The sequence below is a fragment of the Narcine bancroftii genome, chromosome 7 (assembly GCF_036971445.1).
Source record: "Narcine bancroftii isolate sNarBan1 chromosome 7, sNarBan1.hap1, whole genome shotgun sequence".
Lineage (NCBI taxonomy): Eukaryota > Metazoa > Chordata > Chondrichthyes > Torpediniformes > Narcinidae > Narcine > Narcine bancroftii.
Genome location: NC_091475.1, coordinates 194305985 through 194372470, shown reverse-complemented (window position 1 = coordinate 194372470; position 66486 = coordinate 194305985). Strand labels below are relative to the sequence as shown.

Sequence of the window (66486 nt, the reverse complement as noted above, 5' to 3'; positions counted from 1 at the left end):
GGGGGAGTGGGTGAGAGAGGAGGGGGGGGAGAAGAGAGAGAGGGGGAGAGAAGAGAGAGGGGGGAGGGTGAAAGGAGGGAGGGAGAGAGCAAACCCGGACACTTCGTGGCTGGAAACTGGAAACAGGCACTTTTCCTTTCCCTTCTGTGTTTTGTTTCTTCCAGCTTATCTAAGCCTCTACGTTTTAAAATTTTTTTTTTCCTCACCTGTCAGGAACATCTCAGTGCCCCCGGGTAACCAACCCCTCTTCCTCCAGCGGTCTACACATTTTCGGAGCATTTTTTGTTTTTCCAATGCCGCATTACTGGTATTTCGCTCCTCTAATTCCTGATTAATTTCCTTAATAACTTGGTCAAAAGTCTTAGCAGGCAACTGTACAGCCATAGCTGCGGGACCGCTTTCTAATGCCTGTTTTAATTTAGGTTTTTGTCCGTTTAGGGGATCTATGTCAACGAAAATTGCTTTTAAAAATGTCTCCTTGCAAGCTGGATGACTAATATCTTTTAAAGGAACAGTCTAAGTCTTGTCCTCCAATTGACTTCAGACTGTCCTGTATACTCTGATTGCTCGTTTTCCACTCTCTGTTTTCCCAAAGGGGTCTGAAAGTTAAATTACAACTAGAAAACCAAATATTTGGGCTATACTTTTGTCCTGTTTCCCTGTACCAATCTATGAATTTACGTAACTTTATCTCCTTGGTGATGTTGGGAATACCCTCATTTAACTTATCAAAAGTATTTCGAATAAACTGGGTGTCTCTTAGGAGTTTGTCAACTTTTTCATTAATATCTCCTACCTGATCCGGACACAGCTGTCGCAGCCTTCTGTCGTCGTTCTTGTTCACCAGGCAGGCGTCCCTGAGTACTTTTTTTGTTGTCTCAAGGTCTCTAGTGTCTGCTGTGGTATTCCACCACGGCGAATTGGGGAAATAAATTCTTAACTTCTCAAGTGTACAGACATTATCATACCTACCGGACATTTATAAGTCAGTCTCTCAGATACAATTGAGGCCAATAAGCCTGAACCTTTGTTTTCTTTCAAAGCCCAACCTTCACGTGGGAGATTTCTCCTCTTAATAACCAGTTTAGGGCAGAAAACTCAGGTCCTCAATTGTTTATAGACCACCTTCTCACTCTATTGGACTTTGCAACGACACAATAAAGACTTTTAAACTCTAGTAGTTTCTTGCGAAGCACTTAATAAATGTCATTCAAACACCTTAAGGACTTTTATCTTGTCTGTAATCACTTACGTGTCACAATCCTGGCATGCGACCTTCAATTGTGGTCGTCTAATTTGTCCGATCTCCAGTTCTTACTGACAATCATAAAGATTTAAAAAAAAAAGAGAATTTTGTTAAAACAGGCTTCTCTGGACCTTTTTATCAGCCGGCTGAGATGATTGTCAGAAAAAACAGAAACCGTCGTCCAGTGTTCACTCACCCATCACGTCGGGGTCACCAAATTGTTAGGTCTGCTTTGTTCATGAATGAGTGAGACAAACACCAGGCTGAGTCGAAATCAGGGTTCTTTGTTCTTTATTACCGGATTGTAACACTTGCGACCAACCATGTTAGTCGGAGAATGCATTCTGCCGTTATCAGCAAAATGGTGATTTTTTATACCCTTGGATATGTGCTTAGAACATCATCATATCATTACTTGTCCAATGACTAAAACTGTTGCTATCCTTTCCCTGCTAGCTTCCTGCCTCTCAATCCATCAATGTCTCTCTTATCTTGTAAGTACAAGGATGCATTCACATCTTGTTACAGCCCTGTACATTCCCATCTCATGATGTTTTACCTAACAGGAGTACAAGGACACCTCCCCTTCTTGTTACTGCCCTGTACAGGGTAACTCCCTACACATTCCCATCTCATGATGTTTTACCTTACACCTTTCACCAACCCCTGCCCAGACATGACCACGACCACAGTCATAAAGGCACTACATAGCATATTCACTCTGTTCAGATACCCCTGCTACATCCATAGCCGCCAAGGATCCTCATTTCTGAGTGAGGAGCTGCGCAGTACCTGATGTCCAAGGGCATAGCCATGAGCAGGACCATGAGCTACAATCCCTGAGGTAATGGCCAGATAGAAAGGGAGAATGCCACCATCTGGAAGGCAATCCTGCTAGCCTTCAGGTCGAAAGGCCTACCCATCGCCCAGTGGCAAGAAGTCCTTTCTGAGGCACTCCACACCACCAGGTCCCTCCTCTGTACCGCTACTAAATGTGACACCGCATGAAAGGCTCTTTTCTTCCCCAGGAAGTCAGAGTCAGGAACCACACTTCCATCCTGGCTGACAAGCCCCCGGCCTTGTCCTGCTCTGCAGAAGAACAAAGAGATCTTCGAGTAATGGTTCATTGTTATTTGAAAGTGGATTCTCAAGTAGATAGGGTGGTGAAGAAGGCTTCTGGTATGCTGACCTTTGTAAATCAAAGCATAGAATATAGGAGCTGGGAGGCGATGTTGAGACTGCTCAAGGCAGGCATTGGTGAGGCCAAGTTTGGAATATTGCGGGCAGTTCTGATCCTCAAGTTATAGGAAGGATATCAATAAGGTAGAGAGGGTGCAGGGAAGATTTACTAAAATGTTGCCTGGATTGCAGTGTCTAGAATATAAAGAAAGATTGAGTAGACTGGATCTTTATTCATTGGAACGTAGAAGGTTGAGGGGGATAGATAGAGTAGATGTGAATAGGCGCTTCCCCTTGAGGGTAGATGAAATTGGAATGAGGGGCCATAAATTAAGGGTTAGGGGACAAAATGTTTGAAGTAACATAAGAGGAAACTCTTTTACTCAGAGAGTGGTGGCTGAGTGGAATAACCTTCTGGAAGAGGTGGTTGCAGCTGGGTCAATTTGGTCATTTAAGAGAAGGTTGGATGAGTGTATGGATGTGAGGGGATTGGAAGGTTATGGAGAGGGAGCAGGTAGGTGGGACGTGGAGTTCATTTAAATCAGTGTGGACTAGAGGGGCCGAGATAGCCTGTTTCCATACTGTAATTGTTATATGGTTAAGTTCTTTATCTTCTCTCTTAAAACCCTTAATCTCATTATCTCTTCTTATCATCTCTGCCAAAGATTCTATGCCCACGCAAATAAAAATGATGTTAATGGACAACCTTGTCTAGATGATCTTTCCAATAAGAAAGGTTTTAATGTTTGTCTATTTGTAACTACTTTAGCCTTTGAGTGATTATATAATGCTCTTATCCAATTTATAAAATTTGTTGGAATTCCAAAAACCTTCAAAACGTTACATAAATAATCCCATTCTAATCTACCAAATGCTTTTTCTGCATCTAAACCCAAAGCTACTGGTGGTATTTTTTTCTTTTTTGATCTACATTTAATAAATGTAAAAACTTAAGAATATTATCTGCTGATATTCTATTTTTAATGAAACCAGTTTGGTCTATATTTATCAATTTAGGTAAACATTTAGCTAATATGTTAGCTAATAATTTAGACAAATTTTTATAATCTGTATTTAATAAATATATTGGTCTATGTGAAGATGGAAGCAAAGGATCCTTCCACTTTTTTGGAATAACTTATTAGTGCTGTCTTAAATGAATCTGGTAAATCACTGGAATCATTCATTTGATCCAACTATCCCATAAATAAAGGGATCAGTAACTCTCTAATCCCTTATAAAACTCTGGAGAGAAACCATCCTTCTGGAGCCTTATTATTTGGTAAAGTCATCAATGTATCATATATTTCTGTATCAGTTAAAGAGTTTGATAATTTGGTCTTTTCAATATTTAATTCTGTCAATGTAACTTGTGATAAATATTCATCAATTTTATCTCCATCTTTCAAAGATTCTGATTGATATAATTCTTTATAAAACTTCATAAAAGCATCATTAATTTCCTGCATTTTATGTAAGTTGACCTGATTCCTCTTTTGTAGCTGTTATTGATGATTGCTCTGTCTTCAATTGCCATGCTAAAACTTTATGGGCTCTATCCACAACTCATAATATTTTTGTCGAGTTCGCCTTGACTCTCTCTCTACTTTATATATTTGTATTTCATTAAATTTCAATTTTTAAAATTCCAATATTCTATGATTCTCATCATTTGCTTGATTATGTAATTCTTTTTTCCAAATTTAACTTCACGCATATATTCTATTTTTTTTAATCTTAGTTTTGTTTTTTTTTCACATCTATGAATTTTCATGTTTAATAGATTTTGTAAAACTTTTAACAAAGTTTAAAAATATAGTTTACAACCAGAAAAGAAAATGTACATAAAGAAATACGCGTTTAAATTTGAATTTGAAAAAGTAGAATAAATGCTAAAACGAATTTTCACACATTGAAATAAATGCATTTTAGGAAAAGATAAAACATAGTTTTCTCATCTATGAACTTCCTTGTTAATATATAAACAGTACACGTAAAACATTTTTCAGAGGTTGTAAAGTACTTTTCAACAAGCAACTAAAATGTTGACTGGAAATTCACATCCAGATGTCAATTTTGAAAAGAACAATATAAATGGTAAAATGAAATTACAAACATCAAAATAAATGCTTTTTTTGAGAAATGTTTAAACATAGTTTCACATCTATGAATTTTCCTGTTTAAATATTAAGACCACGTAAAAAGTTTAAAGAAGTTGGAAAATGTACTTTACACGCAGAAAGCAAAATGTAGATAAATAAATTCGCATTTAAATTTCAATCTGAAAATTTCAATATGAAGCTACAAACATTGAATTAAATGTTTTTTAACAAAAGATTAAACATAGTTTTCTCAGCTATGAAGTACATTGTATACAGTTTAACAGCACATGTAAAAAGTTTGTCAGAGGTTTTAAAAGTACTTTTCTACAAGAAAATAAAATGTAGATCCATAAATTCCCTTCTACATTTCAATGTTAAAAACAATAACATAAATGTTAAAATGAAACTACAAACATTAAAATAAATGCTTTTTTGAGAAATGTTTAAACATAGTTTCACATCTATGAATTTTTTTTTAAAAATTTTTTTTTTCACACCATAAATCACATTAGCCATGATATACACTTTTTCTTTTTCACACATATACAGTGACTTTTTCTCCCCCCCCCCTCCCTCCTCCCAGGCCACCCCCCCACCCCCCCTCTCATCCATTTTAGGTATACAATCTAGGTTGCATTAAACCAGTCAGACAATGTTGTCATTCAACAAAAATACACCAGAAATTCTACTGAGTCCATTCTTTTCTTTCCTTCTCCTTCCATCAACTTAGGTAATGTTTGTCCCCGGTAGGTTTTCGCTATTGTATTTAATGTAAGGCTCCCATATTTGTTCAAATATTTCAATATTATTTCTTAAACTATATGTTATTTTTTCTAATGGAATACATTTATTCATTTCTATATACCATTGTTGTATTTTCAAATTATCTTCCAATTTCCAGGTTGACATAATACATTTTTTTGCTACGGCTAGGGCTATCTTAACAAATCTTTTTTGTGCATCCTCCAAATCAATTCCAAATTCTTTGTTTTTTATGTTACTTAGGAGAAAGATCTCTGGATTCTTTGGTATATTGTTTTCTGTTATTTTATTTAATATCTGATTGAGATCATCCCAAAATTTTTCTACTCTCTCACATGTCCAGATTGCATGAATTGTTGTTCCCATTTCTTTTTTACATCGAAAACATCTATCAGATACTGTTGGGTCCCATTTATTTAACTTTTGCGGTGTAATGTATAGTCTGTGTAACCAATTATATTGTATCATACGTAGCCTCGTATTTATTGTATTTCTCATCGTTCCAGAACATAATTTCTCCCATGTTTCCTTTTTTATCTTTATATTTAAATCTTGTTCCCATTTTTGTTTAGTTTTACCATTTGTTTCCTCATTCTCCTTTTCTTGCAGTTTAATATACATATTTGTTATAAATCTTTTGATTAACATTGTATCTGTAATCACATATTCAAGGTTACTTCCCTCTGGTAAACTCAAATTGCTTCCTAATTTATCCTTCAAGTAGGATCTCAGTTGGTAATATGCCAGCGCTGTATCTCCAGTTATATTGTACTTATCTCTCATTTGTTCAAAGGATAAGAATCTACTTCCTGTAAAACAATTTTCTATTCTTTTAATCCCTTTTTTTTCCCATTCTCTAAAGGAAAGGTTATCTATTGTAAAAGGGAGTAGCTTATTTTGTGTCAATATTAGTTTTGGTAATTGATAATTTGTTTTATTTCTTTCTACATGAATCTTCTTCCAAATATTGAGGAGATGATGTAGTACTGGAGAAGTTCTATGTTGTACCAATTTTTCGTCCCATTTATGTAATATGTGTTCAGGTATCTTTTCCCCTATTTTATCTAATTCTAATCTCGTCTTTTTTAATCTTAGTTGATTAACTTATTATTTGCCCTCTTAAATAAGCTTTCATAGAGTCTCAAATAACAAATGTATTGGTTACAGAGTCCTCATTAGTGTCTAAAAAATGTATCTGGTCTCTTATAAATTCACAAAAATCTTGCCTTAACAATGTAATATTAAACCTTAATCTATAATCTATATTTTGCTCTTCTTTCAATGCAATTGACATAACTAAAGGTGAATGGTCTGATAATATCCTAGCTTGACATTCAATCTGTTGAACTCTTATCTTGTATTTGTGAAGAGATCAACAACATATCTATACGTGAATATGTCTTATATCTAAAAGAATAAAATGAATAATCCCTAGTACGAGAATATATCTTCCTCCAACTATCAATAAGTTTCATTTCAATCATAAAATTTATCACAGTTTTAACTATCTTGTTCCACCTGATCTATCCAACTTCGAGTCAAAGGTAAAATTGAAATCTACTCCCATAATTATTTTCCCCTTTGCATTGGCTAATTGCATAAAAATGTCTTGTATAAATTTTCCACCATCTGCATTCAGTGCAGATATATTCATTAATGTCCAATATTGACAATTTATGATGACATATCTTCCCACTTTATCAATAGTTGTATCCAATATCTCTAAGTCCAACAATCTTGATATTCTGTCCACTAAAATTTTCCAGATTGTCTATTTTTTCATTACCTGATCATTTTTATAGCAGCAACTTCTGCTTGTATTTTCTTCATTTGATTTTTGTTATTCTGAATCTCAAATTCATTTCCTTTAATTTTTCCATCCACTATTTCAAATCTTGTTTCAACCTATTGCATTAAACTTTCAATCTTGTCACCATTCTTCCTTACTTCATCAGTTAACACCACCATAGATTGACCAAGTCTAAAAATTGTTTCATTTCCTCAGAAGTTAAAGAAACTTCTGCACCTTTCTCTGTTTTTTTTCTTGATAGTAGCTCGTTCTTTGTTTTTCCAGGTCTTCTTCTTGATCGGTGAAGCTGTGGGTGTCTTGTACCTTTTTAAAATTCCTAGAACAGATCCCTGTAGCCCTCCACTAGTCACTGACCTCCAGGCAGAATACTTTCCGGCCACTACTATTCTCTGCTTTCTCCCTACAAGCCAATTTTTTATCCACACAGCCAAGGTTTCACTGATACATCATAGTTCAGGCTCTTTGGCCCTTGTGCTGACCCACATATTTCTTCTTAAAAAACGTACTGAAACCTCACTACACTTTAGCCCTCTATATTCTTTCATCTATGTGCCTGACTAAGATTCTTTTAAATACCCCCAGTGTTTCATCCTCCACCACTACCCCTCTCAAGGCATTCCAGGAACCCAAAACTCTCTGTGTTTATAAACAAAACTTACCCGTAAACTTCCCTCCCTTAACTTTGTATGTGTCCTCTGGTGGTTACTGTTCCTGTCCTGGGAAACAGGTGCCTCTCATAATTTTGTAGTCCTCCATCAAGTCTACTCTCATCCTTGCACACTCCAAAGAGAAAGTCCCAGCTCTGCTAACCTTGTCTCATAGAACTTGTTTCCCATCCTGGTAAATCTCCTCTGCGCCCTCTCCATAGTTTCCACATCCTTCCAATAATGAGATGATCAGAACTGAACACAACACTCTGTGTATTTGTAGATTTGTAGAGTGTAACATGACCTCTCTACTCCTGAATTCAATCCTCCTATTAATGAATCCCAGCATTCATAGGCTTTCTTAACTATTCTATCAACCTGCGCAGCGTCCTTGAGGGATATATGGATTTGAACTCCAAGGTCCCTCTGTTCATCCACACTCTTAAGTAACTGACTAATAACCCTGTACCCAGCCTTCTGATTTATCCTTCCAAAAGGCATCACCTCACACTTTTCTAGATTGAAATCCATCTGCCACTTTTCTGCCCAACTCTGCATCCTGTCTATATCCTCTTATGACCTTTGACAACCTTCAGCTCCATTCACAACTCCTCCAACCTTAGTGTCATCCACAAACTTACTGACCCATTTATAAAAATCACAAAGAGCAAGGGTCCCAGAACAGATCCTTGCAGCACTCCACTAGTCACTGACCTCTAGGCAGAATACTTTACTTCCACTACTACTCTCTGCATTCTCCCTATATCAATTTTTAAAAAAATCCACAGCCAAGGTTTCACTGATCCTGAGCCATATGATTTTCTGGATGAGTCACTCATGGGGGGGGGGACCCTGTCAAAAGCCTTGCTAAAATGCATGTAGACCACAACTACTGCCCTACCCTCATCAATTTCTTTTGTTGACTTCTCAAAAACCTCAATTAGGATCATGAGGTACGACCTTCTCTTCACAAAGCCTTGAGTAGACTGTACTTCTCCAAATGCTCATAGATCCTATCTTTAAGAATCCTCTCCACACGTTTGCACACCACTGATGTCAGAATCACTGGTCTATAATTCCCAGGATTCTCCCTATTATCTTTTTTAAACAAGGGAATTACATTTGCCATTGTCCAATCCTCTGGCACCTCCTCTGTGTCCAAAGAGGATTCAAAGATCATAGCTATTGCCCCAGCTATCTCTTCTCTCACTTCCCACAGCAGCCTGGGGTATATGGCATTGAGCCCTGGAGACATCAATCTTGATGTTTTTAAGTAGATCCACCTCCTTAATCTGTACATTGTCCAGCACTCAGGCCTATTCAATTTCGACCTCACCATGATCAAGATCCTTTTCTCTTGTGAATACTGATGTATAGTATTCATTTAGGGCCTCCCCAACTTCCTCTGCCTCCAGGTATGCGTTGCCTCATTTATCCTTCAGCAGCCCCCACCTTCATTCTCGTCATCCTACTTTTTCTCTATGTGTATGAACGCTTTGGAGTTCTCCTTAATCTGACATGACATTTCTTGTGCCCTCTTTGAGTTCTCCTACATCCTTTCTTAAGCTCCTTACTGGCTGCCATATACTTCTCATGAGTCCTTCCTGTTTCCTGCTTCCTATATCTGATGTATGTTTCCTTCTTCCTCTTGACAGACCGGTCTCGTTAGCCATGATTCCCTTTTCCTACCATCGTTTCTTTGTCCCATTGGGACAAACCTATCTTGAATCCTGCGCGATTGGTCCCTAAATTTTCTCCACATTACTTCTGTGCTTGCACCCTTAAACGTCTGTTTCCAATTTATTCTCGCTAGTTCCTGCCTCATCCCTTCATAATTAGCCCTTCCCCACTTAAGGACTTTTCCAGTTTGAATGTTTTTATACTTTTCCATAGCTATGTTAAAGCTCAGGGAGCTGTGATCACTCTCACCAGAATGCTTCCCCACCAAGAGATCCGCCACCTGACCAGGTTCATTCCCCAGAATCAGATCTCCTCTAGTCAGCCGGTCCACTTACTGTGTCAGGAATCCTTCTTGTACACATTGCTCACCAGTAGATTTTTTCCAGGAAGAATAAGGTTTGCATTTACATAGCATCTTCAATGGCCTTGAGTTACTGTTGTTGAAGCACTTTTGCATTTTATGGACTGTTGCAATGTGGGACCTTGAGAGTACCTTTGTGTACCTCAAATTCTCTCAAACGCTAACCAGAGAATCAGTTTCTATTTATAAATATTTCACTCATTGTGTTTACACTTAAAATATTTGAACTGAGGTGGTTGGATACAACAATAGAGATTTTAAGAAATCTTCTACATTGCAAACTCAGTTTTGGCTCAAGATAGAATCATGGAAAAATACATCCCAGAAACAAGCCCTTTGTCCCATCTTATCCATGCCAATCATGTCATCTTCCCGTGCTAATTCCATTTGCTGGCATATCCCTTGGCTAGGGCAAGCATAGCACACCAACACCTCTATTTTCTATGGAAACTAAGGAAGTTCGGCACGATCCCACCCCCCCCCCCCCCAATAACTTCTACGGTAATGGAGCTGCTCTGCTTAAGATCAGATAAAACCTCAGAAGTAAGTGGATGTAGCTCAGAGCATAACACAAATTTGTCTCCCCCTTCATGGACCCCATCTGCATCCGACGTTGCTGAGGAAAGGTAGCCAACAATCTGAAGGATCCGTCGTGCCCTAAAAACACTCTCTTCTTCCTCCTCCCACTGGAGAGAAAGATTAAGAGTGTGGAAACACACCACCAGTCTTCAAGACCTGCAGCCGTCAGACTCCTGAATGATCAGTGCTGTCATGCTGACCTTGCTTGATGATAATTGGTCTTGCATTTTATTGTAATTCTATGGTCTGTAAATTGTGCTTCTTACATGGCTGTATGAATGATAGAGATAACCTAATTAATCTGCTTTCAGAAGAACGTATTGTATTGGGTATAATGGGACAAAAAAAATGGCTGTCCTGCCAGAGCTACTGTGGCAGAAATTTTGCCGCTGATACAGACCTGGGGGAGTGGTGACACAGCGCTGTACTACAGGGCCCTACCACCTGTTCATAAGGCTGACAGCTCCATACAGGCATTGGTCGGCCTGTTAAAGGAGCTGATGGTGTTTCTCTTAAAATCCTGTGACCATGGGGGTCTGTGGCCAAGATGGCATTACCCCTGATGGGCAGTGTACCATGAGGAGTTGCAGACTCTGGGGAGCAGCAGAGCAGCACCAGAAATGGGGAGAACACACTGTGGCACCCCACCCCCCATTCCTGTTGAGAAGGAGAATAGATGACCTACAGAATGACCGTGGCTGCGAACCAGTGAAAGGCTCAGCAGCTGAAGGCTCCACACGGACTGTGAGCTGTTGCCGACACAGTCAAAAGTTCCATGCTGGCTGAGGGGTGCTGGTGACACGGTCGAAGGACCCATACAGGCTGCGGGCAGCTTCAGACAGGGTCATGGGAACCAGGTATCAGAACCAGGATTCAGGAAGGTGCTAAGAAAGGCTCATGAAGGGCCTCGGCTCTGAAGGCTTCCTGGTCTCATCACAGGTCTGGATATGGAGATTGGGTTGCCAACAGGGGTGCAGTGCTGCCAGAGACCACAAGAGCACCATTCTGGCACCTCATGGGGCTGCATCACAGTGGGAAGCCCTAGAGTGCCTCCCCTCCCACCTCGCTGAACACTATTCTGGACATACAAGGTACCTGTTTCTTCCACCATCAGTCATCATTCTTTCTCATCCTACGGATCACTCTCAATTACACGACACCTAATACAACATGGCAGCCATCAAAACCAAGGCTCGCAAGACCTCCTTGTCATGATTTTTGGTGAGCTCTGACACCTAAAAAAAAGTCGCACTGCCCCCTGGTTGCCAATGGTTTGAACTGGAGTCTGGGCAGCTGCCAAGGTTGTGGGAGTGCTGGGGGAAAATCCACAGACATTCAATTTCTCTGAAAGGACTTTCTTTTGCTTTTCTTTCCTGGTGATACATTTTTAATGTATCAACACAAGGAAGCTTTGAACAAATAAACATAACTACATTTTTCATCATTGAATTTCTTCACCAATTAGTTGATTACAAATCCTTCACTCTTAATTAAACTAAAGACAATGTTTATCATACAGAGTTCACAACACTTCCCAAATTATTTTATGAGTGGATCAGCCATTAGTTACTTTGTACAAGTTCAACAAACACAAAATTGTTTAGTGTTGTTGAGCATTAACAATTGTCTTGAAGGGAGATATGTACTTAGAATGTGGAACTCAGATACATTATTTGGTATTTGGGTGAGGTGACATGCAGTTAAACATCTTTTCAGTCATAGTTCTCTTTGGAAACTTCAACCTATCTTTGTTTTCATACAAGGGTCAACAGTTTGAAGCCATGCAGAATATTCAAATTCCAAATATGTGCTTGCTTTTCTATTGAATACCTTTTAAAAAATATTATTTCCAGCAATGGTGCAAATGGGACAATCTTGTCAACTGAGGAAAATGGCAGAGAAGGATGGTGAAATCATGTTAATATTCCACATTTTGAGGTAAACTGTATTTTGCTCCAATGTTAAACATGACAAAAATTATCTGACAAAATATTTCACTTCATACAAAAATTGACAACAGGTTGTAAGACTTATTTTAATGTAGCATTTACAACAGTCAAACAAGATATTTAATTTGAAAAAAAAAATCCCTAAAATAAACTTTTCTAACCTGAAAATACTATTATCCTTTGGATAATAAATACATTAAAAAATGTTTTATTTTACTGATATATAAAAAAGAATGAGAGAAAACTTTTAGGTCTGCAAATGCTCAGACTCTTGATAAATAGCAGCCTGATTAAACCATTTCTTGAGATATTGATCCCAGCCACAGTTAATTACACTGAACAATGATAATTTTTGTTTCCTGAACACTTTTGGGTGTATTTTATGCATTTTATGCATGTATTTTATGCATTTTGGATTGCTGATCACAAAAATCACCTTAAAATTTCCTATCGGGATCTGGCACTATGTTTATCACTAGATTGAGTTATTACAAGTAACTATAAATGTAATTATGAATATTTTATTATCTATTATTATTTTTTCTCTCCTTTTTGTATGTATATACTTGTATACAATTGATTTATTATGTAATTATCATTCATTGTGTTTGTTCGAATGTCAATCTCAATTTAAAAAAATAAAAGAAAATTTTCCTATCATGTACTGTTTTTTAGATAGAACCTGTTTTTGTGATTTCCTGCCATATTTTAAGTCGACTTCAAATATATAAAACTATGAAGTGCAGCACGTCTTTGAAAATTCATTTTCTGCATTCGCACTTGAACCTCTTCCCTGCTGATCTTGGTGCAGTTAATGATGAACATGGTGAAAAGTTTCACCAGGACATTGTAACCATGGAAACTGGTATCAGGGCAACTGGAATCCATGAATGCTGGCTGACACTGGCATGAGAGGCATCAGATGCTGAGTACAAATGAAAGTCAGCAGCAAAACATTTTTAGGTCAGTTGGACTTACTCAATATGTCAACATCATTATGCGACTAAACATGCTAAATTCAATAAAAGTTAATTTAATGTTTCTCCAACTTCCTACATGATACAGCAAATCAGAAATGATCTTTGTGGTCAGCTTGAAATTGTCTATCATAATCCCCAATGATTTCCCCCTCCCCACCCCGGAAGCAAACCTTTTGAAAAAAATTGTTGTCCAGTGTTATTTTCATTTTAACTTGGTATACATTTAACTTAGTACGGAGCAATGAGGTCAGTAGATCCAGAGAGTTCGGGCTACCTCATCAAATATCTTCAATGCAGTGGACACCTATGGCTGGAAGATCAATCCCACTGCTGGTACTGTAAATATAGGCTATTTCTGGCATAATTTATGAACTTATTACTATAATATTGCAAAAGGCATATTTCACCAAATGCATGAGACCTCGCAACTGATTTATATCTCTGTGATTTGTTGCATTGTTCTTACTATACGGGGGCTGTTATAGGTTAATTGGGTGGTGGGGGCTCATAGGCTGGAAGGTCCTGTTACCATGCTGCATGTCTAAGTTTAAAATAATTGAAAATTTAAACATGATAGCTAGAAGAGCTGTTCATGTTCAGATAAGTTAAATGATAATAATCAATCAGCAGGTGTTTTTGTTTAATGTTGCCTTGCAGGGCTTAAAGCTGAAGTTTAGACGCAACAATTACCATACAATAGTCACTCCAGCTTCAGATTTAAAGGGAGGAGTTCACATCCTTTTGATAGGTAGAGAACATTGGAATTCATTCAAACAGGCCTACTTTGTGCTCAGCTTTAGTGATTAAAATATTAAATTCTTACACAATAACTCAGGAACTCCAGCGCATAAACTGAACAAAACAGATGTTAAAAACTGAACTGTATGTACCTTCATTCTGTTTTTGTTTGACATTGATGATGGATTCCTCTCTTTCTCTCCCCTTTCCTTAGCACATTAATAGTTTGGCACAGACTAGATAGCCCAAAGAACCCATTTCTGTGGTGTAGTGTTCAGTGGTTCTTGGAATCCTTCCTTCTTATTCTATCTGACATGACCACTTATATGAAATATAATAAGATTTGGGCTAAGATGAAAATTGTCTTATTTTGATTTGAATAGCTTAATTATAGATCTGTTAAATGCTAATCAATATTTTAGAACATGGAGCATTATAGCATAGAACAGACCCTTCAGCCCACAATGTTGTGCTGCTCTATATACTGTATACCAAAAAAAATCTAAACCCACCCTACCTCTTTCATCAATGTGTCTAAGAGTGTCTTAAATGCCCCTATTAATCCAGTCTCCACCACCCCACCCCCCTCCCCCGGTAAAGCATTCCAGGCATCCACAACTCTCTCTGTTTAAAAACTTGCCTCACTTCACTTTGTACAGATGTCCTCTGGTGTTTGCTACCCCGCCCTGGGAGTACTCCTGCTCTGGGAGTACTCTTGCCCTGGCTGTCTATCTTGTCTATGCTTCTCATAATCTTGTAGATCTCTATTAAGACACCTCTCATCCTTCTTCAATCCAAACCTTGCCTCATAAGACACATTTTCCAATCCAAGCAACATTCTGGTAAATCTCTTCTCTTCTGCATCCTCTCCATAGCTTCCATACCCTTCCTGTAATGAGGTATCCATGACTGAACACAATTATCTAAGTTTGGTCTCACCAGAGAATTATAGAGCTGCAACAGCACCTCACGACTTCTGAACTCAATCCCCTGACTAATGAAATCCAGCATACCCTAGACTTATTTAAACATCCTATCAACCTGCGCAGTAATCTTAAGAAATGTATGGATTTGGACCACAAGGTCCCTCTATTCTTCCATACCATTAATTATCCCACCTTTAATCATGTACTCTGCCTTCGAGATTGATCTTCCAAAATGCATCACCTCAACTTATCAGGAATTAATTCTATCTGCCACTTTTCCACCAAATTCTGCATTATGTCTATGTCCTTCAGTAACCAACCTTCAACATTATCCACAACTCCTTCAACCTTCGTATCATCTGTTTTTCATGTAAACTATCCCTATACAGTTTCATACAAAATAATTTATTTTCTCAGCAGTAAATGCTAGTATCAAAATGGTTAGAAAAGAACCAAAGAACACGATCACTATTTGCCCATTTCTGTGTCAGTCGCACTCTCGAAGCCATCAGACAGGTATCCACTGCCAAAGTTTTTCACTTTGTTTTCCACCTTTGTGAGCCTTTGCTTCAGCTTTAGCTGTGTGGATTTGTACTCGGCCATGAGCCTGGCAAAGTTGGTCTGCAAACTATCCAGGGAGGACTCCATTCGTTCCACTTTCTCTTCCAGGTCTTTTGGGTCTGCACCCTCTTTTGCTGCCTCTTCATCTATCAAGTTATCCTTCATCAGAATCTGACGGCCTTTTTCTTCCAGAATCTTTTTGGCATCTGGATATTCAGTCAGGGCTTCCATCAGATCTACTTTAGAGAGGCAGAAGAGATCAGAGTAGCCTATGCTCCTAATGTTGGCCGTTCGCCTATTGCCAGCTTTACTGCCCTTTATGTTTAGGATGCTAATTTCCCCAAAGTAACTGCCATCACTCAAGACCACAAACTGTGTCACTCCATCATCCGCCACAACTGCCAGCTTGCCCTCTTTGATGATGTACATTTCTCGGCCGATATCTCCCTTGCGGCAGATGTAGTCTCCAGGGCTGTACACTTGGGGCTGTAGCTTCAGCACTAATTCGATCAAGAGGCCAGCTTCACAGTCAGAAAATATCTGGACTTTCTTTAGGGTGTCCAAGTGAACATTGATGGCAATTTCAGCCTTTAATTTGTCAGGTAGGTTCTTGAGAACTTCCTTCTCATTTATGCTCTTCTTGTTGATCCATAGATAGTCAAACCACTTGATGATCCTGGCCTCCAGGTCTTTACTCACCTTCCGGAACTGCATGTACTGTTTGATGGCATCAATTTTGGATTGGAACTCAGCCCGAGAGGCATTCATGTTCGAAATCATAGAGCCTACATTACCAACAATGGTAGCGAAGATAAGGACTCCCACCAAGAAGTCTATGACCACAAATAGAAATTCCTCATCTTTAACTGGAGGAGGGGTTTCTCCAATGGTGGTCAAGGTCAAAGTGGACCAGTAAAGGCAATAGATGTATTTTCTGCTAAGTCGTCCATAGTCAGGGTGGGATATGTTTGGGTAAACCCAAGTATCAACACCAAATCCAATTGATTTGGAGATTGCATAATAAATGCAGCCATTCCAGTGGATAATGATGAGGATGTACAAAACAAGATTTCCAATTCGAAACATGTTGGGATAATTGGTTCTGGTTTCTGTACGATCAAAGAATTCAAACATTCGGCTAAAGCGGAAAAGACGATTAAATCGCACTTCAGGGTAATTAAATCCCAACTTAATATATGCTAAGTCTGTTGGTAAAAGAGAAAGGACATCAAATTTAAACTGTGGCATCTTCAGGTAATTATCCCTTAATTTCTTTGTGTCTTTAACCAGCAGTCCTTGTTCAAGAAAACCTAAGTGAAGAAATGTAATGTTACTAAGCTGTAGAGGATCAGATTCAGAGAGTCATACATCATAGAACTGGCCCTTCAGCCCAGCTTCCCCATGCCAACCAAGATGACATTCTGGGCTAGTCCCATTTGCCTGCATGTGGTCCATATCCTTCTAAGTCCCTCCTATCCACGTGTCCAAATGTCTTCTGTGGTTTCCTCTGGTCACTTGTTCCACATACAGAGTGAAAAAAAGTGCCTTTGTATCTCTCTTAAATTTTCCCCTTCTCACCTTAAACCTATACATTCTAGTTCTAGAATCATCTATCCTGGGAAAAAAAGATTATGAATACTAATATTGTCTATGCCCCTCATGATTTTATAAATCTCTAAGATTCCCCCTCAATCTCCTCTGCTCTAGGGAATAAAGAAGCAGCCTATCCAACCTCTAACAATATCCTGGCAAAATCCTGGTTAATTTCCTCTGCACTCCTTCCAATTTATTGTTGTCTTCCCTACAGCAGGATGACCAGAACTGCACACAGTAGTCTCTACTGTGGTGTCTCGGTGTGGACTCACCAGCAGCTTGATAGCTAAATCATGAAGTCCCAACTTGTGTACGCTATGCCCTTCCCAATGAAGGCCAGCATGCCAAATGCTTTCATCACCATCTTGTCCACCCGAGTTGCCACTTTCAAGGAACTATGTACTCTTGGTGTCTCTGTTCTGCAACGCTCTCCTGGATCCTACCATTTACTGCACAAGTCCTGCTCTGGTTTGACTTACACAACACATCTCATTTGTCAGAGTTAAATTCCATTTGCCACTTCTTGGGTCACCTTCCCAACTGCTCCTGTTGTAATCCTTTATCCAAAATTATGCACTTTATCCAAAACTATAAAGTGTTAGCTCCTTCGACTAATAGTTTGGGAAGAACAAATTTTTTGATACTTCAATAATGTCTGCAAATATTAGGGTTTTTTGGTATTGAATTCCTGTAAAAGAAATCTCAGAATGAAGTTTCTTGAAACTGATTCAATAGTGGAAAGATGGGCTTGTGGAGATACCTTGGTGGGTGAATCCAAACACCATCTAAAGCAATGTTCACATTGCACTTGGAGAACTTGATATGTGGAAGAATCACTGTGAAACCTGAATCAAGTTACTGCAGAAGGATTAATTTAATTTGTAATTTCAACATTTTACTTTCATTTCTTTTTAAAAACATTGTAATTATTAGTATTTTTCATACATTTCAAATTAGCTTGGAATGTCATTGCACAATAGATACTAAATAATTTTCAATTTTTCCCCTCTACCTCCCACCTTCCCTAATCACTACAGATAGAAAAAAAGAAAGACATTTAAAATAATACTTATAATTACGTTTATAATACCATAATAGATTTCTTGATGTAAATACCATATTTTCAAGGTGGGAGTTGGATTAGAAGGTCTGGATTAATCTATATCCAGAAATCTCATATAAGGCTCTCATATTTGACAAAATTTGTCATAATCATCTCTCATATTGTAAGAATTTTTTTCTAATGGGAATTATACACTTTCCACTACTGTTGTTGCTAAACTCAAAAAATCTCTTAATATTTGTCTAACCCCAAATTGATATCTTTAATTTCTAACAATTGTGACTGCACGATTGAATAATTTCCTGTTATATCAGCTTTTACAAGAGTAATTTTTGTACTTCAACCAGGATCTCTGTAGTTTGGTCTCAGTCCATCGTAATGTAGACTTCAACCTGGGACATTGCTCCTCAAGCAATTAAACATGACAAATTTGAAGTGATTTCAACCTCGCCTCATTCTAGTGAATTCGTAACAAGATCAAAATGGGCCGACCAATCTAACTTTGGATGAAGCTAGGTTAGCCTTCAACCTTTTGGTCCTCTAGTACAATGAGATGTCCAAAAGAGAAAATTCCAGGTGGCAGGAGATGCACTGAAGCTTGGTTCAACCAATGCAAAGGCTCTGTGCAAAAGAGCATTAGTCTATGGTCTTTCTCCCACTAGACGGAGAGGGACTAAGCTCTGTGTCGAAGCCTGTCAAGCACTTGAAGTTTGTATCATTCCCAGGAGGCCACATAAGTGGCAATGGTGCTCACTCCCCAGAATTTGCTAACACTACAAATGTTTAGAACTGAAACAATTAGCGCAGCGATTTGCACAATGGCATTACAACACCAGTGACCCAGGTTCAAATTCACCATTGTGTGCAAGAAGTTTGTCCCTTTTCCCCCAAGACCGCATGGGTTTCCTCCGGGTGCTCTGGTTTCCTTCCATATCTCAAAGAGGTACAGGTTAATTGGTAATATGGGTACAATTAAGCATCGTGGGCTCATGGACAGGAAGGACCTGTTACTGTGCTGTATCTCTAAATTATTTGTTTTTCATTAAATGTTTAGACTGAATGAAACTATGAATGCAAAGAAAGTCATGTACTATTTGAAGTATTCTTGTATGTATTTTATTTTTGAAATATAAACAATGGTTGACCTTCATCAGAATGAAACACTCACAGCTCCAGCCAGATCCTCCTACAGATCTAATTCATCAGATGGAAGACATAATTATTTAACTGTCTGACCAAGTGAAGACAAAAGAAGAATGGACAGGGCACATGTGTCATGGAGTCAGAGAACACAGAAACAGGCAGTTCAGACCACAGAATCTGTGTTAACTGTTTAGCACCCTTTCATGCTAAATCCTAATCCCATTTCCCCCATGCTCCCATTGCCTTCCACCAGGGACACAGATTATGGGATATTTACAGTGGTCAATTCACCTTTTAACCTGCGTATTTTAGAGATTATGGGAGGAAACTGGTGCACCCACATGGAAGAACACCAGAATGTCAGGATTGAACCTTGGTCCTGGAGCTGTCTGTCAGATGCTCCATCAGTGATTCCAAGAAAGTAACAGACTAAACACAAAGCTGTTTGATTAAAAAAAAAATAAACACTGGCTTCTTTACCTGTTCGAAACCTGACAAATGAATCCATCATGTAGATCACATCTGATGTATAATCCAGTACCAGCCAAAGAGTGAGATTTTTTGTTTGAAGTTCTTCAAAACAAGCTCTAGAATACAGGATGCAAAGTTCAAAATGGCAATGAAGACTCAGTATATGTTTTCTGTTAGTGTAATGTAGTATGGTAGTACGGCCCACGCTTGGATGTTTAATGTTATGGATTCAAAGTTAGCATGGAGAAAAGCAAGCATCTGTTAAAGACAAAGCATTAGGCCAGTTCAGCATATCTACGATATATGTTTTAATCTATATGTCTAAAATTTCTTAAGATTAGTGCACATTTTAAACCCAGGGACTTGACTCACTTTCACTACTTGGGGTGGTAGTCAGGAAGGTTCCTTCAGCTGCATCTGTGCACCCCAGGTGAAAGAGAGTTTGGCTACATTCAGAAGCAAAATATGTCAGATGCTGGAAATCTGAAATGAAAACAGAACGTGCTGGAAGTACACAGCAGGTTATGTAATAACCAGGGAGTAACGGACAGATTTAACACATCAGGTCTATGTCTCCTTCTCTCTCTGATTACTGGGGCTATTCTTGGCTTGTTCCCAGCTGACCTAAACAAAGGACTCAATCATTAAGCTGTCATTCTCTTATTACTAAAGCCTTTGAATCATCATGGCAGGAATCGAGATTATCTAGGTACTGAACAAGGTCTGGGCTCATGGGAATATTCAGGCTGTGGATCGGATTCTGTGAAGAAAAGGTTTTAGGTTTGAAGTAGAAGAACAGAGAAATCTCAGTATTTAAAATGTTTGATACTTAAGTTTCATGTCATTATCAACATTTTAAATCAAGAGGCTTTTGAGGTGATCACGTCCCCAAGATCTGCTCATGGCAGTGGTTTGTGCAGTGCTGTACATTTCTTGCTGATTAATGGACTCGTATCATCAGTTATGTAGCTCTGTATTTAAGCCTAAGTACAGGTACTCCCCAACTTGTGTCCTATGTGACTTACGTCCATTCGCACATATGACCGAAGTTTTAAAAAAACATTTATAAGAAGAAATATTAAATTTACGCAGATGTGTTGTATTTGACAAACTATAATAGGGATACGGGGCATTTAAGAACCAAAATACGTGTCCTGACTTTGTTAGTCAGTGTCCCAAAGTCCGTAGGCTGGGCGCGGCCATCTTGATACTGTGCACATGCACGAGTCTTCGGTTGGCGCGTGCGCAGTGGGTTCACTTATTGGATTTTGGTTGGCGCATACACGAGAGTTAAGGCGCGAATTCAATATTGTTACATTTAAAATTTAAATGTATAAATTTCACCTTTACTGTAAGGAAATCAGGAAGCAAAAGGCTCTAATTTCTAACTATTTTTTCACCATTTTATGAAAAAACAAGATAAAAGTTGAAATATACATAGACAATGGCTAAAATTTCACAAACATGAAATAAATTATGAAGTAATTATAATGAGGGAATTAAACGCCTCGCATAAAATTTGTTTTACAGGGAGAGCCTTGGTACACCATTAAAAGTTCAAGTGGGGATGTCTTTACCAATATTTCTATCAAGAATAGTGCGCAAATCATTGAGCTGATCATCAGTCGGCAACTGATTCCTTTCTACAAAGTCTTCAGAAATGAGTCAAAGAAGAAGACGCTGGGGTTGTAGTGCAATACACAGATGTGGGGGGGGAACCTCAGCAGATGATGCAGCATCCTTAGAAAGCAAAGGATGACTAACGTTTCAGGCCTGAGCTCTTTGTCAGAAATGATCCTTGTGGAAAACCAAAGGATCACCGATAGCAGTGACCATTTTCTTGTGCTTCCCTCACACTTGCATGTTCCAGAGTGTGAAGATAGGTTTCCTCTGTTAATATGACGAGCCCAGTTAGTTTCAACATCATCCTCAATAGAGGCTTCTGTTTTGACTTATAAGGCGGAAAAAAACATAAAACCGACTGTTGTTACTTACTGAGTTATTCTGAAACCTACCTGCTCACAAGCATACACCAGTTGTACAATACAGGCAATGTGATAATGGATAGCCACCGATAGTAAAGGTTTTCTGCAGGATCAATAATGTACATATCTTTCTTCCTGGAAAGGCAAACAGAGTATGTCATAGAAGGTATTTACACTGAAAACATTTAATCCATTTATGTTCATTTGGTAGGAACACAATAAATAAGATTTTTAATTTCACCACACAAATTCCTTTGCATATTTTTGAAATTACCAAAATTCAAATTGAGAAATAGTAATGAGATACACTGCTTCATTTAAATATTCAATATAAAACGGCATAGAAGGGGCTTTCTGGCTTTTTGCCTGGTTAATTACGTTGTTTACTTCATGTAAATTTGACTGTAATCTAAGCATAATCTATAGCGATAGCTTTAGTTAATTCCACATCAAATATAAGCTCGGATATAACATCTTAGTCATGAGTGGAAGAATCAACCTTACACCAAAGTACGTGACACAATCCAACAATAAATGAATTAAAAGTATTCCAACCTGTATTTACCATTTGCAAGTTCAAACACATCCGATAAATAAATCACCTCACTGAACAAATAATTAATCAGCATAAATCTGACTAAATTAGAAATGTAAAAGTAAGAGTAAAATCCATGGTATCTAGAATTCAAGCAACCGGCAAAAAAAATCAAGGAAGATACATTTTAAAAATTAAAATAAATAAGAATAAAACAACAGATAAAAGTTTAAGATAGTAAAAACAAATGGTCTCAGAAGTAACACATAAACCTTTGGTGAAGATGGGGAGCAAATATTCAGCCAGTGGAGTGACTTGGTCGAGCTTGAATAAAGTTGTGTTTGAATAAAATGGCATTACCCAGATGAAAAGCTGGTTGATGCTGCTCTGTTAAAGTGTTTCCTTATCCCTGCTTATCCCGGTCAGAGGCTTTATCTGTAAACCTTGGGCATGGGAAAGCTAATTATCTATAATTATAATCCTTCTTTATTATAGTGTAATGTCTCTATTGAGTGACTCCATGGAGGGGGAGGAACCTGCAGATGCAGCGATAGTTAAATGTTTTCAAAGAATGTGACTAAAACTAAAGTAAAATGCTTTAAAGTTTATATATTCACGCAAGTGAAGTTTATTCAGTGTAAGTACAGTATAGCACTTAAATTTACATTTTTAGGGTGACCTACAGTCCTGTTTTAATGCCAAAATAAAAAGGATTTGGAGTCTGATGACTCGGGAAGGATAGCAGGCCATGAGAGAAAATAATTTGTGGAGTGAAATCACGAAGGAAGGACCAGGCAAAATCACCAGTAAACCATATAACAATTACAGCATGGAAACAGGCCATCCTGGCCCTTCTAGTCCACACCAAATCAAGTACTCTCCTCTTGTCCCACCTACCTGCACCCTGCCAATAACCCTCCATTCCCCTCCCATCCATATACATATCCAATTTTTCCTTAAATTACAAAATGGACCCTGCCGCCTCTACTTTTCCCAGAAGCTCATTCCACACAGCCACCACTCTCTGAGTGAAGAAGATCCCCCTCATGTTACTTCTAAACTTAACTCTTAACTCACGAACTCTTGTTTCAATCTCTCCTACCCTTAAGGGAAAAAGCCAATCCACATCAACTCTATCTATCCCCTTCATGATCTTAAATACCTCTATCAAATCGCCTCTCAATCTTCTACGCTCCAAGAAATAAAGACCTAATCTGCTCAATCTTTCTTTGTAATCTAGATTCTGAAACACAGGTAACATTTTTATAAATCTTCTCTGCACTCTCTCTACCTTGTTGATATCCTTCCGATAATTCGGTGACCAGAACTGCACACAGTTTTCCAAATTTGGCCTCACCAATGCCTTGAACAGTCTCAACATCATTTCCCAACTCCTGTTCTCCATGCTTTGATTTATAAAGGCCCGCATACTAAAAGCCTTCTTCACCACCCTATCCATATGAGATCCTACCTTCAGGGAATGATGAACCATTATTCCTAGATAGGTGTTGCCCACTTCCCTGCCCAGTAATTGAAGGGTAATATTTACCTTCTTTAATAATGCTGAATATTTGATAAACTATAATGTTTGTCGGAAATATTTAAGATAACCAGCTGTTAATCAGGAGAGCGACTTCCAATCAATCTGTTAATAAAGAATTTTAGAAGATTGCGAGCAATGTCTTTCACTTTCATTTTGATTACTTACTCTTCCTTCTTTCTCTCATCTTTCTTTTCCTCCTTGTTCATCTCTTTCTTTTCTTCCACCTTACTGCATGATGAACAGTAGAGTTTAACTGCTTGTTAAAGAGTATTATGGAGGATGAAGGGTAGAAAGGGCAACACTGACTGATAAAATAGTCTGATCACAGATAAGGTCCATATTTGGAGATTAGATACAGTTTGAATGTCTTCTTACAGTTTATTACTTTTCTCTTGCATGAAGGTTGTTTGGAAAATTAATCAACTTATTTATGCCCATATGAATTCAGAATTGATCCGAGGCATAGATTATCTGAATTCCCTACTATGGTGTCATTATAAAGCAATATGACAATGACGTACTGGCAAAGAGATGTGCCACGAAATGCTTGTACTAAATCTTCATTGAGGTAGGAGGTGTGCTTTATAATCCACTTCCAAAATTCAGCTCTAATGACATCAATAAGATTCTATTTCATAAAAACCTGACCCAATAAATGTCTGGAAGAAGGGCTCAGGCCCAAAACATTTTACATCCTACAGGTGCTGCATGACCTGATGAGTTTCTCCTCCACTTTTGTGTTTGGGTCAAAAATAATTTCTGATATTTTAATTGACGGCAACAATCATTTTCAAATTATGCTGTAAATTGGCATATGGACACAAATAGCAAAAGCACAGTTTTTGGGTTACATTTTTTTATTAGAACCCCTCCAAAGGTCATTTTAAATGTTGAAATATTTTATTGGGAGTTCTATCTCATGTTAGTAACAGAAAAGGAAAGCTGAAGTTCCACCTAATTGTGTGGCCATTAAAAATCTGCAACTCATATTTAAGCATCACAGACCTCATCCGTGACAGGACGGAGAGGTGGGATATGGTCGCATAGGGCAGGAATTCTAATTAAACGTCGCAAAATGCAAATTTAAATTGCATTTGTAAAATTCTGTCCGGATTTCTACAACAGTCCACAAATAGAATAAAAAGTAAAACTTAATAGAACATAAACATCTACAATAAACCTTTTTATTTATTCTCTCTTGTGCACTTAAATTATTTTGATTTCTCCCATTGATTTCCAACAAGAAATCAGAAAGATACATAAGTTCATTTTAATTTTGAACAGTTTTGCTTTATGGTCTTTCTTGTATTTTCTTGTGTTGATTTGCAAGTTGCAAGCCATTCTTTCTAAATTAGAAATTTTCTAGCTGCCTTAACCTCCTTGACATTGCTAGGAGCATGACTGCAGGCCAAAAAAAAAATGCCAATTATTGTCATTACACCTTGAGGTATCTCTTAAGAGTTGTAGAGTCAAGCAATTTTCCCACACAGGACAAAATGCCCCGCCCACACTAGTCCCACACTTGGCCCATCTCCCTCTATACCCATCTCATCTATGTATCTTTTGTTTTAAATTACAATAGCACTGGCTTCAGCAGCCTCCTCCAGCAGCCCATTCCATGCACCCACCTCCCTCTGTGTGCAAAAAAAGTTCCCGTTAAATTTCTCTTCCCTCCCCAGTTAGTGTAATAGTTAACACAACACGATTACAGCACCAGCGACTGGGGTTCAAATCCCACGCCATCTGTATGGAATTTATTCTTTATCCCCATGTCTGTGTGTGTTTCGTCCAGGTGCTCCCCTCTTCTCCCACCCTTCAAAATGCACAGGGATTGTAGGTTAATTGAGATTTTTGGGTGATATTTGGGTTCATGGGCTGTGACCATGTCTAAATGTAAATTTAAAATGTAAACCTGCAACCTCTGATTCCTGATTCCCCTACTGAAGTCAGAGACAAAAGACTCTGCATTCACCCAATCGATTGCTCTCATGCTCGTGTATATTTAAAGATTTTTTTTTTTACCTTCAATACTGCCTGTTAAAATTACTTAAAAAGACACCAGTCACTAGATAATAAGTCTGTATGTTTTGACATGAATTTCAGGACCTCATCTCTATTCTTTATTTTCTACATTGTCAATTAACTTATGGATCAATGGAGTTTTAACTAACGTCGGCTCAGTTATCTTTAAAATTGATCCCTGTCACTGTAAAATTGATCCCTGTCTTAGATTTCACACAGAATGAGGTAATAAATAAGATCATACATTGCAGTGAAAACCATTTTGTTTGATGCTCAAAGTATCTACATTAAGCACAATTAATAGGATAACAATTTATTTAATTCACACATCAATATGAACGGGCTTATAAGCATCCATTATTATCAAACCATCTATTCTCTTTCTGCCCAGCAATGCAAATCCTAGAGGTCACTCTCTAGCTTTTTCAATGTACATTTGGAACCCAAATGTATCATTTCACAGGATTATTTTGATTCATTGCTCCTCCACTTGAATACTACTCAGACACACAAGATCTTGGCATACTAAGTCTGCTTTTGTCAGGGTCGACTACACTACTACAGGCTACTGCATATTAATACAGAGCTCTGAAAGGGAGGAGAATGAATCAAGCTTGGCTGCTTACCTTTCAACCTTGTTGTTGCTGTGGTTTACATTGAACTGTGCCAAGGAGCAAAAGCTGTTACATTGCAAAATACAATAATGTCAGAAAGGATGAAATTCCCTTGGCACTCACAAAATGGCATCGACATTTCACAGATAATTCATTGAAATTGCCTAGATCGTGTTCTATATTTTAGCCCGGAACAGGGGAAGTAGCAGCAGGTTTGTGAACAGAGGTATGCGCACCATTAGAAATGTCATTTACACCAACTCCCCAGATCGTTGCATTGGTCCGATTTCTCGGTATTAAACTTTATCAACCGTTCCTTTGCCCGACCGATCAAGATGCTGCTGCAATTTTTGGCAACTGTCTTCACTATCTACGACACTAGACATTTTAGCTGAGATTAATGAGACATCATTAAGTCCGGGTGAGGTGGCAGAAAGTTGGAGGGTGGCAAATGTTTTGCCTGTTCAGGAAAGGCTGCAGGGAAAAGCCTGGGACCCACAGGCCAGTGAACCTAACATCTGTGGTTGGTAAGTTAAGTGAGAGTATACTGAGAAAGAAATACATGCACTTGGATGGACAAGGGCTGATTAGGAATAGTCAGTTTTGTAACTGGGAGATCATGTCTCACAAATGTAACTGTTTTTGAAGATATGACCAAGAAGGTTGGTCTAGGATATTGTCCATATAGATTTCAGCACAGGATGCATTTTTATGTTTGGGTCAGGCTAATGATAATATTTTAGTTGGTGGAGATTTTAATTGTGTTTGGAACCTTTATTAGATAAATCTCCGAAGAAAGTTAAGAAATCCAAGATGGCAATTCGGGTCCAAGCTTTGATGAAAGATCTTAATTTAGTAGATATTTGGAGACATCTTAATCCGACAGAGAAAGATTTTTCCTTTTATTCATCTAGACATGAATCGTTTTCAAGGATTTACTTCTTTTTAGTATCAGCACGTTTACAAGGGAAAAAAACAACAAGTGGAATATAAAAGTAGGGTGATTTCAGATCACTCTCTGTTTTATTTTACATATGAAACTTTTGAGAAAATTCAAATGGCTTATTGTTGGAGATTTAATACAATGTTGTTAAAAAATAAGGAATTTAATGATTTTTTTGAAAAAACAAATTAATTTTTTTTGAAAGAAAATTCTAATTCTGTTCAAAGTAAGTTTGTATTATGAGATGCTATGAAAGCCTATTTGAGAGGACAAATAATTAGTTATATTTCTAAAATAAAAAAGAATCGATTAAATCAGAGTCTTGAATTAGAGAAACAGATCGATGAGTTAGAAAAGCAATTACAGAAACATGCGAAAGAAGATTAGAAATTAGAATTATCTAGGTTGAAATTGGAATATAATACTTTGCAATCTTATCAATTTGAATGTGTGATTAATAGGACTAAACAACGGTATTACGAATGGGGAGAGAAAGCACATAAGGTATTGGCGTGACAATTAAAGAAAGAACAGATATCGAGGACTATTAATGCTGTGAGACAGAATTCTCTTATTACTTATAAACCTTGTGAGATTAATGATGAATTTTATTCATTTTATAAAAAAGTTATATACATCTGAAGGAAAACAAGAAACTGGATCAATTGATCTTTTTTTTATCACAGTTGAATTTACCGATATTAGAGGATGCAGATATACAGGAGTTAGAAGAACCATTTACTGATTCGGAAATTAAAATGGCTATGCTGGAAATGCCGAATGGTAAATCGCCTGGTGATGATGGATTTTCGGTTGAATTTTATAAAATTTTTTATGATGATTTCTCTACAGTGTTTGGGGATGTATTACTTCAAGTTGGAGATAATTATGAATTACCTGAGTCTTGTTCTAGTGCTTTAGTTACAGTAATTCCTAAAAAAGATAGAGATCCTTTGAAAATATCTTCATATAGACCAATTTCGTTGTTAAATGTAGATTATGAAATAATAGCTAAAATATTAGCGAATAGATTGGCTAAATTTTTACCCAAGTTGATTCATATTGATCAAACATGTTTTATAAAGAATAGATATGCTTCAGATAACATTTTGCTCTTAAGAGTTGTAGAGATAACATTTAAATATTGATTAGTTTGATTAATAGATTTCAACAATCTTTAGATCAACTGATGGTGATATCCTTAGATGCAGAAAAAGCATTTGATAAAGTGGAATGGAATTTTTTTGTTTAAAGTTTTGGAGAAATTTAAGTTTGGTCCTTCTTTTATTGGTTGGATTAGGGCTCTATAAGTAAACCGGTAGCTAGAGTATTGATGAATGGTTTGATTTCGGAATCTTTTAAGTTAACTCGATCAACTCATCAAGTTTGTCCTTTATCACCAGCTTTGTTTGCGTTAGTGATTGAACCTTTAGCACAGTTGATAAGACAAAATACACAGATACAAGGTATGACAGTTTTAGATGAGGAATATAAAATTAATTTATTTGCTGATGACGTATTGGTGTATTTAATAAACCCAGCTCAGTCACTTTTACATTAAAAGGAATGTTTAATACAATATGGATGTCTTTCTGGATATAAAGTTAATTGGGAAAAAAGTGAAATATTACCGGTAAGTGAAGGAGATTATTCAATTTATAAGAATATTATTAATTTGAAGTGGACTGATCGAATTAAATATCTGGGTATAATTTTGAATGTTAATTATCAATCTTTATATAAATTAAATTATGCTCCGTTAATGAAAAAAATTAAAACTGATTTGATTAAATGGAAAGATTTACCTATTAATTTAATGGGTAGGATAAATACAATTAAGATTAATATCTTTCTGCGTATATAATATTTGTTTCAATCTATTCCATATTTACTTGATAAAACTTTTTTTCAAGATTTGAATAAAATGGTTAGGGAGTTTTTACGGAGGGGTAAATTTTCGAGAGTAGCTCTGAATAAATTAACTTGGAAATATGAATTAGGGGGACTATGTTTACCACATTTTCAAAATTATTATGAAGCAGCCCAACTTAAATTTATTAGTTCATTGATGGATTTGGTACAGCCTCCTAGTTGGGCTAAAATTGAGATGGCAAGTATTTCTGAATTTGAAATACATCAATTTTTGTTTAGATGGAATATAAATTTGTTACAACAATATAATGTGCCTATACTAAAACATTTAATGAAATTATGGATAAAGAAAAATGGCAGGCTCTAGGGGTAAATTATTGGCTTTGACTCCATTGTAATATAATCAACTTATTTCTTTTTCAATACATAATCAAAGTTTATTGCATTGGAGATTTAAAAGTGTGAAAAATTTGGGAGACTGTTTTAAAGAGGGTAAGTTTTTACCTTTTAATCAGCTGAGGGAAGATTTTGTATTGATAAGAACTCTATTTCTTTATTATCAAATTTGATTTTTGGTAAAATGTATGTTTGGTAGAGATATTATTTTACCTAAAATGACTAAATTTGAGATTTCCCTTATGAAAGTACCAGAGAAGGGTTATATTTCATCTATGTATCAAATATTACAGGATGGTATGGATAAAAAGGGTTGGGATAGATCTAAAATTAAATGGGAAGCGGACATTGGTTTTATTTTTTCTGAAGATGATTGGTTAGATATCTGTTATGATTGTGTAACTAGATTGATAAATGCACATTATGCAATGATTAATTACAATTTTTTATATCAATTATATTTGACACCTGAAAAATTAAAAAAATATGGTTTTAATGAATCAGATTTGTGTTTTAGATGTGGTGATATGGTTGGATCTTTTTTTCATGCTGTTTGGTCATGTATATATATACAATCTTTTTGGAAGAAAATTCAATCGTTTTTAAAATGCCTGTATAAGATTAAAATAGTTTTAGATCCAACAGTATTTTTATTGGGTAGTTTGCAACCTCTGAAAGGTTTGGGATTAGATAAGTTCCAGCTTGCTTTTGTATATTTAGCTTTATCCGTAGCGAAAAAATGTATTGCTAGTACGTGGAAAGATACAAATATGATTGATATTAATAGATGGCATAATGAGATGAAATATTGTTTAATAATGGAAAAAAATTACATATGTTTCGCATGATAATTATAATATTTTTATTAATAAGTGGCTGTTATACTCAGAATATTTACATTTCAATTTATATTGACTAGATTTTAATATGTATATTTAACTTTTTCTTTAATATTCTTTCTTTTTTCTTTTTTTATGGCTCTCCTTAGGAGAGTTGGCTGAAGGGGGGGTTCTTTTCTTTTTTTTCTATTAAAAAAACGTTCATGTTTATGTTTAATTGCTACATATGTCATATATTATTTGTTTTTTGAACGAATAAATAAAGTTTTTTTTAAAAAAAGATTCCACACAGTAGGTCACAAAGGATCCAAGGTGAGATTGCAGAATGGATAGAAAATTAGCTTCATGTTAGAAAGCAGGTGGTGATTGTGGAAGATTGTTTTTCAGTCTGGAGTAATATGCCACAGGGTTCAGTGCTGGGCCCATTGCTGTTTGACATCTGTATCAATGATTTAGACAAAAACATATATGACTTGATTAGCAAGTTTGCAGATGACATGAAAGTACCTGGTATTGTCGATAGTGAAGATTATTGTTAAAAATTGCACCAAGGCTTTATCAGTTGGGCAGGTGAACAGAGGAATCTATGAAATTCGCTGCTCATTGAAGCAGTGGAGACTACCTCAGTTAACCTATTTAAGATAAGACTGGATAGATTTTAGCATCATAAGGAAAAGGCAAGTAGCTGGAGATAAGCCTATCACCAGATCTGCCATGATCTTATTGAATGGCAGAGCAGGCTCAATGGGCCGAATGGCCTACTCCTGCTCCTATTTCTTATGTTCTTATGAATGATTGATAAAATTTTTTGCAGGGAAATATGAGGTGTCACATTTTGGAAGTCTGACCATTATAGTGATAGGAGGGATCTGGGGAATGTTGTAGAGCAGAGGGATTTGGAAGTACAGGTACATAGTAGTTTGAAAGTGGTGCTACAGGTAGATAGGGTGGTCAAAATGGCTTTCGGCACATTGGCCTTCATCAGTTAGAGCATTGAGTATAGAAGTTGGGAGGTCATGTTACAGTTTTATAAGTCATTGGTGAGGCCACATTTGGAACATTGTGTTTAGTTTTGGTCACTGTGCGAACAAGAAAGATGTTGTCAAGCTGCAGCGGGTACAGTGAAGATTTACGAGGATGTTGCCAGGATTTGGGGGGGGCTTGAGCTGTAGGGAGAGGTTGAGCAGTCTAGGGTTTTATTCCTTAGTGCACGGGAGGATGAGGGATGATCTCATGGAGGTGTAGAAATTCATGAGAGGAATAAATTGGGAGTCTTTTGCCTAATGTAGGAGAATCATTAACCAGGACATACGCTTAAAGTGAGGGGAAGAGAGATGTGATAGGAACCTGAGGGATAACTTTTTTTTAATACACAGAGGATGGTAGGTGGATGGAATGGGTTGAGGCTAGTACCACTTCAATGTTTAAGAAAAAATCTAGACAGATAAATGGATAAGATGATTTTAGAGGGATATGGGGCAAACACAGTCAGGTGGGACTAGTGCCAGTGGGAATTTCGATTGGCGTGGGCAAATTGGGCTGAAGGCCCTGTTTCCATGCTGTGAGAATCTAGTAATGACCTGTAATCTAAAATCCTTCACAAGGACAGTACAAGGAATACTAAGCAGGTTAGCTGGAGCAATATTTTCTCCTAAAATAACCTTCATATGATACATCACAAACTTCATGAAATACAATCATACTTTGGCAGCAGTTTGATAAAAAGCCAGATGGAAAAAGCTATTACAGTAAGATTAAATATGAGAACTCAAGGCTGTTTTCTGTATTTCACACCACTTGCTAATAAAGACTAGCAGTGTGAAGGAGAAAATTATACCATCCATTAAAAATACACTGAAATTCAATGCCTATCGATGACAGGTGGGAACTGGAGTAGGCTGATCAGCTCCTTCATTCAGTAAGTAAGTTAGGAGTGGCTTACCTATATTTTGTCTCTAACAAGGTTTTGACATTTCCAAAGGACCTTGCATCAATTTTGAGGGAGGGAGGTTCCCTATTCCCTCTATCTTTCACATGAAGAAATGCTTTCTGATATTTCTCGGAGGTGGCCTGGCACAACTTTTAAGGTTACAATTTTTTTAAAATTTTGAACTATTCGATCAGAGACAATGCTTTTTTAATTTTTACTTTGTACCTGAAACACCACAATTAGATTGCCACAATCTCATGAAAAGCAAAGTGTTTGTTTCTAACCTGTTCTTCTAATTGCATTGTTGAAGGTGCACTGAACCTCTTCTCCACCCCCTCCTCCCCCCACCCATCCCTAACTCTCCATTTTGGTGTGCCCAGAACTGAATGCAATACTCGATTAGTTGTTATTTGAGTGCAGGAAATTAAATTTAGCAGTTAGACAGAAAGTTAAATCCAACTGGTTTTACCACACACAGCTAATATGAAATTGCATATTTTCCAAAAATGATGGGTATAATAGATACATGGATATATGGCTACATTGGTCTTCCAGGTAGGTAAAAACTTTGGATGAATCAAACAGATGTTTAGATATTATGAAGCGACAGTGAAGCCCCTTTTATACTGTAAAGCCTTGGTATTCCCGTAGACATGACCCATCTTAGGAAACCAGCTTGTGTATTTACATAGAACCAAAAATAGCTGGCTCCGTGAGTTAAATACCCTCCATCACTGAGGATACCTATGTAGGTGGATTGAAAATGGGCAAATCCACCCCAAATCCATTTTGCAATTTTTTCACACTGCATTCAAAAGGCGGATAAAACCCAGCTTTCAAGCTCTGTGTAAAAGGAACATGTGATAGATAGAGTAACCCTATCCTTTCTCCTCCTCATCTGATCTCAGTGCATTTGCCAGTTGTTCTCTTCTGTGCGGAAGGTAAAGGAGACAAGATCAGCACAGCACCAAAGGAATTTTGTCCTCTTTGAGATAGAAATTCCAGAAATTTGTCTTGTAGAATCATAACACTACATGTCCAAGCTTAAAATTAAATCATTTTTCTTCATTGGTCTATACTGCTTATTTTGACATACATTACAATACATGCAACTCCCCCCCAAAGTTGTAGATTATGCTATATTGCAAAACAAAAGTGACTGGTGCATACCCAAGGAGAGCAAGGAGTGAAGGTCCCCACGAGGTCCAACCACCCAGTCTGTCTACCAATGGTTTCGTGGAGGCTTTAAAAGGCCTGCTGAAGGAGTCAATTGTGGTTTATTTTAAAATCCCAAGACCGTGATGTCTGGCTCGAGATGGCAGCACCTATGACTGACAGCGGTCACGAGGTTTTGCAGACTTCAGGGAAGTGGAGGACACCAAAAAACAAGGAGAACACTCCCCATTTGAAAGCAGAAGAGATGGGCTGTTGATGACTCGAGGCAAGGAGCCCACATAGCTGCGGGCTACTGGCAATTGTGGTGAAGAAACTCACACCAGGCTGGCTGTGGATTGCTGGAGATTGGCTCGAGACTGGCCGAAGGGGTACCAGGTATCAGGTATCAGAACAGAGTCAGTCCAAGTCAGCATGAATTTACAAAGGAACAACCATGTTTGACTAATCTTCTGGAATTTTTTGAGAATGTAACTGGACTTGCTAAGTGAAAATGGACAGGGGAGAGCCAGTAGATGTAGTGTACCTGGACTTTCAGAAAGCCTTTGATAAGATTCCACATAGGAGATTAGAGGGCAAAATGAGAGGACATGGTATTGGGGGTAGGATACTGACATGGATAGAAAGTTAGTTGAGTTCGTTGGCAAACAGGAAACAAAGAATAGGGATTACGGGTTCCTTTCAGAATGGCAGGCAGTGACTAGAGGGGAATTGCAAGGCTCGCTGTTGTGATTGCAGCTATTTAAAATATACATAATCATTTAGATGAAGGGATTAAAAGTAACGTTACCAAATTTCAAGATGATGCAAAGCTGGGTGGCAGTGAAAAATGTGAGGAGGATGTTATGAGAATGCAGAATGACTTGGACAGGTTGGGTGAGTGGGCAGATGTATGGCAGATGCAGTTTAATGTGGATAAATGTGAGGTTATCCACTTTAGTGGCAAGAACAAGAAGGCAGATTACTATCTGAATGGTGTCAAGTTAGGAAAAGGGGAAGAACAACAAGATCTAGGTGTCCTTGTCCATCAATCTCTGAAAGTAAGCATGCAGGCAGTGGAAGGAAGCTAATAGCATAGCTAATAGCCTTCATAACAAGGGGGAGTTAAGTATAGGAGCAAAGCAGTTGTACAGGGCCATGTTGAGACCACACCTGGAGTATTGTGTGAAGTTTTGGTCTCCAAGTTTGAGAAGGGACATTCTTGCTATTGAAGGAATGCAACGTAGGTTCACGAGGTGAATTCCTGGGATGGCGGGACTGTCATTTGTTGAAAGATTGGAGCAGCTGGGCTTGTATGCACAGGAATTTAGAAGGATGAGAGGGGATCTGATTGAAACATATTAGATTATTAAGGGATTGAACACGCTAGAGACAGGAAACATGTTCCCAACTTTTGGGAAGTCCAGAACACAGTTTAAGAATAAAGGGTAGGCTATTTAGAATGGAGTTGAGGAAAAGCTTTTTTTCACCCAGAGAGTTGTGGATCTGTGGAATGCCTTGCCTCAGAATACAGTGGAGACCAATTCTCTGGATGCTTTCAAGAAAGAGTTAGATAGAGCTCTTAAAGATAATGGAGTCGAGGGATATGGGGAGAAGGCAGGAACGGGGTATTGATTGTGGATGATCAGCCATGATCACAGGGAATGGCGGTGCTGGCTCGAAGGGCCGCACGTCCTACTCCTATTGTCTAGAAGTGGTATGCGAGAGGGTGCTGGAAGCTTCCTGATGGTGTCAGAGGTGTGCATCTGGAGCTCTTGTTGCTGATCGTTTGGACAGCAGGTTGTCTGGGCTGCAGAGGCAGCGGGAGCACTGAAGGCGAAGCCACAGACAGAGATTCGGGGTTGTGGGGGGGTGAGGGGGGATCTTTTTTGTTTTTTCTTTCGCTGACTGTAAAGGCCGCTGGGCAATTTCTGCTGATAGTGAGTCTTTGTATGCCTTGCAGTAAACTAAAGAAAATTTTATGTAATATCGCATTTTCTGTTTTAATACATTACCACAAAAAACATCTTGAAAGTTCTCCCATTGATTCTCAGTCTAATTCCTCAAACCCTTCTACTAACATCACCTTTAAGCAATAACCCTGCTACAGCCCAAAGCATCAACCTGTCTGAGTGGTTAGCCCCTTGATACATGAAACAGAGAGTTAAATACTTGCCTTAATGGTTCCCAAGAATGAAAAAAATAATAAAATTAGTTGTTATTTGAGTGCAAGATGGAAAAAGAATCCAGTGATATAGGAATAAAACAACACTGTGTGGAACGAACATCAAACCTAATCATCATTATATAGAAAAGCACCAGTACCAGAATAAAACCGATGAAGAAACTCAAGTTTATTTATTTATCATCCAATTCAATCAGTTCAGTCCCATGAAGCAGCGTCCACAGTACAGAGCAGTGCAAACACACATACAGGCACAACTCATATACAGACAAACATTACATATACAGAGAACCTTTATACATATATTAAAATAAATATTATTAATAAATCGCAGAGTCACGGGGAGTTGTTTTAGTAGTTCAACAGGTTTCATCAGTCTAACTAGCTGTGAGAAGAAGCTGCTCCTTTACCTGGTGGTTTCTGGCTCTAATAATTCTGTATCTCTTCCCCAACATGAGTAGCTGCAAGATGCTGTGTGCGGAGTGGTAGGGGTCCTCGCAGATTTTGCTAGCCTTCTTTAAACTATGATCTCGATAAGTTACGTTGAAACGGGAGTGGTGGGGGAGGAGGGAGATTCCATTGATCCTCTCTGCCAATCTTACGGTCCTGTGGATCGATTTCCAATCTGATGTTCTACAGCCACTGTACCACTTTGTGAGGCAGCTGGCTAGGACACTCTTGAGAGAGCTCCAGTAGAAAGTTGACATAATGGTGGCCAGTAGCCTTGCCTGTCTAAGGAAATGCAATTGCTGTTGCTCCTTCCTGATGAGTGAGGAGATGTTGTGCGTCCACGATAGGCCACTTTTTGTTCTCCACTCTCTCCCCCACCGAGCTATAAACATGTAGTGGAGGGGTGGTCGTCCCTGGTCCTCCTGAAGTCCATGATCATCTCCTTCGTCTTGTCCACATTGAGACTCAGGTTGTTACGTTCACACCATTTCATGAGATTTTTCTCCTCTTCTCTGTAGTGCGACTCATCATTGTTGCTGAGGCCGACGACTGTGGCGTCATCTGCAAATTCGCTTCGGCAGAGCTTTTGCATTGTTGGTGTGAAAAACCAATGCTGTGTGTAGTGCTAATTCCCAACTTGAATACCTCAAATAATCCAGAAACATTGTTAAGGTAGATTCCACCCTGAATCTTAAGAAAGGGGTGACGTGGTTAGCATTGGGCGGCATGGTTAGTGTAGCAGTCAGTGCATCACCAACAACCTGGATTTAAATCGGCTGCATTTTGTAAGAAGCTTGTATGTTCTCCCAATGTCTCTGTGGGTTTCCTCCCATGTTCCAAAGACATACTGGTTAGGCAGTTGATTGACCATGTTGACGCATTTGGGCAGCTCGGGCTTGGGAACCAGAAGGGGCCGGTTATTATGCTGTATCACTGGATTCAAAATAAAATTATACAAGACTTTGCACAGTTCCTGGACAATCTCTGGGGAGATGAGTCAACTCCAGAAGACTCTTCTGTGGAGCAAACAGAGGACAGCAGCATGAAAGAGGTAGGGAGTTAGGTGGTGGGGGAAGGGAGGTGGGCGGTGGGGGAAGGGTGGTGGGTGGTGGGGAAGAGCGATAGATAGTGTGGGAAGTGCGGCAGGTCAATGTGGGAAGTGAGATAGGTGGTTGAGAAATAGTCTGCACTGCACAACCTGTGACTATAGAACCCCTCATGATGGAATACCCCAATTTATCCCTATGCCCAGAAGAGATTTAAAGGATCAATGAGCACAGATTTTGAGATGCGGCGTGAACAAATATGCTGCGATCTCTGTTTGAAGTCAAATGTAATTTATGTAAATGATTTGGATGAGGGGATTATTAATAACATGAGCAAATTTGCAGATGACACTAAACTGGGTGGCGGTGTGGGGTGTGAGGAGGATGTCAGGAAAATGCAGAGGGACTTGGACAGGTTGGGGGAGTGGGCTGCTGAATGGAAGATGACGTTCAATGTAAGCAAATGTGAGGTTATCCATTTTGGGGGCAATAATAGGAAAGCTGAGTATTATTTAAATGGAGACAAGCTAGGGAGTGGGGAGGTGCAAATGGATCTGGGTGTACTTGTTCACCGGTCACTGTAGGCTAACATGCAGGTTCAGAAAGCTGTGAGGAAGGCAAATGGCATGTTGGCTTTCATAAAGAGGGGATTGGAGTATAGGAACAGAGACGCCCTTCTGCAGTTGTACAGGGCCCGGGTGAGACCCCACCTGGAGTATTGCATCCAGTTTTGGTCTCCAATTTTGAGGAAGGACATACTAGCTATAGAGGGTGTGCAGCGCAGATTTACAAGGTTAGTTCCAGGGATGGCGGGGTTGACATATGCTGAAAGGCTAGAAAAACTGGACTTGTATCCGATGGAGTTTAGAAGGATGAGGGGGGACATGATTGAGGTATACAAAATTATCAGGCGGATGGACAGGGTGAAGTCGGATTACTTGTTCCCAATGATGGGGGAGACGAGGACTAGAGGGCATAGTTTAAGAATACAGGGTAGGCCCTTTAGGACGGAGATGAGAAAGCATTTTTTTACCCAGAGAAGTGTGAATCTGTGGAATGCTCTGCCACAGAGGGTGGTAGAGGTGGATTCGCTGACTATGTTCAAAAGAGAGTTAGATAAGACTCTTGTGGGTAACGGCGTTAAGGGTTATGGGGATAAGGCTGGAAAGGGGTACTGATAGTAGTGATCAGCCATGATCTGTAAAATGGCGGTGCTGGCTCGACGGGCCAAAGGGCCTACTCCAGCTCCTATTGTCTATTGTCTATTGTCTATTGACCTAAGGAAGATTAGTCTGGCCAATCGTGTGAGTCTGAGAGGTACATTATTTTTACACAAAGAGTTGTTGAAACCTGGATCATGTTGCCACAGGAGATGGCAGAATCAGATATAATTACTAGGTTTAAGTGGCAGTTGATCAAACATTAAAGTAAGCAAGACAGAGAAGGATACAATCATAATTTAAGCAAATAGGTTAGCGGGCACAAATTATGGCAAATTGTGGGCCATTTCTGTATTGGACAACCCTATGATTAAAAGATTGATTTGTCCATAAAGGACAGCTACAAGCTTTGCAACTTACACTACTGTGACGTGGGTCATAGCTTGCACCTTTAACAGTTAATTCCTTTGAGAAAGTGTCTGCTCCATACAAGACAATATCACTCAATATGTGTCCAACAAAGACCTGTTGTGCAAGGGTGTATCATTGCAACGGCAATGGGCTCTTCAGCCCACAACATTTATACTGACCATCAAGTACCCATCGACACTAAACCCATTCATCAGCACTTGGTGTATAGTCCACTATACTTGAACGTTCAGGTGCTCACTTTTCAAATGCTGTGAGATCGCCCACGTCAAATTCCCAACAGCCCACTCACTAGATAACGATGAAATTGTGCACAAATGGTGCCCACAAAATCCACAGGTAGGTCCAATTTCGAGGTGAACATCTATAATTCTAAAATTGAAATAAGGACTGGACTGGATTAGGTCCAATTGTTTGATTTAACTGAACTTAGCATCTCTGGGTTAAACTATATTTTCCGCAAAGAGGAAAGAAAAGCAACTCATCGCACAACTCAATCAATTAACACTATTTCTTAAGATTTAATGCCAAACTTTCCTACTTATGCAGAATAAGTGTACCAGCAGTCCGAAATGAACTCTCAGCAGATTTAGGGGACTTGATGTCCTTTCCTTCCCTTTGATTGATTTACTATATGAGCAATAAATCCTGATTGGCTGTAAACTGCTGTAACCTGCTTAAAAGAGCAGCAATAAATCATAGCAAGGTTCTCGTGAGTTTACTTTGCGATCAAATTGTAATGTGCCATGCAACCAGAGTGGCCTCCAAGGGGAAGAATTCCAGTTCTGAGCCTGAAGTTGATGGCTGTGGTCCAGCAGGAAGGTTGAAACTCGTGCACCGACATGTCTGTCCTTGGCCTCATGAGCTGCCAAACCAAGGCCACCCATAAAGTGGAGGAGTCACACCTAAAATTCCGGCTCGGCCCTCTCCATCTGGATGGCGTTAACACAGATTTCTCCAGTTTCTGCTCGACCACTCCCCGTTCTCCATCTCTTCCCTATCCCTCTTTCTCCTTTTCCTCCAGCTCTCCATCCCTTTCTTTTTCCATTTGCAGAATCATCCCTCCTCCCCCATGTTCGTCACTGTACCCTCCCTCCCTTATCCATCTATTACCTCTTGCCAGTGGGTCTTTGCTTCTCCCCCTGCTCCCCTCCCTCCCCCACCATTTTATTCATCCACCTGCCTACATTTTGATGAAGGGCTCAAGCTTTGAAACTTTGGTTATGTATCTTTATCTTTACCAAACAAAGTGCACTACATGGCCTGCAGAGTTTCTCCAGCATTTCGTTTTCACTTCAATCACGACATCTGCAGATTTTTGTGTTTTACTCTGATCTATATGATTTGGATACAGCTGTTAGTACCAATCACTTATTCTACCATGAAGATTGAGGCTGATTATCCCTCCTGAGAGCCACGTAAAGACGGGATGGGCGCAATTCCAACAACAATAGATTGTAGAGTCAAAGGGAGTATGGTTGCGCAAGTGATCCCTGATCACTTAAAATCCCTGCCTACGACCTCAAATGTCTATCAGGGGCTTCAACCGTTTGAGGTGACAATCAGGAACACCTGATATGTCGCCCAACTTCAACGTGATCTGGATATCCTTCAGGCGCCCCTTGGGTACAGGGCACAAGATTCAGAAAATATGCCCATTTTTAATCCTGGGCACAATTTCTCCCCAGTGGTGCACCTATTCTATCCGTCCAATTTTCCTTTCCTTCTGGTATTGCTAAAGTTTTGTCCACATGGATATGACATTTTAGCGAATGGTTAACTCCATCAAGCTGCATATTTCTATGCACTTTATCATTTACCCATTAAGTCTTGGGAAATTATTCTTCAGCAATTTTTACATCCATAACATCACAAGCTGTTAATCTGATGAAATTATTGTATTTCATTCAGTTATTTTTCTAGACAAGCCATTCTCAACGGGGGCCCTACTGCTCCTCAGGGTGGGGGGAGCAGCACATTTAAGTTAAATCCTTGCTTTCTTTTCACCTCACATAGCATAAATATGTTTTTATGTAGTCGGCTTAAGAGACGTATGGAAGAAACCAAACCTTGGAAGACTTCACATGAAAGGGGCTCATAAACTTTGAGGGGCCATAGCTGAATTTTTTTTTAATTTAAATTAATTGTTTTACATTCTAAGCAGCTCCATAACAAGCCATTTTGGCCCACAAGTCCTTGCTGCTCAATTTACACCCAATTAACTTACACATCTGGTACGTTTCGAACAGTAGGAGGAAACTGGAGCACCTGGGGAAAACCTACGCAGACACGAGGAGAATATACAAACTCCTTATGGGCAGCACGGGATATGAACCATGGTCCCAATCGCTGTCACTGTAAAGGCTAACCACTACACCAACTGGGCCACCCAAAAGGTTGAGAATGGCTGCTCTAGACTGTGACCCTGCTGTCTTCACTACGCAATCTCCCTCACCCATTACTGACATTAACAATAGGTGTTTTTAAGCCACAGCACCTGGGTAGCCTTCCTGGGACCCAGGTGTGATTAGTGGGGAAAAGGTGCCTCCAGCACCTTTTAAACTGAAGAGGGATCACCCCAGTTAATTACCAACCCTGCGATTTAAGGGAAAATCCTGCCCCCGTGATGACGCGGTAAGTGACGCGACACGCAAACTAGTCTCCCCTGTCCCCCCACCAGCTGTCAGTCTCCCTCCCACCGTGAATAGCGCTCCCCCAACCCACAGCAGCTGACCCCTCTCTCTCCCCCACGCCCACAACCCCTCTCCGCTCCCCTCCCCCCTCTCCCCCTTGATCATCGCAGACACTTCAGCCAAGGTTTCCCTGTGACGCCACTGCGCAAGGAGTAACCGGGTTGGCCATTTTGCTGTTCAAGCCGCTGGTCGAAGAGTCCTGGGTAAGATTAATTGGGTTTCCTGACTACCTCTGAGGTAGGGCAGGGACCCAGTTGACTTTGGACAATGCTGACCAGGTCCGACCATTTCAAGCTGCCTTGTGAGTGGGGTGCTAACCGGGCAATTTGCCTGGTTGACCCTATAAGGCAGTTTGAAAGCACCTAATGAGACCAAACAAGGCAGGGCGATTTCTCAGTTTTTGTTCACATTCTGCTGCAGGACCTCATGGGCATATCAGCAGGGGGCGCTCAAAGCCTTTCAGCGGAAGGCACGTGCCAGTCTGTTTCTTCAGTCGCTTTCTTTCAGTCCCTTGTTATTTTTCCCCCTCTTTATTTATCTTGGAGATGATCTCAGTTTCCAATAAGCATAAGGCAGCCTATTCATGCCTGAGCAAAGTCAGACTTTCAGAAGGTACACAGAATTTGGCCCCAGCACATATTGTCGGAACCTCAATAAATGTACACCTGATCCAAATCTAATTTTCATTGGAGAACCAAAATGCGACCTAAATGTTTTTCATTCATTTCTAGTAAATAGAACTTCTGATGAAAAATTCATCCTGTTCCAAAAAACACTAATTTGGAGATTTATTTATGCATTTTTTCTTCAGGGTCAAGGATTAAGCCACACGACTAAAGAACTAATAAGGATTGATTGACAACTCTACTGGGAATGCAAGAGGGCTTGGGAATGATGAGGGCTGATGTGGTAAAACAGAAGGTTACTCACTTTTCTTCCTCGTTGCCATTGTTGAGATTGAAATTTTCCAGATTCCTGGAACTGCAGCAATTTAAAATATGAGGACGCAATTGAAATGCAATCAATGAAAATTGCAGGTTACATTGGCAACGTTTGATCCTGTTCTGAATTTAGGATACAGACCTCTGGATCTGGTAGCGTTGAATGGGAGGAAGGCAGTGCGGAAAAGAACCTGCCTAATTTTGAAACCATTGAAATCATGGCCATGAATTAAATTCTCAATGTAAATTGAAGAATATAGGAAATTTTCAGAAAAGATAATTTGAACTAACAAAAAGACTTCAAATCCACCTGCAGATACCTACAATTTTTTTTCTGTGCAGAAACATAGTTTCTTTTTGATTTTTATGTACATTCTGTAGTTCATCCATCTTCCCTGCTGTCTTGTTCCGATCATTTACTTCCCTTCATCTTATCCCCTGATTCTCTTCAAACTTTAAGTCTTCTAAGTTTTATCTTTGTAAAATGGTGGGGTTCATATTTATGACTACCTGGTAGTCTCCTTAGTTGCAACACACTTAAGGAAACACATCAGTGATGTGGTTAAAAATGAAAAAGGAAGGAATTTGTCTAAGTTTTATTGGTTTGTGGAATAAAAATTAGTGTGTGCTCTGCTAATAGGATAGCTTGGCTCCATAACTTCCAGGTTATAATATGTCTGTGCCTATAAATTAATTAGGAGGGCTAATTATTGCGATGTCGAGGCGTGTGCTGCCCAGCTGCCCCACCGTGATATCCATGGTACTCTTACGGGTCCTGCGCCATGTACCTCCATGAGGTCCCGCTGGTAACGCCTGGCATGTAATGATGACGGGTGGCAAAATCGATCCCTCGAATAAACCCCAGTAGCTGCAAGTAATAGAGGTCAACCCTAGGGGTTGAGGCGGCCCGATAATGGGTTTGACAGATTACACCCAGCTTTGTGTGCAGGCATGATGGCCTCGGTTGTCTGGCCTGTGCAATGGGGCTTGGGGGCATTGAGGCACGGCAGCCCCAATGGAGTTCTGGGAGAATCACTCCCGTTTCTCGGTGGCAGGGATTCAGAGTGAGAAAGGGCCACAACCCACTTGGACAATGCGAGTGAGTCCGTATTACATCTTTGGCATTCCATCGGTGTTGGCAACCTCCATCTCTCGGTGGCAGGGATTCGGAGTTACAGAGGGCCACACCAGTTGGAGATTTGAGAACCAAAATCTCCTGCTGTTGTTGAGTCCCCGCTTTATAAATGGCACGCCAACAGCATAGGTATGGTATTTCTGTTGATCAAATCCGATTCCGACTGGCCTTCTAGTCGCAAGTGTCATCTGACGGATGAGATCAAAGCTGGCCCGGGTTTCCTAGAGTAAGCTAGGTAACACCATGGACTTTGGAGACGTCACCGATCCATTCGGTTATTGACAGCAGTGGACACAACATTGAAAATCGCAGAAGATGCACGAGTGTGTTGTGAATTCAACACTGTTTTAAATAGCAACGCACTTTAGGAAATAATACCATTGATGTTCATATATAAATGAAAAGGGAAGGAGTTTGTCTATGTTTTAATGGTTTGTGGTGTAAAAATTAGTGTGTGCTCTGCTAATAGGATAGCTTGGCTCCATAACTTCCAGGTTACAATATGTCTGTGCCTATAAATTAATTAGAAGGGTTATGAAATGAATATTAATGAAAATTTGCTTTCCAAATCTCCAGTAAGACTTACAGATGCAATAGGCCTTTAGCCATGAATACCAACAATATTTCTAGACCTTGGTCTTACTGCTTGTAATCATTAAGTAGCAAATGAGTCCACATTTCCTATTTGTACTTCTTTGCCTCGAGTCAACTAACCCAACTGTAAAAACCTTCCGTTCCAGATTTCACAACATTGATTTTTGAATTTAATTTTGATTTCTTATTAAATAAGGGCTGGCAGCAAGAGATAAGGTGCTGTAATAAATAACGGAAGAAGAGAAATGAAAGGTTCAGACAATGAAAAATAAGTGGGAAACATTGGAACTTCCTTGGATGCCATCAATGAGCACCATGATGTGAAATAGGTTCTGTCCAGCTCAGGTTAGATGCATTCCATAATGGGGCCAACGTGAAGCCATGTAACTGAACTGCAAATATCTTGGCACCAATCTAAATCACATCAATTGGCTCTCTCTAAAGAGAGATTTTGATTAAAGCTGCTGTTCAGTTAAGGTCAGTAATAGGAAACAGATGGATTTTCAATGGCTTCATTTAGGTTTGAGTCTGCATTTGAAATTCACACCAAGTTCTGGAGAACCTCTGGAGCCCATCTTATCCAGCTCTCATGGAACTTACTTCTTGCTCCTGCCTTGGTGCTCTGGATTGCCTGCAGCTGACTGGGTGTTGCTCCCCCAGCTTGATACATCCTTTATCTCTGGTCCCCGAAAGCGCTCTAAGAATGAGTCTGGTCTCTGATCTTCATTGTGGATATGCTGAGAAGCCCAGTTCCTCAACACAACGATGAAATTAGTTAACCTGAAAATAGAACTTAGAGGATTACAGATGTACCCTCCACTCAAGTAAGCCTATCCTTTGAGGACAACGGGTACTGCAAATTTAAACAGAAGTGCAGAGTATATAATCATTGTGGTGAACATAAGGGGACATGAGAACATCACACCAAAAGCTGTCATGCTCCATTTTTGTTTTTTTTACGAATAAGGAATCTATCTCCATCTGCCTTCAACATATTCAACAAATTTGATTCCACTGCTCTTTCAGGAGAAGATTTCAGAGTTATGACCCTCTGAGAGAAACAAAACTCACTTCATCCCTTTCTCAAACATGAGGCCCTTTACTTTTAACCCGGACTTCCTAGTTCTAGATTCTCCCTCATGAGGAAACCTCCTTTCCACGCCCACCTTGTCATGGCACTTCAGGATCTCTCACTCTTGTGATACTTATTGCTGAACACAGATAATATTGGATGTTAGATAGGCTTTTGCCTAAATACCCATGGAAAATCCTTTCCACTGCACTAGAAATACCAAATAATATAGGGAGATAGGACTATAAGAACAGTACCTGCCCATGGCTCCTCTGCCCGTGAAAGAACTCCTGCGGGATTCATGCTGACTTTTAGGTTCTGCAGAGATCACTCTCTGAAGCTCAGAAGATGAATCCTCACACAACGAGTGGGTCCTTCACAACAAACAATGAAGCAGGAAGGTCACGGTTCAGTCAATCAAAATGGGCAAACAGCCAGATTTTATTTATCAAGACTACATCAACATTTTAAATTGCAAATTGCGGAATAAGCATTAGGACCAAGAGGCAGCCAAGTCCATTGCTTGCACTGGCCTCCCTCCAAGATGGCAGCCAACGTTTTGAGGATCCATATCATTGTGGTCAAGAGCACTTCTTGCTACTATCTTCAAGCAGAATGTGCAGAAGCCTGATGTCCAACACTTCTACGTTCAAGAACAATTTGTCCCCCAACAGGTGTCGGGGTCCTGAACCTCCCCATGCAACCCTAATCATAAGGCTTCTCCAAAGATCTGGCCACACCTTTGAAACAGCATGTTTTTTTGTTCCATTGCAACCGTGAATATTTATCCTTTTATATTCTTTTTGTTTTCTTTCTCTCATGGTAGATTCTGCTAATTTAATTTATGCTTTTGTTTGCTGGTGTGCTATATATAATATGTTGCCTCATTTGGAGGGTATGAATTCTGGGGAGAGATTGAACAAATTTGGGCTGTGTTCTCTGGTGTATAGAAAGCTGAGGTGTGACCTGATAGAGGTTTATAAAGTCAAGGAGGGTCGTTGATAGGGTGAATATATAAAATCTTTTCCGCAGGGTAGGATCCTGACACATTAAAGGACGTGTTTAAGTTGAGGAGGAGGAGGAGTTTAAGGGAAATGTGCAAGATGAATATTTTATCCAGAGAGAGGTGGGTGCCTGGAATGGGCTGTCAGGAGTAGTGGAGGAGGTAGATTCAATAAGAGGCTTCTGGATAGACACATGAAAATATGAAATGGATGAAGGGATATTGTAATGGATATGTGTTTATCTTTAAAGTTAAAATCTTTAGTTATAAAATATATATTTCTTAGTAAGTTAAGTTATAGGCATTGTGGGATGGATACAGGGCCATACACAGGTCACAGGACATTTGTAGAAACATCACTGCAATAAGAGAAAGAGTTCAGTTGGAGTCGTAGCATCTGGAAAACAGAACCATAATGGAACAGAAGTGGAACAATGGAGTGTTTGCTTTATTAAAAATGGAGGTATTCAAGTACTCAAGAAGAACTGCTGAAGGAGGCCATCTGTTTAAACAAAAACAGGTTTTTGTTTCTGGTCATCAGATTTTCTGGCATCATAAACTACTTAAACCTCTTGGAAAGAGATGAGGTCAGAGGTTGTTATGGATTTGGAGTGGTTTTGAAGAAAGGCAGGTGGTCTTGCAAAAATGAAAGTAAAACTGGGGTGATGTCACGTCACCTGATGTCATAGAACTACATACTGAAGGCAGAGAGACATTTTAAATCAGTAAAGAGAGGTGGCCTCATTTGTGTCCAGAAAATGGTAACTCCTGTTTGAAGAATAACTCTCTGAAAGATGGTTCATCAAGAAACTTGTGAGTTTAAAGAGATCTGAAGATATAATGTTTAAAAATGCTTCATAATTCTAGGAAATGTATTGCAATATCATCGAAGTCAGAAGTAGATATAGCTATGGAAAGATGGCATGCAGTTGTATCCTATTAGAGAAGATTACTTATAATCTGCGAGATAAATATCATGTGTTTTTGGAAAATATGGCACCCATATTTACAAAATTTTGGTTTTCATTACTTAATAGGCTCTCTGAAGACCTCACTTCTTGGTAACCTCCAATAGATTTTATTCTATAAATGTTTTATTTTCTTGGCATTCTCTAGTTTTTCTTTCTTTTCTTTATTTTTTAGGGGTGCGGGGGATGGGAGGTGGGAGGGTGGGTTGGTGAGGTGGGATGATATAAACCACATGAATAATTTTTCAAAATCATTTCTAGAATTAACTGTTATTGTGTTTAAAATTTATAAATAAAATATTCCAAAAAAATGTGCCTCGTAATTTCTTCTTCTGAACTGTGATTTAATAAGGATCCTCAAGTTCAAGATGAGATGTTTGAAACTGGACTTTAAAATTGACTTAAACCATAATGGCTTGAATTTAATCACACACACACACACACACACACACACACACACACACACACACATTTGCGCATAGTGGGGTTTTAAGATATGGTTAAGCTTAGAAATAAGTAAGAAATGTAATGTTATTAATAGTTTAATAAAAACTATTATTTTTAATTTACCATTGTCTGGTGAATTTTCCATTTCTGTTCCTTTGTTAGTACTAACGAGGTAACTTCATACACTTTGACAGATCTACCACTTCATAATGAACAAAATGGTGCGATTAACCATGAATTGTATGGAATGGTCTTGCATTTCTGTCTCGTTGATTCACATCTTATTGTACATATCAAGAAAGGAAAGGTAAACAAGAATCTCTCAGCAGATCGCGCAGCATCCATGGAAAAGAATAGGCCCTTCTCCAGGAGAGCTGAAAATCACGCAGATGCCTGAATAAGAAGGTGTTGCGGGGGGGGTGGGGGGGAGGTGAGCAGCACAAGCTTGCAGGTAATTAGTAAATACAGGTGAGAGGATGATGAAGGGAAAGGAGTTGAGAAGTGATAAGTAGGTGGTCAGAGAGCTGGTAGGAGAATGGAAGGGATGAGGTTGGGGAGCTGAAGGGAGGCAGAGAGACAAAAAAATGCAAGAAAATGATGGGGAGGGGGGTGACCAAAAATTGGAGATGTTGATGTTGATGCCGGCTGATTGGAGACTGCAGAGAAAGAATATAAGATGTTGTTCCTCCAATTTACATGTGGCCTCAACCTGGCCACATGAGTCTACGGACAGACAGGTCAGTGTGGCAAGGAAGTGTGGAACTGAAGTAGTTGGCTACTGGGAGGTCCTTGCTGTGGCAGAGGGCAGAGCGAAGGTGCTCAATTAAGCAATCTCCCAGTCTGTGTCCAGTCTCCCTGATGTGGATTAGGCCACACTGGGAGCACCGGATGCAGAACATAACTCTACAGCTCTGGAGTTGAAGTGTTGATTCACTTGCAAGGAAGGTTTTGGCCCCTCAATAGTGGCGAGGGAAGATGTGTAGGGGTAAGTATAACACTTCTTGGGGTCACAGGAGAAGGTACTGGGGAGCCAATTGATGGGAAGGGATGAGAGAGCGAGGGAGTGAAGGGGCAGGGATAGGAAAGATGCGTCTGGTGGTGGGATCAAATTGTAGGTGGCGGAAGTTCCGGAGGATAATAATGCTAGAGGCAAAGACTGGTGGGGTGGCAGGTGAGGATAAGGGGAAACCTGTCCTTCTTGCATCTGGGTGGGAAGAGGCCAGGGAAAATGTGCGAGAAAAAGGGAAGATGTGGATGAGGGCTGCATTAATCCAAGGAGGATATCTCAGATATCCTGGAATGGAAAAGCTCATCCTGGGAGCAGATGCAGCAGAAATGGTGGAACTGAGTAAAAGAAATAGAATCATTGCAGAAGAGAGGATAAGAAGAGGTGTAGTCAAAGTAACAGTAGGAGTTAGTATGTTTATAAAAGAAATCTGTAGATATACTTTGCCTCTTGAGAAAGGAAAGTATTCCTTATACAAATATGAAATCAGATCAAGACAACAACTCAGAATTTAAGATATATAAAAAGTGCAACAATGTGGAAAAAGACTTACAAAGGTACTTAATAACTAAATAATATATTATGGTTATTTATAATAAGTTTTATTGAAGAATAAACTGGGTACACCAAAAAACCTGCTCTTGTAAAGTGAGGAAGACATTGTTCCAGTTAAATTGTTCACTGTGACGGAGCTCAAATGATAATAAAGTAAGTTAAACGCTCAGGAAGTCAAGCAGGTCTTTCACACCCACACATTAATAGACTAATGGAATAAGATAGTACTGTAGTTGGAGATATTGAAGGCAATGACAAAAATGGAGTTAAGTGATTCTACCCAAAGGTATTTCTGGAAAGGGGGAGAAGAACACAAAGAAATGGGTGACATTAAGTCATTGGGCTTGCCGGCTCTTTCCTACAATTAAAATCCCTTACTGATGTAAAACTTAAAAGGCAAAAAAAAAGATAATTCTTGAATAAAACATATGAAACATTCTGTTATATTTCAGCTTTCTGATTTGTTGTCATACATGAGATAAATCACAAAATTCTATAGATACTGTGATTGAAGTATAATGCTGGAGATGTTCAGCAGGTCAACAGTGTCCTTTACATAGCCAAGGTAAAGATACACAACCAATGGGAAAATGCTGGCAAGCATCCGAAAAAAGAATGTGGGGGGGGAGGAGGATGGTAGGGGGAGCAAATGCAGGAGATGATAGGTGAAGAAAGGAGGGAGGGGACAGCAGCAATAAGGAGGAGGAGGTAAAAGGGGAGGGGAAAGAAAAGCCAAGCTGGTTTAATGAAAAGTAGTAAAGTTAATGTTCATGCCATTTGGCTGGAGGGTGCCCAGATGGAAAATAAGGTGTTGTTCATCCAATCTGCGGGTGGTCAGGGTGGGATACCACACAAGGCCATGGACAAGCATGTGAGTGCAGCAGTGTGACTTGGAATTGAAGTGATTGGCCATTGGGAGGTTGCTGGGGTTGCGAAAGGAGTGGAGGTGCTGAGAGATGTGATCTCCCAGTCTGCGACAGGTCTCTCCGATGTGGAGAATGCCACAAAGGGTGCACTGGATGTAGTAAATAGGTCTTCTGGATGTACAAGTGAAGTATTGCTTCATTTTAAAGATGTGTTTCGGGCCCCAGACCATGGTGAGGGAGGAAGTGTGGATGCAAGTTTGCACCTCCTGCTAGAACAGGGGAAGGTGTTGGGGGTGCGATGGGTGGGGAGGGAATTGCAGAGGGAATGGTCCCTGCAGAAGGCTGAGAGGGGAGGAGAGGGAAAAATGTGTCTGGTGATGGGATCCTGTAGTAAGTGCCAGAAACTCCAGCAGATAATTTGTTGGATGTGATGGCTGGTGTGGTGGTAGGTGAGGATGAGGGGGATTCTATGTTATTGCATCTGGAGGCAGAGGGGGGCAGGGCAGATGAGTGGGAGATAGAGGAGACATGGTGAGCGCTGAGTTGATGGTGGTGGAGGGGAAGCCATGTTTGTGGAAGAAGGCTGAGATTTCAGAATATCTGGACTGGAAGACTTTATCTTCGGTACAGATGTGGAGAAGTCGGAGAAATTGGGAGAAGGGGATGGAATCCTGCCAGGGTGTGAGGAGGTGTAGTCCAGGTAGGTGTGGGAGTTGGAAGGTTAGTAGTATATGTTGGTGGCCAGCTTGTCTCTCGAGATAGAGACAGAGCGATCCAGGAGGGAGATAGTCTTATCAAAGATAGACCAGGTGAGTTTGAGATCAGGGTGGAAGTTGCTCGCAAAGTGGATGAAGTTGACAAGCTCATCATGGGTGCATGAGGCAGTCTGATGTAGTTGTCTATATACCAGAGGAAGAGTTGGTGGGTTTTGCCTGTTTAGCCTTTCAGCATGGATTGATCCACAAATCCCACAAACAGGCAGGTGTAGCTGGGACCCATGCTGGTATCCATGGCTACTCCTTTGATGTGGAGGAAGTGGGATGAGTTGAAGGATAAGTTATTTAGAGTGAGGACAAGTTCAGCCAGATGGAAGAGGGTGGTGGTAGAGGGTGACTGGTTGAGTTTTTGGTCCAGGAAGAAATGAAGTGAGGTATAAAAGGATTGGACATCCAGTGTGAAGACGAAGCAGTCCAATTCAAGGAATGTGAAGTCATTGAGGAGATGAAGGGCATCTGAGATGTCAAGGATGTAGGTGGAGAGGGATTGAACCAGGGAGAAAAGATAGAGTCAAAGTAGGATGAAACTAGTTTGGTGGGGCAGGAGCAGGCAGAAACAATGGGTCTCCCCAGATGGTTGGGTTTGTGGACCTTGGGTAGAAGGTAAAACAGACAGTGTGGGGGTGGGAGAGAATGAGGTTTGTGGCTGTGGAGGGGAGGTGACGAGGATGGAGATGGTTTTGAAGAAAATGGCTTGATGTGTGGTGATGGGGGATAATAGGAGGAGGTGTCTGAGAGCCTTGGCAAAGTAGTGGTCACTGCGCCAGACCACCTCACTTATTTGTGAGTTTGATGGTGTGGCTGGGATTGTTGTGGAAAGAGTGGAAGGCAGAGCTTTCTGAAGAGGTGAGATTGGAATACAAGAGGGATTGGTACAGTTGAAATGGTTGATGTCTCAGTGGCAGTCGTGCATGGAACTCATTGAGGTGTGGGGCAGAGGGGGACAAAAGAGGCTTCTGCTGAGGACTGAGCACTCTGTCTCAGAGAGGGGAATGTCAGAGGGGTTGGTAAAAACCAAGCAGGGGTTAGGTTGAGGAATCAGTATAGTGGAGGGTGTTGGGGTGTGAAGGGAATGAGAAGGGTTGGGGAGAGGAGGAGGGGTGTTGGCAGGGGAGGGGTGTGGTGGAGATCAGGGGGGTAGGTGGTGGGGGAGACCAGAGGGGAGGTGGGGTGTGGGGGAGGTCAGATGGTGGAGGTGGGAGGAGAGGGTACGGGGTAGCCAGAGAGTTGGGGGGAGAGAGATGAGGTCTGAGGGTTGGGGGTGGGGGAGAGGAGGGAGTTAGGGAGTGGAGATGGGGGTGGAGTAAGGAGGGATGTAGGACATGGGGATAAGTAAATGGGATCTAGCAGCAGTATCATATCCGTACAGGTACATGATATCACATACAAATCTGAGATTCTTTTTCCTCTGGGCAAGGAAGAATTACTACTTATTGGTAGTGCAAAAAAATCTGTACATAATGTGCACATGTCAGCAAATAACAAAATGTAAACAAACTGACAGTGCAATACAGTGAGGAAAATAAAGTCAATGAAGTGCAGAAGTAAGAGTCCTTAAATTAGTCTCTGATTGAGTTTATTGAGGAGTCTGATGGTGGAGGGGTAGCAGCTGTCCCTGACTTGGTGGTACGAGTCTTGTAGCATCTATACCTCTTTCCTGATGGCAGCAGCGAGAACAGAAGGTGTGCTGGGTGGTGTGGATCCTTGCTGAATGCTGCTGTTCTGCGATGGCAGCGTTCCACATGAATGTTCTCGATGGTGGGGAGGGTTTTGCCTGTGATAGTTACTTTTGGCAACCAACAAAAAACTTATTGTTGGAGTCACATGATATCTTGAGTAGTTTTCTTTTGGTTAACTGTTAACAGCAATGTTGCAACTACCAATTTCACTGTTGGGAATGAAGCTGTCCAATTCCAAGAATATGGGCTTGAAAGCCTGTATTAACTAGGTTGATCAACAGCATGTTCAGCCTCATATAAGGAAGTCTGGTAAAATCAAGCAACCCTGTCTAAATATTATGAAAACTTTCATGGTTCCAGCATTCTGCTGAAGGAGGAGAAAATGAAGTCCTTGCAGTAAAGGCTGAAAATTGTGAAGGCAATTCTAATCACCATGTCAGGAGGCAGCAAATCCAGACACGAGAAGCTCTTCTTCTGTAAAGTTTCTACGCTACATCTGTGCAGATTCAGAGACTGAAGCCACAAAGCCCCTGGGTTAAATTCAAGATGAACGTTTCTCAACAGGTGCCTAGTTAATTTCAATAAAAGAGCACAGAGTTTCATTTACAATCACGTGAGAAAACGTCACGTGTCATTCCTAGAAGAGCTGAAAATAAACCAACTGTGAATGTCTTTCTGTCGTCCCATGGTTTCTATGTTTAGAAATGTGGTAACAACTCATACTGCCTTGGCCAAAGAAATTTCAACAGATTTTTTTAAAGGGTTTGCTTGCTGAAAATAAAATTGGGGATTATGCTAGAAAACTCCAAAGATAATTTCGGATTTGCTGTATCACATAGGAAAGTTAGAGAAACATTAAATTAACTTTTATTGAATTTAGCAAGTTTAATCGCATCATGATGTTGACATATTGTGTTAGTCCAACTGACCTAAAAATGTTTCGCCGCTGACTTTCATTTTACTCAGCATCTGATGCCTCAGGTGTCAGTGCCCAACCATATCCCTCCATACCCCTCCCATCCATGTGCCTGTCCAACTTTTTCTTAAATATTAAATGATCATTATATGATCGAGTTCTGCTTCCAATTTAAAAGGGGAAAATTGATATCAGGTGTATCAATATTTCAGTAGAACAAGGTGAATTATAGTGGTATGAGAGAGGAACTGCCCCAAGTTGACTGGAAAAGTAAGCTAGATGGGGGGACAGCAAAAGAGAATTGGTTGATATTTCTACAAGAAATAAAGAAAGCACAGGATAGATATATTCCAAGGAAAAGGAAAATTATGAATGGTAAAATTACGCAGATATGGCTAACAAAAGAAGTTGATGCTAAAACAAAAGGGAGGGCCTAAAGGGTAGCAAAAATTACTGGAAAAGCAGAGGACTGGAAAAATTTTAAAAGCTTACAGAGGGAGACAAAGAACATCATTAGGAAAGAAAAGATGAATTATGAAAGGAAATTGGAAAATAACCTACAAAAGGATACTAAGAGTTTCTTCAAATATATAAAAAAGTAAAAGAGAGACAAGGGTAGATATAGGGCTGATTGGAAATGAAGCAAAGCTGGAGAAATTATAAAGGGTAACCAAGAGATGACAGAGGAATTAAATGGATATTTTGCATCAATCTTCACTGTGGAGGATATCAGCAATATACCTGATATTCAAAGGTCTTCGGGAATAGAAATAAATACAGTCAGGATTACAAGAGAGTGCTTAGTAAGATAAATGGTCTAAAAGTAGATAATTTTCAGGGACCAGATGAGGTGCACCCACAGGTTCCGAAGGAGGTGGCCTTGGAGATTGTAGAGGCATTGGAAATGATTTTCCAAAAATCAATAGACTCCAGCATGGTTCCCGAGGATTAGAAGGTCGCAATTGTAGTTCCGCAGTTTAAGAAAGGAGGGAGGCAGAAAAAAGGAAATTATAGGCCTATTAGCCTGACTTCGGTAGTTGGAAAGCTATTGGAATCGATCCACAAGGACGAGGTTATGGAATACTTCGAGGTGCATGGCATGATAGGTCCAAGCCAGCATGGTTTCATGAAGGGAAGATCCTGCCTGACCAACCTAAAGGAATTTTTTGAAGAAATCTCAAAAAGGGTGGACAAGGAAGAGGCTGTGGATATAGTGTATATGGATTTTCAAAAGGCCTTCGATAAGGTGCTGCGAAAGAGGCTACTAAGATAAGATGAGAGCACATGGAATTACTGGAAAAATAATAGATTGCATAGAGCATTGGCTGATAGGCAGGAAGCAAAGGGTGGGAATAAAGGGGTCCTATTTTGGTTGGTTGCCTGTTACTAGTGGTGTTCCGCAAGGGTCAGTGTTGGGGCCGCTTTTTTCACAATGTATATTGATGATTTAGATTATGCATTAAATGGTTTCATGGCAAAGTTTGCAGATGACACCAAGATAGGTGGTAGAGTACAAAGTGTAGAAGAAATCGAAAACTTGCAGAGACTTGAACAGCTTAGGAAAGTGGGCAAAGAAATGGCAGTTGAGATATAATGTCGAGAAATGTACAGTTGTGCATTTTGGTAGAGGAAATAAACAGTTGGATTATTATTTGGAGGGGGAGAAAATTCAAACCTCCGAAATACAAAGGGACTTGGGGGTCCTCGTGCAGGATAACCTGAAAGTTGACTGCCAGGTTAGATCAGTGGTAAAGAAAGCAAATGCTATGTTGGCATTCGTTTCAAAGGGGATTGTGTATAAGAATAAAGAGGTCTGGATGAGACTATGGGGCACTGATGAGACCTCATTTGGAGTGCTGTGTGCAGTTTTGGGCCCCATATCTTCGAAAGGATATAGCAAGGTTGGAGAGGGTTCAGAGGAGGATTTACCAGAATGATTCTAGGAATGAGAAGGATAATATTTGAGGAACGTTTAGCGGCTCTTGGACTCTATTCATTAGAATATAGAAGAATGAGAGGGGATCTCATAGAAACATTTTGAATAATGAATGGATCGGACAGAGTGGATGTAAATATGGTGTTTCCCCTGTTGGGTGACTCCAGGACAAGAGGGGACAGTCTTAGAATTAAAAAGTAGCAATTTACAACAGAAATGAGGAGAAATTTCTTTAGCCAGAGGGTAGCGGATTTGTGGAATTCGTTGCCACATGCAGCTGTGGAGGCAGGATCATTGGGGGAATTTAAGGGGCAAATTGATAGGTATCTCATTAGTCAGGGTATCATGGGGACAAGGCCAGAACTTGGAACTTGATGCAAGAACAGTTTAGCTCAGGGAGGTTTCACGGAGAAGACTCGATGGGCTAAATGGCCTGCTTCTGTTCCTTTTTCTCGTGATCCTGTGAAATCACAAAACTAGGTTATATCTTAAAAAGTGGTACATGAAAGAAATATTTTAAGGTGGTATTCATGATTAGCAGCCCAAAATCCATAAAATGCACCCAAAAGTGTTCAGGAAGCAAAATCTTCATTGTCCAGTGTTATTGCATGTTGCTTACAGCATACTTTGCGAAGTCAAAAAAAACAAACCACAATGGCAAATCCCAAGTAAAGTTGGGATAAATTATTAGAAAACATTCTCCCACTTCTCACCTTCATCTGTGGCAGGAATAAACTGAACGATAAAGGTCCAAAGGATTTATTTCCATACCTGCTGCTACCATTCTCGATCCCTTCCAGATCCTCATTATTCCTGACCAAGAGTCTGTGAAGGGGTGGATAGGACTGTTGGGTGCTAATTGTAGCCATTTTTTACAGACCCTCTTGTATGTTTACTCTGCACCTGGTAAAGAGGAGATTAATTCATTAGGGAAAATATAAAGAAAACAAATTCAAAATTTTTATAGATATTAAATGGAACTCTGCTTAAGAGAATGCTGGAAGCAAAGACTGGAAATTATTTCAGAATAAAACAGAGGAAACCTTTGAAGGGCCTATGGTCTGAAGCATGAGAATGGAAGGGACTGGATTTCCCTACATGCTTTCCAAGAATCAGATGGCCTCCTTTTAGAACCATAGAATATTACAGCACAGAAACAGGCCTTCAGCCCCTCTAGACTGTACCAAACTATCATTCTGCCTGTCACATTTGTGGCCCGAAATGTGAAGTTAATAAAACATTAAACACAAGTTTTATCAGGTAAACTTCTTAGTGGCTTTATTCTCCCGTTTCCTTTGTTCTCCTGTTTGTGCTCTTATCTCTCTCTCATACCACGTGACTTCCGGTACATCTCATACATATTCATTATCATGACACTGCCTAGTTCCACTGACCTGCACCCAGTCCATATCCCTCCATACCCCTCCCATCCATGTGCCTGCCCAACTTTTTCTTAAATATTAAATGTTCGCCCTAACCTCCTCCCTTTCACCCTTAACCCATGTCCTATCACCTAACCTCAGTGGAAAAAAGCCTCCTTGCATTTACTCTATCTATATTCATCATAATTTTGTATACCTCTGTCAAATCTCCCCTTATTCTTCTATGGTGCAGGGACTAAAGTCCTAATCTTTCCCTGTAATGCGGATCCTCAAGTCCCGGCAACACCCTAGTAAATCTTCTCCGCACACTTTCAATTTTATTGATAATCGTTCCCATGGTTAGGTGACCAAAACTGCACAAAATATTCCAAATTTGGCCTCACCAATGCCTTATACAACTTTATCACAACATCCCAACTCAATACTTTAATTTATGAAGGCCAATGTGCCAGAAACTTTATTTACAACCTCATCTAACTATGCCACGTTCGGGGAATTATGCATCTGAATTCCCAGATCCCTCTGTTCTTTTTTCTTGTAATCTTTTTAATTAATTTTCCACAAAATAATATACTGAAAATGTGAATAAGTAATATACATTGTCCTTGAAAATAACAATCAAAGTACTTTCAAATTAATTCAACATTTCCATATATTGACAGTTACATTGAGTCAGGAAATAGAGTTAATACATAAAACAAAAAAAAATCCAACTAACGCTGAGAAAAAAAAAATTTAAACTCCCCAGAAACAAAAACAATTGGTCATTATGTTCTGAGAGTAATTTCAAAGTAGAAAAATTTCTTCCCGAGTGAACACAATACACTTAGAGAGAGAGAGAAAAAAAAGCTGGAAGTGGTTCAACTTTATTAGTTTAAGTCATACGAAAATATTGAATAAATGGTTGCCAGGTTTTTTCGAAGTTAAAGGTAGTATCAAATGTCTGACTTCTAATTTTTTTTCTAAATCTAAGCATGATATAGTTCAGGAAACAATCTATTGTATTAATTACCTCTATTTATTTTAATGTCTATACCACTGTAGCTTTTTTAATGAAGTACATGACTCCATCAAATAAACATTTTGGTGCATATGTGCATTAATCAATGTATATGACAATAAACTCATTATCATTTAACCACTGTGGTAATGTAACTATTAAGTTATTGGATTAATAATCAAGAGTTCAACATCATTCATCCAGACACATGAGATTAAATCCCACCAATGCAATTGGGACTTTTAATTTAAACTTAATTAATTTGACATGTAAAATAAAATTGGTCGCAGTAATGGAAAACGTGAAATGAACAGGTTGCCATAAAACCCGTTCTGGATCACAAATGTCCTTCAGGAAAGGAAATCAGCCAACCTTGCCACCTGACCCCAATTTTAGTTATAAAAGTTCTGCTTCTGGGCAGGAAATCAAGCTGCAGTAAGTTGACCTCGATTATAAAATGGAGATGTTATTCAATTGGTGATCATCACCAGGGACATTTTTGTCTACCAATTTGCACTTACACAATTAGGACTCGGAGACATGGTGCTTTTCTCATTTTTTAATACCATCAGACTAATGTTATTGCATCTGGAGGCAGAGGGGGGCATGGAGGGGTGACTTCATGACATGGATGTCATGATGGACAGCAGGGTGGACTTAACTGGTGTCATAGCCAGTTTCTTCTGAAAAGTGCTGGTCCTTTGGTACCTACGATATAGAGACATGGTGCCTTTGGTTGTTGTTGCTTGTATTGTACCTTCACCGTACATTTCCCAAACACCTTGATTTTGCCTCCCATAACAGATCTCAGTGTAACCTCAGTTGGTTTCACCAGAAGGTGTGGTAGCAAGTGTTGCTTTAAGTGTAATGGCATTAGACACTGCAGCTCCTGTGTTGAGTTCCATTTTCAGAGGTTCGTTGTTTATTTTTAGTTGAATATAAATTGCTGTGTTTTTTTGGTTTATCTTTCGGATATGCAAGACTACAGCTGCTGTTTTATCCTCTTCAGAACTGTTGCTATGGTCATTGTCAGGGCTGCTCCCTGTCTTTGCTAGCGTTCTAACCTCGGCTGGATGGTTATCAGCATTTTGAGCCCAGCTGCGTTTTACTGTTTCCTTAATTGGACATTTTGCTTTGATTTGTCCTTTTCTCTTGCAGCAGTGGCATTTGGAATGTTTGAAGAAACAGTTTTCTGGGTGACGGTTGCCTTTCCCGCAAAAGAAGCATTGTTGACAGGAAAACCTCCCAACCAGCAGATCTTGTCGGCCCACATCCAAATTTTTGTCTGCCATTTCTGAGCTGTAGGCAGTTCTATAAGCAATCTCAAGAGTTACTTCGTCATTTCTTGCCAGTAATTTTTCCTTTGCTTGATGATCTGCCAACCCCATCACCAATCTGTCTTGAAGTGACAGTGCTTGGACAGTTTACATAATGCTGCCAGGTATTCACTTACTTCCTCCCCTGGCATTTGTTTCCTTTCATAGAATCGTTACCTTTCTGCCATAACTGGTGGTCTGGGGCTTAAGTGGTTCCCCAGTGTTGTGCATAGCGTATGTCTTTGTGCCTGGGCCCTCCAGGGACAGCAAAGTTTTAAGAAGATCTAATGTTTTGCTGCCCATTATACTAAGGGATAGGGCATGTTTTCAGTTTACCTGGGCTTCAATAATATTATGGGGTACACAGTCGTGGTTAAACCGTTCTACGTAATTACCCAAACTTACATCTGCTTCGTTAAATTCTCCTAACTTTCCCTCCGCCATCTTGGCACGCTTTCACTTTGATCATTTGGCAGGAACTTGCGGAGCTCATTAGGTAGTCACTTTTTACCTTTATACTTTTGCTTCCTTCACCCAGCTAGTGCATGGAGCATGCACAAGTTTTGTTCCTCATTGCCACTGTTGTGTCTACACATACACAATTAGGACATGGTACTTTTCTCATTTTTTAATACCATCAGACTAACATGGCTACTGATATACAGATATGGAGGGGTAACATCATGATGTGGGTGTCATGATGGACAGCAGGGCAGGCTTATACACAACATAACTGGTGGGCTTAGGAATAAGGGTGTTTCAGCTGTCAGTGACTGACTAGCTGGAAAACCCTTGCCTGTCAGCTGGGCAGCTGACCTCCTCTCAGAAGGACATACCCAAAGAATGCTGGGAGAAGCAGCATGCTCTCATTGATTTGCATCAGATTCATTTTTGCAAGGATTTCTATTCTGATTCCATTTCTTTGCCAGTAGGTTAATGGAATCAGAAAACTCCTGAGGGGCAAAACTTCCAAGACACACAGATGCAAAGGTCAGACCTCCCATCCATTGAAAACATCTATGTGAAGCGCTGCCTCAAGAAAGCAGCCAACATCATAAAGGACTCTCATCACCTTGGTAAAGTTTCAAGATTACTTTATTGTTATGAAATAAAACAGGTGTAATATTACACAAAATTTGCTTTAGTCAGTCATAAGGCATACAGATTCGCTATCAGCAGAAATTGCCGGGCACTTCTTACAGTCAAAGAAAGAGAAACAGAAGGGAGTCCCATCAGAGTTCCTGAGTGTCCATGAATTTGCCTCTAGCACTCTCACAGCCTCCGCAACCGTACAGACTCCAGTCCAAACCATCGGCAACCCGAGCTCCAGATCTGAACACCCGAACATGAGGAAGCCTTCGGCCTCCTCAGCACCCTCTTTCATTTCAGTTCCGATACCTGGTACCCCTTCATCCAGACTAGAGCCAGTTCTTAGCAGCCCGTAGCCTGGTGCATGCTTTGACTGCAGTCGCCAGCAGTCCGCAGCCTGCGTGGGTTCCTCACCTCAAGTCGCCTGCTGCCTGCATGTTCTTCAGCCACAAAAGCCCTCCCCATTGGTCCACTGCCAAGGTTACCGTCCCAAAGGAAGTCTCCTCTGTTTCTCCTTCTCAAACACGAGGTGGTTCCCCCCATTTTCTGCTCCTCCTCTTCCTCAGAGACTGAATCTCTTCTCACTGCTACCCTCAAGTAAGAGGTACAGAACCCTCAAGTCCAGCACCTCCAGGTTCAAGAACAGTTTTTCCAATAGCTAGCATGCTCTAGAAATTCCCATTACTACCCCATCTGTAAACTACTCTGATACCACTGGTGAGTTCCTCCAGCATTTTTGTGTTTTTACCACAATCAAAGTATATCACTCCACTACAGACCAGTCTACACTATTTAAACACCACTCTTTTCTTGCTTTTACTGTAACTGTGAAGACATCATTATCCCCCATCTTTAGTATTGATTATCTCTTTCCATACTGGAGTAGCTCAATGTTTGGCTGAAGAAAGTAAGAATTTTGGGGCATATTTATATTATACCTACAGTAGGACAATAAATTCATTTCCTAAGAATTCCATTCTCTGCTTTCCCCTGGTATGTGATAATTCATGTTCCTATTAGGACTGATCGATGATGCATTCTACAAAGATGTTGCAGTGGTTATTTATATATGTAATTGCCTTTACAGTCTGTTAAAAAGTGGAATTGCGATTACAAATAATATTCTTCTATTTGGTGGTTTTTGTAACAAGGACAAAATCCTCAAACTCCAGAAATTCCCTAGACTTCCACGGGATCTGTTAACCCAATACACTGCATACCAATGACTGTTTAGAGTCCTTTTATTCACTGGCATCCCAGTTAATTGGCTGTTCAGTGTCCCAGTTAAAGAAGCCATTTTTGCTGTTCCCATCAGGCCAATTTTAACAGGGACAGAACCTGCTTCCACAAGTAATACCTGGGGATAGGAGAGTATACCTTCAACATTTTTGTCCTAGGATGTAACTTGTCCTTTTTATCATTGGGTTAGTTGGCACGCCACCATCAGCTGACACTAGGGATGTGAGTAGGGGTCGAGGCTGTCAATCCCCAGTGTAATTTGGCACTGGCGTGCCAATCATTTGCTTTCCTACTGGACCCTTAACCAGTAAATTTGCTGTTGATTCCTGGGACAAGGTGCCAGTGAAAAAGGGGCTAGGACTCGTGAATGAAAATTCTTCAGCACCGAAGGGGTTGGGAGCTGCTCAGTGGCCATTATTGTAGATTACAACTGCATGGCAGGTCCGAGAGTTGGTCCTAATACAGGGGTTAGTGAGGAGGAAAATATTGGGGGGTCAGATCAGAACCTGTAGTGATCTGGGCTATGAGTCAGAACCAGGCATTGGGGCCAGTAGGATGGGTACTTCGGAGCATCTTAGCCTGAGTTCAAGGTGAGGGGCCTGAATACGAAGGGCATTACCAAAGAACAGGGTTTTGGAATAAGTGGACTGGGAATTGGGTTGAAGAGCAGAGCAGGGTCAAGTTGTGTGATCAGGGGAGGGGAGCATATCCCCAGTGCGCAGTTTAACAAGATTAAAAGGAATTTACCTACATCATGATTCCAATGCCAGGCAATTAAACGCCGGTTGCTTTGAACCTGCTCAATGATGGACACACCTGAGAATCACGTGACATTTCTTAGCGTGGCACAGGAAATGAGTTTGTCCGGTGCAGACCTTATGCAGAAAAATGCCATTAGTATAAACAAGATTTGTAACTGGGTTGTCTAGTCAAATTTCCACTTTTGCAATTCAATCTAGAAACCATGATAATTACGTTCCACTTCGAAAAAAAATCAATGTCACACATAGTACTGAGAAATTAAACAAGTTGCATCGAAATTACTAGTCCAATTTTTAATTTATAGTTTTAAAAATGTACAAATTGAATAAGTTGTACTATATTGTTCTAAGTCTTGATTCATTGGACATTTGAATAATACTACCATGAAACTTTGTTCTGAAATTAACATTTTCTTACAGGACAATAAATTTACTCTAGTGGAAGATAGATATATTGAGTCTAACATTTACACAACTTTCAATGTTTGACCTTATCATCAACAGGAAAAACACAAAGAGAAATGGCTTTAAAAATCCTGGAATTTGCCTGGGAGATGGAAATTGGAAAGGAAATGAGATATTGAATGATAGTCTTTGGAAAATCCAGAGAAATACTTCCAAGTGGTGGGTACTATTTTACACAATTAAGCAAAATGAAAGATTATTTTATTGAAGCATATAAGATCCTATTGGGATTAGGCAGGGTTGATGTTGGGAGAATTTCTTTGGTGGGGAATCTAAAATCAGTGAGTACTCTCTAACTATACATCATTGATCACAAGATAAACAAACGGAAGTCAACCATTCAGCCCATCGAGTCTGCTACACCACTCCACCATGAGCTAAACCATTCTCACATCTAGTTCCAATTTCTGGCCTTTTCCCCATATCCCTTGATACCCTGGCTAATTAGATACCTATCAATCTCCTCCTGAAATTCCCCCAAACACTGGGCCTCCACAGCTGTATGTGGCAATGAATTCCACAAATTCACGACCCTTTGGCTAAATAAATTTCTCCTCATCTCCGTTTTAAATGGGTACCCTCTAATTCTAAGACTGCCCTCTTGTCCTGGGCTCACCCACCAAGGGAAACATCTTATTCACATCCACTCTGTCCAACTTGCTCATTTAATTTTGAGATTAAAATGAATTTCTGCTCTAATGGGGTTGTAAATCTCTGAAATTTCCCCTGGCCAGAGAAGGGTGGTGTTGAATCTTAAGTCAGAGAGCACGATTAAAGTTGTGGTCGGAACAAAGCTATGACAATGCCAGTAACCTGAGTTCCAATCCAGCACTGCCTGTAAGAAGTCGGTAGGTTCTTCCCATGTCCACGTGACTTTCCTCTAGGTTATCTGGTTTCCTCCCACATTCCAAAGATTCAAGATTCTTTTATTGTCATGTATTAAAACAGAAATTGTGATAGGACATGAAATTTCCTTTAGGCAGACAAAAATTCACCATCATCAGAAATTGCCCAGCACCCCTATGAATCAGAGAAAGAAGCAAAGGAGATACCACCAGGGTCGCTGAATGTCCATGGATTCTCCATATCTGCATGGGTTTTCTTGGGGGGGTTCCGCTAACACTCTTCCAGCCTCCACAGCTGGACAGCCTTCAATCCAAACCTTCGGCATCTTGAGCTCCAGATCCAAGCCTCTGACACGAGCAGGAAGCCCTCAACGCCCTTGGCACCCTCTCGCATCTCAGTTTCGGTACCTGGTACCCCTTCAGCCAGTCTCAAACCGGTCTCCAGCAGTCCGCAGCATGGTGCGAGTCCCTTGACCACAGTCACCAGTAGCCCGCAGCCTACATGAGTTCCTAACCTTGAGTCACCATCAGCCGGCCCACCGCCGGGGTGTTCTTCAACATCAGCATCCCTTGCTGCTCCACCGCCGTGATCACTATCCTGTGAGTCATCTCCTCCAACAGGTGGTGGTCCCTCTGTTTTCTGGTGCCCTGCACCAAATCTCTGCTTCCTCAGAGTCTGTAACCCCTTGTGGCCACTGGTGTACATAGGCAGCACCATCTTGAGCCCAAATCCTGAGGTCGCAGGATTTTAAAATAAACCACCATTAGCTACTTTAACAGCCCATTTAAAGGTGGCACAGAGCAATTTGCAGTAGAGCAGGGCTGTTAGACCCTGTGGCGCCCATTCTCTGCGGGTCTAAACGGAGCCAGAGCTGCCATTACAGTAGCCCAGGCAGCGCCGCCATTTTCACCCTGAATGGGTTATTAGGTTAATTAATCAGATGGGTGTATTAGGGTGGAGCAGGCTAGTGGGCTGGAAAGGCCTGTTATCATGTCGTCTCTGTAAATATATCCCAGAGTTCAGATTTTTGGATGATTGGCAAAACATTCTCGCCGTCTGTACATTTTCTCCGTATCTGCGTGGGTTTCCTTTGGTGGGGGGGGGGGGGGGTTCCGATTTCCTCCCACCATTCAAAATGTACTGGAATGTAGGTTAATGGGGTTTAAATTTCCGGCACAGACTTGTGGGCCGAAATGGTCTGTATCCGTGCTGTTTCATTTAAAGAATGAATGGTGACATGGATCAAGCAGGGATGTGGAGCTGAGGCCAATGAACAGATTAACCAGTGTTTGTACAGCTTATTCCTGCTCTAATATCTTTTATTTTATTTATATTCAGAATTTGGATATAATGGGCCAGGCCAGCATTTATTGCCTTTCCCTAAATGCCTTTTAGAAGGTAGGGCAGAGCTCTCTTCTTGAACAGCTACAGGTCTCTCCAGTAAAGATACTCCCAGTGTCATTGGGAAAGAGTTTCAACCCAGCATCAGATAACGACGGGTGATATATTTCCAAGTCAGGATAATACGCAACTTCAAAACGCATGGGAGTTGTCGGTTAATTGTGGTACTTGGGTGTGGGCCGAAAGGGTGTGTTACCGTACTGTATGTCTGAATTCAAAAAACAAAGTGAATCCACTGGCCTTATCCCTTTTTGGGTGGGAGAGGTTGCAGGCAATGTTGGAAAAGCATAGGGGAATTGGAGTGTACTTTGTTGATGGTAATGTGCTGTTGTCATTGTGTTTAGTGTGGTGAGGGGATGAATGTTTAAGGTACTTGATGGGAGACAATCAATCAGGCTTATGAATTAACAGGAGAGTGAAGGGAGTTTCATGCTTAAAACCCATGTAATCACCTGCTCAAGTTAAAAATTTACCTTTTTATGCTGACGACCGAAAATGTGGATCGCGTGGTGTTTTTATGCAGGGATGATTTGTGAGCCAGTTCCGAAGTTGAAGGAGACAGGGCAAGTGGTGCAGTAGCGCCGCCCGCCACCATGATGTGAAACGTACGCGCTGGGAAGGGAAAGCGGCCTACACTCAAAATTGCAACTGAAGAGCAGGTACAAGGGCTAGTGGAGAACTGTGCAAGCTGTCTTAGGACTCAGGCTGATCCTCTGTGCAATGCAATTACCTTTATAGACCGCATGAGTTCTTTAAAATTCATGCTCTTGGGTCACGGTCTCATCGCAACGTCATCAGTCCTCCCCTTCAACTATCCTTTTATGGAGGAGGTGGAGCGACTTTGCTTGACCTCCAACCTAACCCCCTAGGCAGAGCGAACATGGAGCAAGTTGGACCAGCGAATCCTCTTTTGGACATTTAATGGAGGTAAGTAGAATGATTTAAAGGCAGAGGAAACCTGTCTTTACAAATCACTAATTTTCACAATAAAAGGCCCTATAGAGTTGCAAAAATCCTTTTTATCTGTAATCAGAAACACATACCTTTTTTGAGTTGTTTTGCACTTACTCTAGCAAATTGACTTTGCAATAAATTACCATCTTAGTGGCACCCTCTGATACAGAAATGGAGGGCTTTGTTTTAATAATATTTGCTGGTATATTTGACTGGTACTTGGAAATTGCAGTGGTTTAGCAGTCACTTGGACAAAAATAATCGTAACTTAAAACCCAAGACTGGTGTGCTGTTGGATTTACTAAAGATAGAATCCCAGAGTGTTACATGCCCACAAGCCAAGCTTGCCCATGCCAAACAGTGGGTCCTCCTCACTCGCCCCATTTTGGTCCATGCTCCTCCAACCACCACTATCTGGAAAGTCAACTAAGGATTTCTTAATGCAAAGTTACATACCTGCCTCCATCACGTTGTCTAGACGTTTGTTCCATATGCCTGCCACCCTCTGAGAGAAGAACCGACTCCTCGTTCCCTTTATAAATTCCACCCCCTGCC

The 66486-nt window shown here is 40.0% G+C and overlaps 1 protein-coding gene across 1 annotated transcript; it reads right to left on the bottom strand.

The window, feature by feature from the left end:
* Window positions 1–15427: 15427 nt before the first annotated feature.
* Window positions 15428–56347, bottom strand: cnga3a (cyclic nucleotide gated channel subunit alpha 3a). The gene is made up of 6 exons (XM_069892542.1): window positions 56250–56347; window positions 45584–45700; window positions 44855–45034; window positions 21806–21910; window positions 19800–19906; window positions 15428–16830 (listed from the first exon to the last, which is right to left on the bottom strand). The coding sequence occupies exons 1-6, from the start codon at window positions 56345–56347 to the stop codon at window positions 15428–15430; spliced, it is 2010 nt and encodes a 669-aa protein (XP_069748643.1).
* Between the last annotated feature and the right edge of the window lie 10139 nt (window positions 56348–66486).

Coding starts and splice junctions, on each gene's coding strand:
- cnga3a (XM_069892542.1), bottom strand. CDS start 56,347: ATGGCTACAATTAGCACCCAACAGTCCTATCCACCCCTTCACAGACTC. Junction 45,035..45,583: donor GGCAGAGGAGCCATGGGCAG/GTACTGTTCTTA, acceptor TTCTATTTTCAG/GTTAACTAATTTCATCGTTG. Junction 21,911..44,854: donor CACCAAGGCAGGAGCAAGAA/GTAAGTTCCATG, acceptor TTGCCTTTCCAG/GAAGAAAGATATGTACATTA.